This window comes from Pavona decussata, unplaced genomic scaffold (genome assembly GCF_977016875.1).
Source record: "Pavona decussata unplaced genomic scaffold, jaPavDecu1.1 SCAFFOLD_27, whole genome shotgun sequence".
NCBI lineage: Eukaryota > Metazoa > Cnidaria > Anthozoa > Scleractinia > Agariciidae > Pavona > Pavona decussata.
The window spans coordinates 1,783,138-1,848,469 of NW_028145450.1; the positions used below are offsets into that span (position 1 = coordinate 1,783,138).

The window sequence follows — 65,332 nt, forward strand, 5'->3', positions numbered from 1 at the left end:
CGCGGGAAAAAATGAGTTCCCACCATTTGGTTTTGGTTTGACTTTTTTATTGGTTTAAAAAAATGACGCGAGTTTTTCTAACCAATCGCAGAGAACACAGTTTTACACAGGCTTACGTTGAAGAGTGAAAAAAAAAATAGTAAAAAACAAAAAATAAAAAATAAAAAGGGGCATAGACAAAGCAAACGGGAATTATTTTCGACACTCAGTTGAAATCCGTTCCTTTCCCCGGGAAAATGCCAGAGAGAAGAAGAAGAAGAGAAGACATAAATAAGTGAATTATATAAAATGCGTATATTTGAACTGCGGATGAAAGTAAAAAAAATATTCTCGAAAAAAATCCAGGCTTGAACGGAATTCAAATCCATGACCTTTGCGATACTACTGCAGTGTTGGACAAGCTACTATTGAGGTCCACGGTCCATTTAAATCAATGGAGTATTTCTAAAAAGTTATCTTTTTTGGCCTCTAAAATGTGACTTCTGTTACGAGGATATCGTCACGCAATGTTTATGACTCCGAACAATTCAGTCTGCCAGTCTGACCCATATGCAAAAAAGGAAGCAATTTCTCGGTACGAAACTGCACATTTTCTCATCTTTTTGTCAACATAACTTTGAAAGTCGAAGAATTGTTGTGTGACACTTATGTTTATTTAATTCAGTTCACGCGATGGAAGTGTTAGCCCTTTAAACTATTCAACAAATACCAGACGAAAATATCCTCATACGGTGTATTGCCTCGTGCCTCAGGGCAAGAGCTTTTTGGACTCTGGGGAAATCGTACACTATATATTTTTTTTACCATTGACTGTCCTGTGGAACAACTGGACTGGAACCGGAAGAGTAAATTCTTAGAAAGCTGAAGAGATTTCTGAGAAATGTATCCTCAACCTTGAGAGCAACCTATTGAAATTTAGCGGATGACCGCATTCTTGCCTGTCTAGTGGATTAAATGAATTCTAGCCCACAAGGTAAAGTTTTACGTGGTCCTGCAGGGACGTTTGGACAACACATGTCGTTCAGGCTCGTGAAACCTTAAACGGAGGCTATGTCCTCGATAGAAATACAAGCTTTACTGTTAGAGTGATCTGGGTCGATAAGATGAAAATACTGGGGGAAAAAAATGTCAGCATAGGGGACAATTTTTGCTCTCTGTCACCATACTGGGAGAGACGGGAGTCTTCAGTTGTTTGTCGATGATATTTGAATTCAATTGACACAACGAAAGTGGATCAGCCAGTAACAAAAGTGTTTTGTGCTGATTAGACATGTCCGGGAAAAATATGATGAAGAATTTTTAATTTTAAGCTGATTAAACAAGTAGCGAAATGAAAATACACTCACAAGTAATTGGGATTGACACGCTCTATCTTGTTTTTATCAGTCAAAAGTAACTTTAAAGCCTTGTGCCTCAGATCGATGGAAAAATTAGAGACAATTTCTTTGCTTTCTGTCACCAAAAGGAGAGACTGAAATCTTTAAAAACCAAAGAGTTGTTGTGTAGGTGATATTTATTTAATTCCGTTAATACCGTTGAAGTGGATAAGAAACAAAAGTGTTAAGAAATGCTATGGACATGTCCCCGACGAACAATTTTTATTTGTAAGCTGATAAAACAAGTAGCCGAATGAAAATACACCGACACGCAATTGGGATTGGCACGCTCTATCTTGTTCTTATCACTCAAAAGTAACTTTAAAGCCTTGTGCATCACTAGGAAGCTATTTGAAAAAGTGTTTTATTTTAACACAGAAAACCTGATTTTATTTTAACACAGAATAATTTTAACAAAGAAGACTGAAAACCAAAAGCGACACCAAGGAATAATACTATTACTTTACGGTCGCTGAACCTAAATTATTTAAACAAAAGCTCCGAGATAACTGAATGGTCGGCTTTAATCACATAGCAGAGGATGGATTCTTAATTTGAGATAGCGTACCAAGGTATTTTTGTTATTTAAACCACTGACTTAGTAAAAAAATCCTGCTTAACCCTTTTGAAAACTGTAGTTAGACCCAGGCTAAACATTTTGTTTGAAGCACGAAACACTGAATTGTCGAGAGTTGCAAAAAGGCCCTGTGTATACAGTCACTGGTAAAGTCAGACAATTGTAGGAAGCTTCACTTGCATTTTGCACTAAAAGAAAGCAAGAAAAAAAAGATAAAAGACCGATGTCTTTTTATAAACGCAATTTCTAGTGTCATTTTGAAATGACAGAAAAACATGGAATACCTTTACCCTCTCCCCACCACCCACCCTCCCCCACCATCTCATGTCTTAGGAATTGCTTGAAAAAATTGAAGTTGCGTTCATAGAACTGAAAAGTAAATAACGGTAGGCTCATTTTCCCGAACAGCGGCTGGTAATTGAGCCTAAAATAACCGCGTGCCTGGAAGTTATGTTCCATTTAGAGATGTGATAGTACAAAAAAAAAAAAACCAATAACAACAACAACATCAACAAAAACAGAAGCCCACGCACCTCACTATAACTGGTTTCGTGCTAGCCCCACGCCCCCCTCCACCCCCACTCTGGAAAAAATTACGACAAAAAAAAAAAAAAAAAAAAAAAAAACAACAACAAAAAAAAAAAACGTACACTGACTTTAGTACCCACCTTGCGTCTACCTGGCGCTAAAAAACTTAAACTTTATGGATTGTTAATCTGTTCCATAGAAAAATGTGTCAAGTCCGGGAAATGGATACCCTGACGCAAATGTTCATCTTTCAAACAGGGGAGATCATGGAATTTAAGACTTGGAAATTAAAGCTAGCAAAATCTTTACGTCATGACACAAATTTAGCAAACAGTAAAGCATTTAAGAAGTCGGTTTTGGCGTAGTCGTGATTCCTTGCACAATTCAAAATCGTTTTAATCCTGCATGGCTCTTGTCATACTTAACAAGAAAAAGAAAAACTGGAACCAAGTAAGGTCGTTTTCTCAGCGCTTAGCTAACACAACTATAAGAGTCACATGATTGCTTCAGAGAGTAAGCTTCCTTAATTTTAGGCCATTTTAAAGCGTAAGTGTAAGAACAAGTTTTCGTGCTGTGGAAAATTCCGTGACAAACATTACGCAGGTACTGTTATATTTAACCTTTTCAGTAGGAGGATAAGAGTATTAATACCTACTGCACACATGGTTCGCTGCAAATTGCCTCTTAGCATTGAAATAACTTAAAGACAACGGCAAGAAGCTACAGAGAAAAAGGAGAGTAAATTTTTTTTCTTTATTTATCTCGGTTAAAACTTTCCCTATAACTGGAAGGAAGTTCGCGTGAATGAATTGTAGAATTGTTATTGCTAATTAAAGACTAAAAGGTTCAATCAACAAACAAAATGAATTTTGTTTTGTTAAACAAAGGTCACTAACCTCGATAAGGGAACTGTATTGACAAAAGGTAAAACATTTAAGGGTTGCTTCTTTAACTGTGACATGGTGCCATGGAATAAGCTGTCTCAATCTTTCACGTTTCTATTTATGAAGACAGCAAATACAAAAAGTACTGTTAACCTGGTGTCTTATTATTAGAACCTTCGTCATTGTCGAAAAGAAAAGAAACAAAAAAAAATATATATATATGAGTTGCCTGTCTCATGTGACAGCAAAAAGGTTAAAGATGGGCCTTCTCGCCGTTAAGTAGGTCATTTGGAATTACTACATTTCCATTCGTCTTCCGATCTCTCTTTGCAGGTATAAGGGACTCGGGATGGGGATGAAATGCTCTATTCTTGAACACCATTTCTAACGTTTTCCTTCCTTTTAGGAAGAAATGATGATGCATTGCACTTTCTGTTTTGTATTTGTATTCCGTATCAATCCCCAGATTTGATGTATCACGTTTCCTGTCCCCATTTTCATTCCACGCCTCACACAAAAGAGCGCTTGTCACAAACCAATCCCTTTTTTTTTAAAGAACGGTCTATTCAGTGTTTTTATTTTTTCGTGAAATTCGTCAGGGCAATGGAAATGCTTTCTTATCGAGGCTGATTTGATTCTTTTTTGTTTTCCAATCCCTATTTACCCAAACCACTGACCTTTAAATGCCAGGAAAATACTACTGTGGAAGATTAGCTTCAGTTCTTCAAATGTTGCCAACAATGCTGGCAAAACAATGCTGGCAACGCATTTGGAACCTTAAAACGATTAGCCAGGTATGTGGGTTAAGTTATGAGGTTTAGCATTCAAAATCTGTCACTTGTTGTTGAATAAGCTGTATTTTCCGCCTTGGAAAATATTATACTCTTAATGCATTGTCCCGAGGGAAACAGTTAGTTTTGTTTTCCCGAGAGTCCTGAAGTTTCCCTGGACGAAGTCGACGGACACATTAGGATTCGAGAGAAAACAAAACTAACTAGTTTCCCGAGCGACCATAAAATTAAGTGTTTTGCTATATATTTAGACTTCCCCTTCAAAAATCACAGCAAAACAAACAAACAAACAAACAAACAACTGAGAGGGCAACAACTGCGGGATTTTATCACGGTCGGGATACATTTGTATTTGATCAGGGACACGTGACCAAGAATCAACCAATCACAGTGCTCGTTTTCTTAAGTGAAAGTCTAGGTATTTAACAAATATCTCAGTTTCACCTCCTAGAAAGGAGTCGTTACTTGGTCTTTGTAGTGATAATCACTCCAGGACATCCAAATTATGGGATTGAGTCAAGGAAGTCTACTTCTTCTGTTGGTTAGCTTTTGCCTCTTATGCTTCCAAGGTGTTCAAGGTAATTCAATTTTCGTCAATTTTGAAGCACTTAAATTTTATGTAAAGTTGTATAAAGCTTTATAACTCAATGTTCTTCAAAGGCGATATATTTTGCTGCTTCAGCAACTGTCTAGCAATTTGTTTGCTCGGTTTTTTGGATATTAATAGCTGTCTAGTGCGGTATTTAAAGTGTCAACCGACCGACAAAGTGAACGAAAAAATACATATTCCGCTCAGATTTTAAAACTTTTGACTTGCTATTGGGAAGACAAAGAGACTGTATAAATCAACATTTGGTGCCTTCACTACTAGACCTGATTTCTGCTGTTAAGCGTTCTGTGACCATTTACTTCCGAGACAAATTGTCTTGTTAAAACGTATATTTACTTCCTCAGATCAGAAGGCTTGTAAAATGAAAGCGGTAACCAAGCTGAAAAATCTCTGTGATTGATTCAACAGCATAAGTTGTGGGATGGTTTAAGGGTACTATCGAGAGAAATCAGGTCAAAAAATGTTGTTATTTGAATCAAATCACAGTTATACAGAATTTAATAATACACATGAAATGTTTATCCACCGATCTTAAGAAATTGGCTCAATCTCTTATAAATGGAGCATTCCGTATCAATGCGAAGTGCTAACATGTCAGTAAAGCTGCTGTACCGCATTCTTGAGCATTTTATTTATTAACTCCCAAGCGGTGATTCGTTTCTAGCAAAGTTATGAGAAAGAGAGAAGCAAAAAAGAAAAATAAATAAGAAACTAAACCTTTAAGCTCTTTCTGGTAAAGAAAATCGTATCACTTCAATGAACTGCTCTATCATTTAGGCCTTGTGGCTTGACTTTGAGCAAATTAAAACTTGATGTGAAAGAGGTTTGTTTGTGACACTGTGGGAGTATGGAGTTTTGCTCGTTTTCATCTTACTCCCATGATTTGAAGTCTTACTATTCATTTACCAAATTCCACGGTATTATTTTAGAAAACTCTCCTCTGATCTAGCTGGAAAGTCATTGTGCAATCATTGTGGCGCGATCTATTTGAGTTTTTGCCTGAGTAGAAAGCTGTAGTGTTAAATATGAGGTCTTACTGCCCAATGGGCGTAATTAGAGTATACCTTGAAATTTACATATTCTAATACGTTTCATAGCTTCTAAAAAGTCTTCACTTATGGGCAGAATCGAATTCTAGTTTACCCTCGCAAAACGTATGATCAATGTACGTTGCGTTGTGAAGTGTTCACCATGACACTAGTGTTTCTTTATAACAGAAAATTTGCTTGGCTAACTCCAATTTGACTTAAACGATTGTTCATCGCTTCTTCCGCCGACTGGTTTGAGCCACACCCCCTTCTCGTGCAACACCTTACTTTTTCGGACTAGTGTCAAATATGGAGTATAATTTTCAAGGAAAAACGACAGTTTTTTAGTCCTAGATTGATTTTCTATAGAGTTTTCCAGCAAGCGCACAACAAAGAAATGTATGTAAAACATCTATTCTTTGCAATCTTGCCATTTCCTTGCTGAAAAGGGAGCAAAAGAGCATCCAGGAGTAATTTCATTAATAATTAGAAAGGATATCATAAACACACAAAAACACACGTTGAAAAGTAGAAATTGCCTCTCAGTCAAGGGTTGTTTTATTCAAGTACTGATATCAGCGAGGAGACAGAAGAGACTTTACCGAAGGTTTTGGTTTCATTTTCCTTCCAGCGCACGAATAACATCTCTAAAGGTCACCAAGAATTGACTGGAGGCTTCACTTTGGCATAAAACAGTTATCTAGGAAAACATCAATTAGAAATATCCATTGGTGTTACCTATAAGGTTGTCAACTGGAAGGAAGATTAATGTCGCTCGGACTTATTAGAGTTATCAAAATAACAAGTCATAGTCAAACCTATTGTCTCGAGCATAATTTACCGAAATACTCAACAAAGGCAATTTTGATCAGTACGTGCACAAACTCTTGCCATGTCGAAAGCCCGTTTGATTTATGTAATTAAGCTCGTGATAGTAAGGTTTGTGACCTTTAGGAGGCCTTGGTTTAAAGAAAGAGAATATTTTCCCTTGCAGAGGCGAGGGAGCGTCTTTCCATTGTTTCGCTTCTTGATTTTTAAGGAGAGGAGCTGTGTTTTCACCGCGCCTGTTGTTATGATCTTTTATTCTTTTGGATAGCAGTAGCAAAACTAGCAATAACCCTGAGAGAGTGGTTTGCATTCGAGGGTCGAAAGTAGTTTCGCCTTCTCCTTGGTTTCGCTTTACCATGCTCTGTGATTGGTTAACAAAGTTCGCGCCATATTGTCAACAAATGGGAAGTCAAACAAAAAACAATCGTGCCTTGCGCGCACGCGTTTTCCTGCACTAAGTGCCGATTACATGTTGTATTCGCTTCGAGTTCTAATTGGTTCATTGCGGCAATTCCAGTGTGATAGATCAGTGTAATTACTTTGATTTTAGCCTTACGACATTCATTGAAAACCGCTCAGATAGAGGTTTTCAGATGATGAATTCACAAAGGATGGTTGTCTCAATAAAGCGTTTAAACCACAAGTTCAGATTTATAAGCGGTCCAAAGAGCACACCATGGACTTTGTTTCCATGGAAATCAGCTTTTTTTGTTACAACAAATTACTCTCGGGTAGAATCTAACAAGATTACCGAAAATCCGATAAACTGGAGAGTAGAAAGAGAGAAAGGAACAGCATCTCAGGAACGTGTCACGAGTTGAAACTGTTGATATTGGCAGAACGACGCACGCTATTGGGGTTGGCACGTTCTATTTTATTCTTTTCATCGAAGTAACTTTAAAGTATTGTGCCTTAGGGCAGTGGAGGTATTTTGACTCTGGGGATATCTTAAACACTTTTTTTTACCATTGACTGCCCTTTGAAATAGGAGGACTTGAACCGGAAGTCTAGTTTCTCAGAAAGCTGATCAGATTTCTGAGAAATGTATCGACAACTGGATTTAGAAGCAAACTATTACAGTTTAGTGGATGACCACATTTTTGCATGCCCAGTGGATTAAATGAATTCTAGCCTATAAGGAAAACGTTTCCGACTGTGGTCGTGCAGGAAAGTATGGACAACTTATAGTATTAATTTTGATCGCACAGCTCTTCTGACACACATGAAGGTTTACAATTAATGAAGTTTAAAATCATGTTAGGTCGTGCAGCTCCAACTGTAACAGAAGCTATGTCCTCGATAGAAAAACATGATTTACTGTCAGAGTGATCTGACTAATATTGAACATTAACCACTTTGGAAATAAGCAACTTGGTCGAAGACTTTCAAAACATATAAAAAAAATTGAATAAAACCTGACAACATTCGGGACAATTCCTTTGCTTTCTGTCACCAAAAAGGAGAGACTGGAATCTTTAATAGCCAAAGAGTTGTTGTGTGGATAATATTTATTTAATTTCGTTAATGCGATTGAAGTGAATGAGAAACGGAAGTGTTAAAAATGCTATGGACATGTCCCGGAAAAGAAAAAAAAAAGTATATCAAGACCAACTTCTATTTGTAAGCTGATTAAACAATTAGCCGAATGAAAATACATCGGCTCACACGCAATTGGGATTGCAGCTCTATCTTGTTTTTACTAGTCAAAAATAATTTTAAAACTTGGTGTCTCAGTTCCAGGGAGTTAACGTTATTTGAAAAAGTGTTTGATCTAGTTTTGTTACTCCGCTAAAACTTCGTAATTCTGAGAACCTAGCCTGTGCATAGTGTATATGTTTTGTTTGTGTCTCTCCAGGTAATCTTGTCAAGTAAGTCCTGGAAAGGTTTTCAACAATTTTCTTCGTTTATCAGATTTAAAAGTTACGTTGAAGTCCAGGGCGGATACAACTTCTAAAGCCTACGTTCGCGTTATTAGAAAGTTTTTTTTGAGTGCCTCAAAAGTAAACATTTCAACATGCAGCTACATTTTCCTCTTAGTGTTGTTTCTCTTTATTTATTTGAAGTTCAGCAGTCTTGCACCTCTAGTTCCTCAGTAATTTTAGCCCATGCCGCCCTTAAATGGCTACATTCCTTTGTCCTTAGAATGGATCGTAATCCTTTGGATAGTGACTTTTGAAGGAATATTGTCGAGTCAACTGCTTAAAGGGCCCTAGTCAGCCACACCTTTGTTTTTGTTTATATGCAAGAGTTTGGCTATTATATTTTATTCGGAGGATGTCGAAAGGAACGAAATCACTCTGAAACTACTAAAGATAACGAAACATACTTTCAGGAACACAACTTACAGTTAAGCAATGAGATTTTGCTTCACCATGCAATATCAGTAATTTCGATGGCATCGGAAATGGCGGAGGCTGACTATGGTCCTTTAACGCGAGAAATCAGAGCCCGTTATGAAAAAGAAGCCTATTACCACAGACATCATAAGGAGTATTTTAGATATTCATAATGAGAAAGACGCTAATTTAAAGAATCTTCGTATCGCTGCGTTATGCTCTTTAGCTTTTGCAGGATTTCTTCGTTATGATGAATTATGCAGTATCGCTCCTAAGCATATTGAATTTCACAGCGATTATTTAAGAATCTTTGTACCCCATAGTAAGACTGATGTTTGTAAGGAAGGGAATTACGTCTTTATTAGCGCATCCAGATCTAAGTACTGTCCTGTTGGTGTTTTACCGGAAAAGGTACTTAGATATACAGTCGAACCTGTATATAACGGCCCTGTATTAAGCGGCCACCCTCTATTAAGCGGCCTTTTTTTAAAGTCCCGATTTTTGGCGCATACAAACGCTGTATTTGTTACCTGTATTAGGCGGCCACCTCTATTAAGCGGCCGCGGCCACCCTGTAGCAGTCCCATGTCTGTCTTTCTTTGTTATTTTTACCTGTATTAAGCGGCCACCCTTGAATGGAAACTAAGCCATATGCACAGTACCATGGATAACAGGAATTGTCGCTGGCTGTGCCGACAGTCAACAACTTCCTCTACAACAAAAGTTTCAAATTCCGAGGCGCAAAAGGCACTTGTCCCACTTGTTTAAGTAGCTGTAATTCTTACCCTATTCCTATCTTAACTTGAAGAATTTAACTATAAATTGTGTTACGACAGTCAACAACTTCCTCTACAACAAAAGTTTCAAATTCCGAGGCGCAAAAGGCACTTGTCCCACTTGTTTAAGTAGCTGTAATTCTTACCCTATTCCTATCTTAACTTGAAGAATTTAACTATAAATTGTGTTACTTTTAATCAGTAACATTACCGTTATAACTCCACTTCGATCGTAACAACTATGAAATGACGGAATGAAATATTTTGTTGTGAACTGCAAGTCACGTAGGTAAGTGAGTTAGAAGTACAGTACTGTACACCGTACAAGAGTAGAGGACAATTTATTGCACAGTGCTTTTACACAATGTTACGTATATTATACCATTAAGTTACAAGCTGGAACTGAACTTTGTTTAAAGTATTGATCTCTTGAAAGAGTGTTGATTGTCCTATTGTTTCTTCGCATGAAATGTTTTTGTATGATGCACCATTAAAATTGACATTAGACAACGCCCAGTGAGTATTTTTAGTGATCCTGTATTAAGCGGCCAGTTCCTCAAGTCCCGAGGGTGGCCGTTATATACAGGTTCGACTGTATCTGGTATTGACTTATGTAGTTCTCTCCCTTTATTTAGACCGCTTGTATTTCACCGTAGTAAATATATCTATACCCTTAGAAGTGGTTAGATTTCTTATACTACTTGTAGGGATATCTTAAAGAATACTTCAAGTCAGCTGGGTTACGACCCTAATGATTTATGGTCTTCATAGTTTAAGATCCGGTGTCATTACATTTGCGGTACGTAATAGTTGTAACTCGATTCCAGAAAGACTTCTTAAAATGCATGGTAGATGGAAATATGATTCGGCCAAGGATATGTATGTAAAAGAAAGCCTTGAAAGCAGTTTGCAATGTATTATCGAACGTATATGATTTCCTGCATGCTACTATAAGGATTTGTTGAAAAAAACAAAACAACAAAAAAAAAAAAAAAAAGAAAAACAATTTTGTAACTTTTCTGCAATTCAAACAAACAAACAAACAAACAAACAAACAAACAGTTTTGTAATTTTCCACAATCTATTATTTATTTGGATCCGCTAGCGCATCCTTCCATATTTCTTGTTTGATTTTTTGTATTATGGGGATTAAAGGGTAAAATGATTTAGGTTCGTTTGAGCGAAGCGAATTAGAACGTAAATTATAGCGTTTTGTGAAAGGCAATAAAGGGTGTTATTGGCTCCCACGTACGAGCGTGAACGGAGTTAAAGAGGACCCTTAGTGATTACTGAAAGGAAGTTGAAATAATATATATATTTAGGCAAGCCTAAAAGCGGAGCTCCACATTTATTATGTTTTAAATAACATATAATGACATATATGTCCGTTGGCGCCTGACCCGTCTCGGCCCTTTGAACCAATGTAATAGAAAATAGTATGAAAAGTGACGTGACCCACTTCAGAAAAGTTCTTCAGTGATCCGGTAGGGCAACTTTTTTCAATTGATTTTGTAGAAAAGAAGTTAACGGAAAACAAAATGTTACCGATATATAGAAGATTATAGGGTTCTTTTGTCTTCAGCTCCTTGTATTATCTTTTAAAGGCATCGTTGTACACGCGGGGTTGGCAATATCTGATTTACAAAATACGTAAGATAGCAGCATGGTCACTCTCTAGTCTTACATATCACAGTGAATGACTACCATGGATGGGTTGAACATGCTCATTGCGGCGTCATAGCACAAACCACTTCGCTCCTACAGTCCACTATGTGGTAAGCATCGATTGGTAACTAGTAATCCATATTTGATTTCGTATCCATTGACCTGAAAGCTAGCGAAATGTCTTCTGTTCTGCTGGAATTTAACAACTAATCTCATGTTCTCACTTTCTTCATAATGCTAGTTTTTAGGGAGCACTAAAAACGACTGCGTGGAAGGCTACAGGGATATTAGCTGCTCTCGTATTAATGTGGTTAACACACATGTCAAAACGCATGCTCAGAGATTTTGACTTTGTTGCACCGTTGTACATGGTCCACAAAAATATTGTTTACCGCACTGCGATGATTGGCTAAGTGAATTAGTTAAGAATGGACAAAACATTCTTCACGGTAATTGCCCCATTCCCATTTCTACTTTTTTTTTCAATTCCCCACTTCAGGTTACTGAAATCTCATTTTTCCAAGGCGAAGGCAGGTCAATATATACCAGTTCCCATTTTACCCCTTCATAAACCTCTTTGTTCAATAGGCTAACAATATAATTATTGCGTCGACGAAGGAGACGCTTCCTAATCGAGTCGTCCCAATACTGTCCATCATGCCCAGCGCGCGTGTTCCTTGGCGCAAAAAATCGAGAAAATATGTCGGTGCAAAATCGCACCGTCACAATAGCATAATGAATATGACAGTCCATCATGCTCAGCGCGTTTCTTACCCAGTGCCTACCGCTGTAAATGTTCAGCGGCAGCAGCCTACCGCTGTAAATGTTCCTAAGCGCGAGTAATCGAGAAAAGAGGTTGTATATCGCATAGGATTGTATATCGGATTGGATTGATATAAAAATAGATATAATAATGTTTTGAAAAAACACACATACACACACACACACACGCGCGCGCGCGCGTTTCAGGTATATAACCCTTCCTCAGTGTGGAGAAAACCGCTTTTTGTACTAAGAATCGACCTCTGTGCACATGCATGTTACTAAGCGCGAGAAATCGAGAAAAGGTTCTATATCGGATATGATTGATATAAAAATAAATATCATTAAGTGCAAAAATGTTTTAAAAAAACACAGACGTTTCTTCAGTGTGGTCATGTCATGCATCTCTGAGGAACTTTTCTTTCACCGTTCATTATAAAAGCGTCACAATAGCATCTAAACGTCCCGCGTGCGTTTCATCCCGTTCCTCGTGGTCGCTACGAAAAGTACAAAACGAAAAGTACAAGACAAGGTAAGATCCTTTTCTTTCTGAAATATTCGCCGCATCCTTGGTAGGATGCCCTATAAACACCTGGGACTGGTAGTATAAAACGTTTCTAACGGCTGTTGACAATTGTTCCCAGACAATAAGCTAATGTTTTGCAACTATACTTACAGGTTTCTGTAATCTTAACATGATTAATGCAACCCAGTAGGGTGCCTAAGGGCCTAAGTCGACGCACTATAACCTTCGATTACTACTAGTCTAACATAATATCCACCGAGTAAACATGAAAGGGTGAGATTAAGGCTGTAAAAATTCATGATATTGCTTCGATCTGGACCAAAGGTCATTTCAATTCCTTCAAAACATCGCGTTCAGAAGTTAGTTACGGCAACAATCAGAACATTCAATAATGTACGGGAAACACCTTATCCCCCCACCCCCCCCCCCCCAGAAAACTCCACACAGGGTGGAGATTGGCGCAAGTTAAAGGTAGCAGTTCTCGCATGCATCACAAAATTCGCGCCATTGCAATTGCAGCAAGCGGAAATGGCGCGAAAATTCGTATAGGAGGGAGGCCGACGCGCTGCAAGTTGCCATTTTTTTCCGCGTTAAAAAAAGAAGGTAAGTTACATTTTTCTCTTTTATTTTCTTTACGGAAAATGCTTTGTCTTCACCGGTCTATTGTTAGAAATATTGTCTCTTTTAACCATACGCCCTTTATGGGTATTGACCATTTTTCATCAATTATTATTTTACAGGCAAATGGCAAGTAGAGAAAATACGGACGGCTCCGGTCAGGAACAAGTAAGGGAAAGTCGTACACTTACGCAGTTTTGCTTATTTTTTTAAATTGATTTTGCACTTATCCAGTTACTTCGTACAAAACTAAAAATAATCTTATATAAAGGGTTCATAATTTCATGTTTACACTACCAATTTAAAGTCCACAAACATATTTCGGCAGCCCCGGGAACGGCCCTCCCTTTTTCGATGGCGGTGTGAAGCTTTGTGTCGGATATTGACAGCATTGGTTACGAAAATTAGCAGCAACGAGGAAAACAAGACAAAACGACGTGTAAATAATTTACACGTTGAACAGTTATAATTATTATAACTGTTCAAGTTCATTATGCCCGAGTTTATGCAGAAACACGGTTTGGAAGTTTATAGTCGTTATGTCATGTTTGAAATTACGCACAATTATTTTTACCCTACATGTTGATCCCCTTAAAAATTATAATCTCGCTTTCTCGCAAGGATGCATGAGTCTAAACCACTCTCTCTACATCAGGGATACGTCAAAATGAAAGGCAGAAGAAATGAAACAGTAAAAGAAAAAAAAAAAAAAAGGCAAAGAAAGAGAAGCAGCAAAATGATTTTTACGGTGTAACTTCAAAGGTGTTCCACTCTAACTCGCTTTCTACATTTTGCGATTTCTTTTTATTGTTCTAATCCTTTTCGTACGGATTTTCGTAATTTAGAAACTTTACATGGTTAAAACAGTCAAACGTTCCTTTTCTATAAAACCGCGTGAAGGCATTGTATCCCACCTATCCCCTCACAGGAAGTGTTCCGTTTAGTTTACGCACTTCAAGCTGCCTACATTGCTCTCTTTTAAATATTTTCAACGTCATAATGCGTGTTAAAATTAGTTCGTAAAATGTTAAAAAAAATATTTTTTCCCATCGTTAGATGAACCAAGATGAAGACTCTGTAACCGGTAAGAAAGACATTTCTTGCTTTTACCTGTTTCTGTTTGCTTGACATTGATTTCTTACCATGGTGTAGTTCTGCTTTGAGCGTACACTACACAGTATCTGCCAATGAACTTTTTTTTTCTACGCAGTAACAGAATCAGAGCCCGAAATTCAACCGTACCGCCCACGGAGTAAGTATTACAATGCACATGCTGTTATTCTTTAATTATTAACCGTTTCCTCGTTTCAATTTTCTTTGGATGAGAGTCAGGAGCGGAGGGGTGATGAGTATCATTTTACTGGTGTTCAAAGGAAGTAAAATCGTTCATTTTATGGATAACTCTTCCTTCGTTTTTTTAGATGTTTGATTAACTAGGTGCACTTACAATTCTTGCAAAATTTAAAAGCGTGCTCGCTTTCCATCACAATCTAAATTTTCAGACCACTTGGACAAAACATTGACTTTCGTATCGTTATCCCATCTTAACATCTCATTATTACTTCCATTATATTGCAGAAAAAAGAACAAAAGAAGTCAGAAGTAAGTGCAACTCATTGGATTATATACTATCCATGATTTCCCATGTTTACTATTTTTGCAGGGATGGGCAAGAGGAAGAAAACACCCACAACAAACGTGACAGTTGTGTATGCAGTTATTTGCACATTTTAATATTAAGTCGTTGTTTTGGATGGATATAGGTCAATTCCATAGAGAAAGAGAAATATTGTTCGAAATGTGAGGACCATGAAACCCTCACTAAGTGAAATAAATGTGCGATTGTTGTCTAGTGAGGTAGTGATCACAGAGATAAGGTTTACAAGAGATGAAAAAGTAACTGGCAATTGATTTTCTGCACATGAATTAAAAAGGTTACTGCTGATTGAGTGAAAATGTTAAAGAGAGGCATAGTCAATACCAGCTGTTGGTATGCTTTTACTGTTTGTTTCAAAGCCCTGTTTTTCCAAGAGATAATACACAGCAATATGTTTATGTGTTGGAGAACCATCATTACTAAAAGACAGCAAATTTATTACAATGTTAAATTTCACTGCATATTTATTAACCGTACTCATAACCAGACACTCTTTAGACAGTTTAACTTCCTATTCCACCTCTTTACAGGGTGCTATACCTGTCATGGCTATGGCCACAAGGCCAAATACTGCACTTCGACAGATGAAGGTAAAACTGCAATTAAGTCACCTCTATATCTGTCTTTACTACAGAAAAGTATGTTAATTTATTGTTATGCACCTTTTGTACTTTTTGATAGATGACAACATCACATGTTATTCTTGTGGGGGGTTGGGACACAAAAAAGCTAAGTGTCCCACCCCCAGGGGCAGAGGGGCACCAAACAAATGGCGCCCCCCAAAAAAGACAGTGCGTCAAGACAAAGGTAATTATTATCAAGGTAGACATTTACTGTGAATAGACTTCATTAACAGGTTTCATTGGCTAAAAGTACTTTTTTACAATTCTTTACAGAGTCCATGGGTTCTAATAATTTTTCATTAGTTATGTACTTTAAGTGTTAATTCTGTGTGCAGAAATGATAACCTTTGGCGTGACCATTTAAAATAACACCTTTTTAGCAAACATTATTATGTTAAATATTTGTTATTTTGCATTTTACAAAATTAAACTTCAAAGCGTTCTTGAATTTGAACTTTGAGTGGTCCTTAAAGATTACTTCTCTGAAGTTGTTGTTTTGGATATAAGTCCAAAATTCATAAGACAACCATAATTTCCCATTCTGTAACATTAGTATGAAATTTAATACTTAAGCACTTCCATTTTCCCAATTTAAACTATTTACAGAATTTTGTTTCCCTTGTTTAAGATACTAATACCTGCATATTTCATTTCTTTCAACAGAAACAAACAAAAAGGAAGCAAATGGAAAGAACGTCTTTTACATCTATAATCAGTAAAATCACTATGATATTACTGATTATAGATGTAAAAGTACATCTTAATACAAAACAATAACAACGTTAACTTAAAAGTAATGTGCAGTTCCAGAAAATATCCAGGACCACCCCATAGAAGGTCAACAGAAATTCTTACGGTGAGGTAGGAGCTAAAATGAAATATTGTGGGGAGGATGTCTGATGCAAAACAAAAAAACTTTCCATGGAATGAGTATGGACATTTTCTGGAACTTCAAACTTATGTGAGAATAAATGTGAACTTAAAAGTATTGGTAATGTGTAGTTCCAGAAAAAATACATAAGCACCCCATGGATGTACTCAACAGAAATTCTTAAGGTGAGGTAGAAGCTAAAATGACATTTTGTGGGAAGGATGTGTAATGCAACGCAATAAAACCTTACATGGGGAGAGTATGGATATTTTCTGGAACTTCATTGAACTAATAAATGTGAAAATAAATATCAACTTCAAAGTACCAGTAATGTACAGTTGCAGAAAAAATCCATAACCACCCCATGGAAGGTGATCGGAAATTCTTAGGGTGAGTGAGCTAAAATGAAATGTTGTGGGGAGGATGTGTGATGCAAAACAATAAAACCTTCCATGGGGAGAGTATGGATATTTTCTGGAACTTCATTGAACTTATGTGAAAATAAATGTCAACTTAAAAGTACCGGTCATGTGTAGTTCCAGAAAATATCCATAACCACCCCATGGAAGGTAATCAGAAATTGTTATAGTGATGTAGGAGTTAAACTGAAATTTTGTGGGGATGTGTGATATAAAACAATAAAACCTTCCATGGGAAGAGTCTGGAAATTTTCTGGAACTTCAAACTTATGTGAAAATAATTGTAAACTTAAGAGTATTGGTAAAGTGTAGTTCCAGAAAAATAACCATAACAACCCCATGGAAGGTCAACAGAAAATTTAAGATGAGGTGGGATGTTAATAGTAAAAAGTTGAAAAAGGGAATTTCCTGGTCAGAGGGTGGTTTGGATGCAGAACAAAAAAAAACCTTCCAGGGGGGTGGGGGGGTGTAGGGATATTTTCTGGAACTACACAATTTACCTTTGATTTTTTATTTAATAAAAATAAGCTTCTTTTTACAGTTAGCCAAAGTCTGCTTTTTGTTCTTCTTCTTCCTTTTTTTTTTTTTTTTACACCACAGTATCCTTCTGATGGGAATTTTGACTTTGCAAGGCATTTTAATCAAATATGGAACTTCCACTGTGCCAAACCCAATACATTCCCTAAGTACATAAACCTTCTTCTAGAGACTTCACAACTGAATGGTTATTTTCATATTTGGAAAAGGGCAAACATTATATATGTTGCTTTTTTCACAGCTATGCCATTTTGGTGTAGGATGCAAAGTAAGAAACATTGAGAATAAACAACCTATTGTTTTGACTAGAGACATGATGACACTATTATAAAATGCAGTGTTTGAATACAGTAGCTTTGAAAACATTTTACATGAGTAAATTGTGCAAGAGTGTTGGCTATGCAAGTCTGTAGTCTGTATCATTGTCCCACATCAGGTTTTGTCCAGTATCAATTTACATTTTGATCAAATTATTTAGGATATGAAATCACACGACAATCATACAACAGCGGCTCCACAATAATTACTTGGGCCATGTGGTGCCAAGTTAAATGACGTGTCACATACAAGATGGGGTATGCAAAACAAATCAGTAAATATAAAACCTATGCATTCAAAAAAAGAAGTATATCTCCGAAATTCTTAATTACTACTTTAAATCATTTCTGTCCAAACGTGTAAATATCCATACTTGAACAATAATGACAGAAAATGCTTGCAAAATGTTATGTTTTAATACAATGCCAGTGATCACCACCAGATTTGGTAGAAAGTGTAGAGCACTTAAATATGGCCTTCACGGCAATCATACCAGAAATTGCAATCTTTAAGTGTTATCATTACCCCTGGACACACAGATACATATCTTACTCACTATTAGTAATGAAACATAATCAATGCACAAATGGTTTCTGTCTTGATCTTAAGTTCACTTCACTTGTCCCCTGGTGCCAAGATGGCGCATAGGATTAGGGCTTTCTGTTTTCAACCAAAGGTGAAAACGCAAGGATTAAAGCTGGGAATTAAAGCAACCTGGTATGAAATTTTAAGGTTTAAAGTGCACCTAACCACAAAATGTTTTTTTCTCTTAAAGAAATCTTTGCACCTGTTCAAAACATATTGTGCTATTTAACGCCTTTTTAGAACCAAATCTTGACTTTTTATAGGCTGTAAAAGTTACGAGATCTAGCCATCATCTGTCCCATGACTGAGCTACTAAGGGACATGGGTCTATTCCTTACTTTACGTCACAAACTGATTTGCATTGTATTAAGTCTTTGTGAAAATGCATGCAAAGCAGTTTGTGACATCAAGTAAGGTCAGTAGACCCATGCCCCTTACTAGCTCAGTCATGGTACAGATGATGGCTAGGTTTCGTAACTTTTACAGCCTATAAAAAAGTCAAGATTTGGTTGAAAAAAGGTGCAAAAAGGCTCAATGCATTTCGAACAGGTGCAAAGATTTATTTAAGCGAAAAAAATTTTGAGTTGTGGGTTTTTATTATTATGCACTATTTCAATGGTTTACAACAAAAGGAAATTACAATATAGAACAAAAGTAACATAAAGACAGCATTAAATTACATAAATGTGAAAAGTAAAATGTTGCAGTGACCAAAGGAGCTTAGGCTTTCGAGTTGGTCACTGCCACGTGCAGTTATAACTGGTGTATAACGTGAAACTAACAAGCACAGGGTATTCTACCAAACAAAATGATGTTCTGCTTTCCCCTGTATTTCATTTGCACTGGAAAATTAATGCAAATCTATCTGGTTGTTAGTTATGCCTTACAATTTCTCTCTATCTGTTGATTTGGGGGAGTAAGCGATGCTGGAAGTTATCAAATATGGCCCGAGTTTAAGCTTGTAACAGCTTTAATTCTTGTTCTATTATTGTATTTTATTATTGTTTTGCGCAGGTGAGCATTTCTGTATGAAATCCATGCACTACAAATTTTAAATATTATTATTATTATTATTATTATTATTATTATTATTATTATTTTAATATTATATTTCTAGTGACATATAATTTTTAACAATAACATATAAGTTGGTTTATCGTACACCTGTCCTGGCCTGCTCAATCAATGCTATAGAAAATACTAATGGAAAACTGACATGAACCACTTCAGAAAAAGTTCTTTAAGTACCCTGTTAAACAACTTTCTTTAATGGTGGTAAATTAACCTTTACTAAATAATAATAAAAAAATTATTATAATAATAAGAATAATAATTTTATCGCTTACAGTTTTCATGAGTCAACTGATCATGAAACAGCAACAACGTTTTGTACACCTCTTGCTACTATCAGTTGCTGCTGTGTGTTAACATTGTTTACACTTTATTGGTTATCGGTTCCAAGGAAAAACTATCAGTTAATTTTTTTTTCTTGACGATCTCGATCTTACCTCTTTGGAAACATCCACATCCTTCTGATAAGACGTTTAGGAAAGCATGGCCATCTAAAAATTCCAAAGATTTCTGAATAGTCGAGGCATCATCGCAGGTTATGCCATTCAACAACTGAAGGCAAATTTACTTGCAATTTCATCAGCTGCTAGTTCAGTTTTGGAGGTGGTACAAGGTAAGCATGCAGTTTGTGATTGTGGAAATCCGGGATGGTGCCAACATGAAATCTCCCGTAAACGAAATTTTCGAGGTAGTTGCTTTAATCTGTTTCCATCCGCTTTCAAAATCCACGATTGCAATTTTCCCGTCAAATGCATGTCATTAAATTGTTTACATGGTCTTGCTACTGAAATTCTTCCTGTACAACAAGAGGTATCCTGAACATTGTGCATGTCTTTGGCAAACGTCTTTCTTCAAACAATCTTTACCAAGTTCCGTAGACCAAACGTTAATCTCTTGGAAGTAGTGTTGTTGTAATAAGCTTACGTACAACCACGTAGAAGTTTTGCCTCTACGTCGTAAAATAAACCGCAAACTTGAAGTTGACCTGCGTAAAAATTTGCTTCAATTCCCACTGAATGCAATGACATCGATAATTTGAAGGTAACTGGTACTGGTAGCTGAAAAACCTTAGACGTATTGCTTCATTGTTCAAGTGCCTAAAAGACTCAACTTTTGCAAATTCCAGAAAATGTAAAATAATCGCACTGGCGACCGCGCACTGCCACGTAAGAATCATAGTATGATTGACAGCTTCTTGTTGACAAGAAAGGGGGTGTGCGAGGAGGTGTGACAAAAAGGCCTGGTCACTGAGCGATGGGAAATATTCGATGTATCCAAAAGGTTTGAATCTCTCGCTCTCCGTGATATTTGTTACGGTGCTGTGGGTATTGGAGTGGAGGCTTATCTTCAACAGTACAGCGTTTTGCTGTTTTGAATGGTACCAAGGTAATACAAATTTATCACCGAAAGAGATTCGATACCTTACTGAGGGCCATTACGCTTCAAGTACCAGTGCTGATCGCAAACTGTCTTACCGGATTGCGAATTTGCCGTTATTTATCAAGTATGTTTATAAACCAAACATTGACATTCCTTTCTGCTCCCTACCATACTTTTTATAGAAACTAACCATTATTCATATGTGGCGTAATGTTTCATAACTTTCTCGCGTGGAATTTGCTCCAGAAACAAACTACGGAAAGTTTTCCGCACAAACCCAAAAAACATAATTATAATGTAAGTACACACTCTTTTCTTTTTGTGAGCACAGGTTTAATATTCTTATTTTTCTGCAGACGTACTGCTGAAAATGTTCTTGTGAACATTGTTAGATTTTAGTCTATTACATAGTTTTCCGTTTTAGAATGTATTGGGGTATTCATTTAATATTTGCACCACCCCCCTCCCCTCCCAAAAAAGTCTTTTGTGTCTACTCCTGTCAGAAATAACTTTTGAAGATCAAATGCTAAACACATTCCCACTTACGAAAAAAGAACTAGTTTAAAGTTCTGACATAACGCCCTTCAGAAATTTTTCTTAAAGAACCCCTTCCTCCCCCTCATATTTTTCCATCCCTAAATGGGGGGGGGGGGGGGGGGGGAGGGTGCAGATATGAAAAGGGAAGTACCTTTACTTTATTACAAGTGTTTTAATGCCTGTTGTAAAATAAAACTGTGCTACCTTCTATAGTCTTTTTTTAGGCTTTTTTACTGTAAGAGGGTGTGAAATAAATAGCTAGGTGTTTTCTTTAGTAAGAGCATTTTAAATAAGATACTCAATACTGATTTCCTGGCATTGAAAAGATCCAGGCATTTTTTAAAAGGTTTAAAATTCAGCTAATTAAAATAATTGTACATTTACTTTTGTAACCCAATGTGTGAAACTAAATAGGCTAAATGCAGCTTAATCAGCCTGGAGAGAAAGCAGTTCTTGGGGGAAATTTTCTGTTACATACAGGTATATGCATACCTCATAAAATGAGAATTTTTGGTGATACTTTAATAAATATGTTATATAGAATGAAAACCGATGGAAATAAATTTGGCTCAACCTTAAGGTGGTAAAAAATTCTTGCACAGCCCAAAGGCAAAAAAATAATCTTAGCAAGACAAAATTGCCCAACCCCCCCCCCCCTCTCCCCTTCTAAAATAAAATGGTCCATCTCTTAACATCAAACATTTAGCTAATGCAGGGGTTTATTGTTTTATTTGCTAGTTTTGCAGTTTAGAGAAATCATATAATCAATTTAGCACTGGACTTGAGATAATAAGTTTTACAAAATCAATCTGTCAAAACACAGAGCAGCTCACCAATTCAATTCACATTTATTGTAGCTGAAACAAAATTTTCACTACACCAGGATGATTCCATTCTCTTTTCTTTTCTTCCCTAAGTAAATGTTGAGAGTTTACGGAATATTTTAGTGAGCATTTTCCCCCCGAACAACGAGAAAATCAAAGAAAAGATTGCATTGTTGCTTGGGATTAAACTTTCGATGGTAACCAGATTGGCAACGGGTAATCCCAAGTGGGCAAGATAGCTCCGTCTTACCCACTCGGGTAGGCAATAACAGTGCAGGATTTACTCATCTTGCCCGCTATTACACTAGCCCTCTTCCACAAATGGCAAGGAAGTAATATAATGCAATTATATGAATTTAATTATTATAATATTATACAGTAATTCACAACAAGACTAACACTACTATTTTAAAAAGAGGATGTACTAAAACCATTAGATTGTCAACAGAGCACTGTATAAATGAAATAAACTTAAATAATAACACTGGGTTCCCAGTCCCCCATGGCCTTTTTAAAGATCTCTCTTCAGACCTTGCCATGTATTAGCCGCTCATGAAGGCGGGGGTATCATGAAGGCACCAACTTCACTCATTGTTGCTGGGCTTATAGACACCAATGAGGGTTAAATTCGATTTACTGCATTCTGGAATAAGAATAAAGTGAATAGCTGATAAATTTCTTTCCTGCAACCTTCGGCTCACTCATGATAATGTAAGAGTGATTTTGTACTCAAGCAATTTTAAAAAGCCCTTATACATGTAAGGATTTCCTTACATCAATGTACTGGTATGTACTGTATTCCTATTCTAGAATAGAGTCAATCAAAAGCACCCTAGATTTATAAGATTTGAAACTACTGTTTATTTACTGAATGAGTTCAATCTTAATTTTATACTACCTGAAATTGAAAACGAGGTATCAGCACAGGAAATGTTATTAGTGACAGCAAAAGCAATTCATACCACAACGAAAGAGCTTTGCCCTTTTTGTTTCATAGAGAGCTTTAAAAAATCCTAGGTATGAATTTTTGCATCTCAACATCCATAGCATTGGTATGCAGTTGTTGCATATTACACAATTTATAACAAATAATCGCTACACAACAAGATAATGCATAAGGATGTGCCTGTGTTCGGTAAATACCACTCCTGTCATTGGAATTGAACAACAACAACAACAACTACTACTACTACTACTACTACTACTACTACTACTACTACTACTACTACTACTACTACTACTACTTCTACTACTAGTGCTACTACTACATATAATAATAATAATGATAACATATAACAATAATTATTTGTACTATGGAAATTTAATAAAATAGGAAAATAGCTACAAGAATAGTTAAAAATCCTAATACAACTCTATGATATAAGATAAAAAAAATTGTTACATAAAAAAGATAAACACCTACAAAATACGAAACTATAATAAAAATGCTAAATGAAAAGGATATGATTTTAAATTTGTCTCAAAGACATCAACAGTATTGCCACTTCTGATATCAAGTGGCAGTCCATCCCAGAGCTTAAGTGCAAATAACAATAATTATTGACATGCACAATAATTGGGCTTGTGTATCCCAGAGCCATTAATTATTGCATCTGGCACTCAACTTTCCTACATCTTGTCACACCATCAATATGTGACATTATAACAAGGTGCCATCTGCTCATGGTAAAGTGACCTCTGAGCTGTCATCTGCTTGCAATTAATCTGTGGCTGCATCTCAGCTCACACCACATACATGTTAAGGGGACTGTCATCTGCCACTCAACTGTAATACATGTAGTTACACCATCAATGTGACATTATCGCCAGCTGCTATCTGGTCCACTTTTGGTACCAAGTCATGCAACAATGATACCATCTTCATTTAGGATGTCAGGCTATTGTGGGTATGGTTTCTTGTTTCTCTAACTTTGGTCTAGTTCTTACACTCTTCCTAATACATAATAGCATGTTGGATTCTACCAGTGTCTGCACTAGCTTCTACCCGTCATTCAGGCTGATTACAGGATAACTTCATTCACATTTGTTATGCATGACCACTAAGGTCCTCAGTCACACAGACTAATTACAGCATAACGGCCCTGATATTTGTTATGCATGGCCACTAAGGCCGCTCAGCCACACAGGCTGATTACAGCATAACGACCCTTATATTTGTTATGCATGACCACTAAGGTCCTCAGCCACACAGGCTGATTACAGCATAACGGCCCTCATATTTGTTATGCATGACCACTAAGGTCCTCAGCCACACAGGCTGATTACAGCATAACGGCCCTCATATTTGTTATGCATGACCACTAAGGTCGCTCAGCCACACAGGCTGATTACAGCATGACGGCCCTCATATTTGTTATGCATGACCACTAAGGTCCTCAGTCACACAGGCTGATTACAGCATAACAGACCTCCCAATAAGAGGTCCTTCACCACACAGGCAGATTACAGGATAGGCATTATGCTTACATCAGATGTGGTCTCAATTGTACTTCAGTACTCTGCTTAACAATGATTATTTTGGGGATAGCATGACTACAGCATACAAAAGAGTAGTTCAGAAGTGGCTCAACAACGACCTTGCGACTGAGCCCACTCTACCATTCTGAGAAAGGTTTCCTCCGAATATGCTGCTATTAAATCTTCCCTCTGCTTACATTGATTTGCTAATACATGCAGTCGTTCCATTTCCACTGCTCTAGCACGGGTAGTTGGAGTGTCCACAGGCTTGAACCTGTCCTCATTTATCAGGAAATCTTCATGAAATGCAAAATCAGGATCTGTACCTTCTCCACCCGCTGATTTTGCTCGTGACAGTGCGACAAATAAAGCTCCTGGGTTCTTAGCTTCAAAGTCCTGCTTTCCAGGGTGGATCACAACATACCTGAATGCTTCTCCATCACCCACAGTCATCCCTTGGCACTTGTGGATCGTTGTTCCCCATGCCAGTCTCAATGGAACTTGAAGACGCTTGCATCGGCATGTACAGTCAGTGGACCGACTTACAGGAACTATTGGCACGACACTCGGATCTTCGTTGATGTAAGGTGGTCCCTTGTATCCTGGAAAACGCACAAACACTACATCAGGTAAAGGGGTGGGATCATCGGTTGGTCTGCAACCATCTTTGTATAGAAGGTCCACTACTGTGCCAACCGCTCCATTGTACAAACCCCATGAAGCCTTTAAGTTGGCTACCAGCATGACTTTGCTGTCACGGCAAAGATACAGTAGTGGTAGCAGCCCTCGTGCCTTACTACTGTCAGCCTTCTGTGCATGCCTGCCATTGTCAATTGCCTTGATCCTTGCTACTGGGTGGTTTGGCTTTCTGTTACACTCTAGTAGCTTAGTTTTGTTGCGCTCCCATTCTAGGCGATGTGTTGGAAATACGTACAGACCTTGTTCGTCCATCCTTCCCAGAAGTTCTGTACCATGTGTTAAGCGGAGATTGTGCCACTGAAACTGCTGTAGCCAATGGATTTGCTGGCGTGTGGTTTTATAAGTCCTCGAGGACATCAACACACCTCTGAGCTGTTGTTCAGATTCAGTTTGCCTCACAATCTCAGTAAGCTCCACAGCACTATCAAAAGTTGTCCAAACCAAACGGCCATGGTTAGAAGGAGCACTGCGACAATCTTGAATGTAGACAGGAGTGTCACATACAGGAGGTAGCTGAACATCATCTCCCATAAGTACTACCACAGGAATACCCCCCCATAGCTCGTCTACATTGGCTCCTCTGTTCACTGCATAACGTGCATGATGTTCCATCCAGCCCATTGTGGTGCGGCCAAACATCGACCGCTCGTCCCCAACCAGAACTTTCAAATTCTCACAGTTTTTCTGAATTCTCTCTAGCACTGGACCTGCAGGTACCGTCAGCTCGTTGCAAGACCTTCCCCCCGTTGGGATTCGTAAGAAACTGTGAACTGTACTGCCTTGAACGAGATAGGCAGCACTCCCTGTTGGGGTTATCACCTCTATTGCGTCATTTGTTCCAAACACTTGCCGCACTAACCTCTGAAGGCACTTGATAACATATGACTTTCCAGTTCCAGCAGTTCCGGATACAACAAGCCGCAAAGGATGGTAATTTGGTCGGTTTTCAACAAAGTTGTAGAGAGTGTGTAACACCAGACTCACTATGGCTCTCTGATTCTCATTTAGGGAGAACGGAGACACCTGTGGCAATTCAAGGCCTGTAGTTTCCGTTTCGCGTTCTTCGTCTTCTTTGATTATTTCTTCAAGCCATTTCTTGGGGTCTTTGTCCTCAGGAAGAACAATGCAGGTGCTGTTCCAGTCATAGTCCTCTCCACCATCATCATAATCCAAATCCTTCTCCACACCCTCATATCTCTGGTTCTGCCCTGCATAGACATCCACCCAATCTGGTTGTTGTTCGGCTTCTACAGCATCATCATCCTCATCCTCTACGAATACCGGCTCTTGTGGTTGCTCTGCATAACGCTGTGCCTTTGCAACCTGGGCCTTCACGAATGCTGGGCACTCATTACTAGAAATGAAATCAGTAAACCTCTCAATCCAAGATTCAGCATCTCCCTTTACTTCTTGGATGTTAAACCAGTTTGGCCAGTGTAACAGAAGCATTGTTCTACAGTAGTCCTCATTCAATGGCCATGTTGCGTGTGTTGCACCACCACTTACTACAGGAACCTTACCATTTTTTGATGCAAAATGGTACCAAGAAGAGTGCTCCTCACGTGGTCGTGCAAGGTACTTATCCAAAGGGGTGCTGCGAGTTGCAGTCTCACCATCACGTTCAAGTCGCCTTGAGCCTGACATAGACAAGTACGTGAATGAACGGCTACATCGCCAAAGTGCTAGTCCACTCAACTCAAATGATGCCTCAGGTCCACTGATATCTCGTCTTCCCACAGTCTTGATAAGCATTTTAGCACACATTGACTTGCCGGTCACTTGGTCTGCATCCGTTGCATCAACAGCATTGACCATGTCCTTAAAAAGATCAGCAGTTGCACCAGTGGGTTCACTATCCTTGCAAGCATACCCACACACATAATCGATTATTGCTATGATATCATCGGTGCTAGGATTGTCTGGGGGAGAATTGGAAAGAATCAAGCTTACGTCCCCATTTGCTCTCCAAGACTGTATTTGATAGCGAGAATGCTGAACCACACGTGGATGGTCACGTGGCATCTCAAGGCGAGGAGCTCCGTTATGATCTCCCACAATTTCTGGGTCGTTCCGCAGTTTCTTCCCTGGGGAGAACTCGCTTCCAAACTCCATCCTGCATACACGTTCTCTTGGCTGCAATCCTGGCTCAGGGTGACGAGGAGTCCTCAAGCAGTAATCGGAACAACTGTGCAGCCCAACTCGGTTCACAAGAAGCAAATGATCTTCCAGTATTGCATTTTGTGTTGCAGCTATTTCCAGAAGCATCTTCACCAGGGGATCCCTTTCATGTGATATTTCTACAGCCGAGCCTTCAGGTGGTGGCCAAAGGTCTTTTCTTGGCTGTCCTTCTTCATCACTACCAGCTGGGTGTGATGCTGTCATGGCAAAGTTTTCATCAGCCCACTGGCTAAGTCTAGCTGCATACTCGTCTTCGTCACAACCATCTTCACGAGCTTCATGCAACAGCTGGTGTGGCTGTCTGTCATCTCTCCAGCTTAGTTGGTGCCAATGAATTTGACCCCGGGACTTGGCGAATTCATAGCGGTACCAATAATCAGATACACCAAACACTGGCTTCAGTACCTTTTCATGGTATGACTGGGTACGTAGGTCAAAGTAGCTTACCACCACGTGCGTATTTTCTTGTACAGCTTTGAAGCGGGCATTGCTATCTTCGGCAAGGTTGACCTCTTCCCCCGTGGTCTGTAAAATGTATTGTTCCAATAGTCTTCTTAGTGGGGGAAAGTAAAACTCTGCACAACTTCCAGTCATGAAAAATGAAGGCAATCCGCGCTTTTCATTGACCATGAACTCAACCAAGGCACGAAGCTCTCTGCGCCTTTGATGCCAGTACTGAGCTGTACCGCGCAGATTTGCACCAAAATATAAGAGCCTGTTGGTGATTGAAGTGTCACCCCTCGCTAGTCGCTCTTGAAGATCTGCAACAGTTATGTGTGGGTCACCTAGTTGCTGATCAACAAAGTACCTGCTCTGCTCCAGGGCACGCTTTCTCATGATCATGTTGTGAACAACAAACTTCCATACTTTATGCCGTGCAAACCTTCCGTCTTGATACCACAGCAAGTGCTCCGCCCAGTCGTGAAGTGCAGGACATGTAATTGGACGGTTTATGTGGAAATCACCCTTTCCATAAGGAAACAAGCAAGGAAATGCCATTGTGAAAAAGTAAGGAGTGTTGAACTCAGATGCTGGAGTTGCGTCAGTAGTCGGCCATGGGATCACTGGTCGTTCCATGCCTTGTTGAGCCTCGTCTGACTCTCCTTCCCTTGGTTCAGACACAACTTGATTTAGGGCAGCATTGACTTGTGCTTGCACGTTCACTCCTGGCTCAGTAAGAAGAACTCCAGAAACTGTTGAGTCATCGTTGCCATCTGTTTCACCAGCATCCAATTGCTGTGGAGCTGGGCCTTGGTCATCCATGTGTTCTGTTTCAGAAAACTCAACAGTTCTCAAATTGGGCAACTCACCATCCTCCGGTAAATTATGTATGCGAGCAGCATCTATGACAATGTCACTATAAGCGGGATTATTATCCTTTAGAAACCGAATAGCTCCTTCAACACGGTGCCTTCTGACCCTGAAGTCCTTATGGGTATCATTTTTTCCTTGTCTTCTCACACGAATGATATCGACCTCTGCTGGTAGGCGTGGCAGAATGGTTGCAGGTTCTTGAACTGCCTGAGGAAATGCAATGCAATGTCCCCTTGACGCGATACCTCCATGCTTCAACATGTGTACATGCACAGTGGGTGCTAGTCTGGCTATCAGCATCTGCTCTGCATCCGACATTCCAGACAGCTCCTCAGGAACACTCAGCGGGTCCATATTGTTTTCATCAGACCAGACTTTTGGTACCTTCTTATCTCTCCTACAACGGGTGCACGTGTTTCCTGTGGCTTTCCATTCTAACCGCCGTTCCTTGCAAACCTCACAACAACTGAACTTGTACGTGATCTGCTCCACCTCAAATGAACGTATTGCACAGTATGCATTGTCCTCTACCTGACTAGATCCTGCTGGTGGAGGTGGTGGTAGGTCTCCAACAACTTCACGCAACCTTTTCTCCTCATCTGATACTCTCCTTTGATTTCGTCGCTTTCTCCTTCTCCTGTCATCCTCAGTTTCCATTGCACCACGTTGTACAAACTCATACTGCACACCAACTGCTCTTGCTCTTGCAACTAGCTGAAGATCTTCTGAATGGTCACTGTCATTAACTTCCAGAACAGGTTGCTGTACTTGCGATGTTGAGTAACTTGTCGCTACAAGTGGCGGATTTTCCAACACAGGATTTTCTCTTTCAAAGTCTTCTCCTAAAAAAAATTAATAGCTTGTAATGTGAATTTGTAATACTTTTCAAAATAATGTAAGTTGACTGTCACTTGCACTTTGGTACTCTTTTTAACAAGGATAAATACGTGCACTTAATATGAAGCATAGCTTTCTTGTGCAGTCCCTCACCTTTGTAATTATAATTTTACTATCATTATTTGACTTTAATATCCACTGTTAATAAGTAAGGGTGGAAGTTTTGTAAATAAATAAATAAATAAATTTCATATTTTATCCAGGTACATGTAGATATCTAACCTGAACTTAAAATAAACTTCAACAATTAAAAAAAATTCAATTTACAGACATTTACAATATTATAAAAAACAACAAAAGCATCATTCTTAATACCAAAAATTATTCACGTTAAAAACCAGTGTATATGTACCTGAAGGCAACTTCAGGATTTATGCATTAAATTGTTGTTTGTATGAATGACTTAATGTTTTTCCTAATGAGACTCAACTTCCCATGCCTCAACTTACATATGAGTGCTCCTGTAAATAAACAGTACTGAGACTAACAAGAACTTATAGTTGTTTTGAACCAGACTCTGTTAAGCTAGTGGAATGAGAAAAAGGGTATGAGGAGAGAAATTTGACAGTTCAGCTACTCTTTTGCCAGGTGTAATTCTCCATGACCTTTGCTCATCCCCAACTGAAATGATTTTAATCAGGAACTACAGAAGATTAAGAATGATGAGGCTACTAAACTGAGTTCATCTTGAAGCTATATACATGTAGCTGCTGTGAAAGACAAATTATTCAGTTCTTCAAAGATTTATCACCAGAATTTTAAACCATTTACTACTCTATGTACTGTAAAATAATGTTTTCCATACGTTACCAGATGTCAGACCACAGGGGGTCTTAATCTCAGTGAGGTAATGTACTATGGTAATTAATTGCGGGGACCGAACCTTTTTGCCAGTGTTTAACGAAACACAAAGTAATTCAACTTTCCTTTAGACTGCTTGATTTAGGAGACATGGTATTCAATACCAAGAGGAGAGCCATTCTGAACAGGATTTTCCATAATTACCCCGCAGGGTTAATAGCTTAGAGGCTACATCGCAAGGATGCAATCTAGAATTCCCTGCGTGTAATTATTATACAAGGAATCTTTTAATAAAAAAAGTTAGTAATGTGTTTGAGATACGGGAAAGATTCGCAATTTGATGAAACTAGGCGCGCACGGTGGTCTCGCGTAATTTTGTAGCAAGCGCGCAAGGTGGTGTTGGAAAGTTGAAATACAGTATTTCATGATAGAAATATATTTACATGACCTGGTCAACATGCATAAAAATAGATTGTAGTTCATGATATTTTCTAGTGATACATACTTGCACGTTTTTTTTTTTCATGTTTTGGTCAAATATTACACAAACAATGTTGAAATACAATATTGTATGACTGTCATATGAAACTGGATTAAACCGTGTTCTCTCCAAGGAGGGGTATTTTTGTTCTGTATTGTTCTCACTGCTTTAAAAAAAAAATAACCCAATCAGGATCCAGTATCTCATTTAAGTCAGAATGTCCGCACAGTTTTAAAGTGCACAAAAATATCACTGTTTTAGCAGGCACTTACATGTAGGAAACCCGCGCAGAACGTATGCGCAATAACAAAAGTAAGCACCATCCTCAGTTAAACCAAAAAAAAAAAAAAACAAATCAGTAGAGCAGCTGACATTCTAAAGTACAAGATTGTGTAGCTAAGAGGTAAAAGAAAAAAAACAAAATAACAAATTTTAGTATATACCACACAAGTGAATAGCACTTTCGTACGCGCTGATTGGCTAGCTTGGAGGTGATTTAAGCCAAGTACTATTCACCTCTCAGCAGCAGAAAAGAGAAACAAGATGGCTTCCCATTCGCCACGGTTACTTAAGAGGAAATTTTTTCCATAAACAAGGCGTCTGTTAAAATAATACATAAATGACAACAAAGTTTGGTTTGACTGCATTAAATGGTATCTTATTTAATCTTTTCAACCTCATATTCTAAGATGAAAAATGAAAATACAATCCCTAATGTTTATGAAAACTGCTGAGCACTAAAATTACAATGAAACATGTAATATTTTTCAGCATGGTTTCAACAACAAGTTGAATTTCAAAGAAAAATTGCAAAATAACACCATAAGAACTAAACTAATCCAAAAGTTTTATTTGTCTGCAAGAAAGTGAGACGGAACTTTCCACAATAAGAAACCGCTTACTGCATTGCGCGCGAGATTTTAAACTTTCATACCATTTGTCGGTATGCATGTATTGTCAGTAGTAAAATAATTTTTTGGTTCACTAGTTTTTCAGCTTGTGTGGTATATACTAAAACAATACTATTTATCTCAGTGTCGGTGAAAGTGATGGATATTAACCTCACCGCTTGGTAAATATCCATCACTATTCACCTCCAATTCGGAGAATAATTGTTAAATGTAGGTAAATATTCAGTACCCACAAGCCACCGTGGTATGAACAGATTCCACTACAATTAGCTTCTTCAAATTCTCACACTTAAACCACAGCCTACTCTTACTGAATGTATAGCTCATGTTTTTACCTGTATAATCATGAGCAAGCTGATCTGAATCTCTTTCAACAGGCGACAAGTTCAACAATATCTCATTCCCGGCTTCCACATTGCAATTATTTTCAATTTGGCCTCCATCTTCACATACACATTCCAGCTGGTATTCATCTCCCTCTACTGAAAGCAAAATCATCAGATCACATTTAACAAAAACAAACCCTAATTGTTTTGCTCATGAATCATTAGTAGTCGAGATTTTTCTACAATTACTAACTATAATCCCCTAATTAACGATTTAAAAACAAAGCAAAATATCTGCGTAATGATACTAAATGGCAATGAATTTCATTTCAAAAAAAGCTTACTTTTTCCTTTAAATTCTACGACATGGCATTCACTTCCAAGAGGAAAGCAATTCTCAACAGGAATTAAGGTGTGTCAATGTTTTTCACACAATAAATGCAAAACTTATGCACTAATGAGAAATTTTCGCGAAAGCCGAACTCTACGCTTGCTACCTTGATCTTGACAAGCGACGCGACGTACGGTGATAGCAAGGTAAAAAACAACAATTAAAGCTGACGCCATTAAGCTTATATTTGCTCTTCACATGTCATTTCACTACAATTAGCTCCTTCAAAAATCTCATACTAACCACAACCTACTCTTATCTAAAAGAATTTACAATGTTTTTCACCTGCATGTTCATGACCAAACTGAACTGACTCCCTTTCGACAGTCGACAAGTTCGACGGTATGTCTGGTCCGTCTTGTACATGACCGCCATCTTTACGTACATATTCCTCGACTGAAAACACAATTATCAGATTACAACCAGAACAGACCTTAATTGGCTCCAATAGCGGATGATATTCCTCTCACAATTACAAATTCTACACATAATTACATGCAGGCTAACAACGAGGAAAGCCGAATTCAACGGCTTGAACGTACGGTGGTTCGTAAAGAAAAACAATTAAAACTGCTGGCATCTGTTTCTACGCATGACGTGACATAAAAAAGTAACACAAGCATTGACTTTGATAATTGACTGTATTATTTTCTTGTTTTTACTATAATTGTAATAATTATTATAAAGGAAATAAAGGGAGATGTAAAGAATCGACCATAAGAGGACACAGAAAAAATCTGATGGGGTGGGACTGTGATTTATTTAAGCTAAATATTAACTTATTCACCTCCTTCTCTTTCTCTTTGCTCGGAGTTACTTGAATTATTTCTTCGCCTGCTCTCTCGTTTCCTTTCTCTATCTCTTTTTCGCTGTTCGTCACTAGCTCTCCTCCTTCTTTCACGACCTCTTTCTCTCTCTTTTTCCCGTTGTTCTTCTGTGCAATTCACCCAGTTTTCTCGTGCCCTGTTCCGCTGTTTCTCCCGCTGCTCGTCACCATATTGTCGCCTTTTTTCTCGTGATCTGTCTCTCTCTTTCTCCCGTTGTTCTTCCGTACAATTCAGCCTTTTTTCCCGAGCCCTGTTCCTCTCTTCTTCCCGCTGCTCTTCATCATAATTTCGCCTGTTTTCCAGAGCCCTGTCCCGCTCTTTCTGCCGCTCCTCGTCACCATATTGTCGCCTCATTTCTCGTAATCTGTCTTGCTCTTTCTCCCGTTGTTCGTCACTCATTTTTTTCCTGTTTGCTAGTGCTCTTAGTCGCTCTCTTTCACGTCGAACGTCGCCTTTTTGTCGCCTGCTTTCTTGTTCTCTCTCTATCACTCTTTCTCCTATTTGTCCTATTTCTTCGTTTGTCGACATATTGAAATATGAAATCTGAATTGACTTCGTATTTTCTTGTCTCCAAAATTGTTTTTTTGCTTCTCTGAAACTTAAGTTGGCCAAATAGTTGGCCATACAACTTCCCGCCAAACAAACGCGGGCGACAGAACAGCTCACGCCATTCCCACTGAATTCCCGCCAAAATTACGCGGGTGGCACCACAGGTTTCACATTGGTTGTCCTGTGGTGCTGCGTACGTCGTACGGACGGTCGCATGGACGGACACAAATGACGTCATAACCAAACCAAATTTTCTCGCATTCACGGGTTACCAAATTCTCTTAGCTATGGGGCTCCGCTGCGCGCGCCTGCGGCGCGCGCGAGAGCTCCGCTATTAACACCTTGGTAGGAAAAGGGAAGGGCAAACTGCAATTATCGTCATGTGAAGATTTTGTGGCCGATCTCATCCATCAATTCATGTTATAACATAGCTAGTAAATTCGTGCAATCAAATTCAATTGCGCGAGCGTGCTTCATATTTCTATTGTGCACGCTGATGACGTCAGCAAACAAATGCCTCGAGAACTCGGTGAGTGACTTTCTCCATTTTGCATTCAAAAACGGGAGAAATCTTCAGCAAAACGTTTAACTGCCGATGGCAACAAGGGAACTAGCTGATGAAGAAGCTCTTCCCACTTTTTCTTTGGGATTGGAGTTTTCAACTCCCGAAAAAAACCTAAAGAAAAGGAGAAAAGAGAACAAGGCCCGTGACATCGTGTCTCGCAAGACTATTTATTTTCAGGCGCCAATTTCGCTTTCTCAGAGGGAAAAGACACCTTTTCGAAACGATAAACTGAAAGAAAGACTGCTAAGGAATACTCGATAGTTTCAAAAGCGGAAATCCGATAATTAACGGCGAAGAAATTGTGCTTCAAGGAGATATTGTTGTTTTATCCAGCCGACGATCAGCAAGCGGACATTTCAGATCATTATTTACTGATCATAAGCCACGAACTTTCTTGGTAACGAGTACTTGTGGGAATTCAATTCACAAGAAACTACAGGTTTGATTGTGAATTTGTACTTAAATACTTTTCTAATTGACCGCTTCTTCGTATTCCTAACAGTTTTTTTTTTTTGCGAAATTTTTGAAAACCGTACACACGGTTCGATAAATTCACTTCAACATGGACTTGCAGTTCCTTCAAATCACTTGCGCGTTCATCGTCTCGGATTAAAAATTGTACGCCTTTGCTTCTTAGAACAAAGACTTAACTGAATAAATTTTTCATTTAGGGAAGCTTCAGTTGTCTGTTTTCTTTCTATTTTCATTCATGAGACATCACAACTGCGTAAATATTGCGTAAACAAACCGACATGTCCTCGCAAGCGGAAAGAATTCTTCCATGTAACGCGAGGATCAAATTTTAAAGTTTGTTTTTTGGAAAATTTTTAGTTGGCAACCAGTGTATTTTATTCCATAATTAGAAACTTTAACTACTGTAGACCAAAGGGGTGTTGCCTTTTTTACCCTGTCAGATGTATATTTTTTACCGAACATGGGGTTGTTCATTACCATTTTGCACATTGGCTGAATGCTTGGGAAACCTCTGGCCAACCTAGAATCAAAAAAACTACCGCGTTGAAAATGTTATAAAACAATTGATTCATGCATCAGCTGTGCATTCATCAAGATATGAAGCACTTGGAAAGTTTGCAGAGCACTCAAGAACCTAAGGTTGCTCTCGAGTACGCCTGGAGCAACTCTTACGCATTTTTCGTGCTCTCCAAACTTCCCGCGCGCTTCATATCTTGATGAAGCACGCTGACGCATAAATCAATTGTTAATTAGTACAGTTAAGCTTTCAACAACACCGCACTGCTGCTGTTTCTTTAGAATTTTAAGTTTCTTTTGAAGTTTTTTGGTTAAAAGCGGATGGACAAAAGAAAAGCCTGCCAAGACTTTTTTCTTATTAGGAATTAAATAGTTTTGTTTTGCGCTAGGGGCATGCAAAATAATTCTGTCACCTATTGGCTATAAATTTCATGTTCTGTGGACGATTCAACATGAATGCTTAAAATGTTTTGAACGACGCCGATAGAAATGGGGACCTCATGATACAGTTGAGAGACAGAAACGGGTCGAAGAAACGCAATTTATGAAACTTGTACTAGCTTGATAAAGTGAAAATTCGTTCTTTCACCCACAATAATGTTAACTAAATACTGTAAAGAAATACAATCAAAATTAGAATATATACTAATTGTCGCCGAGAAGAGAAATTTTCATTTCGAACTAAAAAGGAAAAGAAGGTGACAAGAAAAAAAACATTCCGGCTTAATTTGTGGGCACCAAAATTGGAAATTTAAAATTCTTTGAAAAATTTACACAACATCTTGTTTTTATTTTTTGAGAACAAACGTCTCCGAAAATTAAAACTATTTAAATGTTGGTGATCCAGCTGGGATAGAAAAACTGTACTATTTACCATATGTGTTAAAGGTATTCCAGAGAATTTGGAAAGGACTTAAATTAAGGGTCCAAAGAGTGAATAAAAAAACATATATAAAATCGCGATTAAAGGGTTTCTGTCCAAACGTTTCTGAAGGCAGGTTTGAGAAAAAAAAATATTTTTATATTTTATTATCAAAATTAACATTTTGCCAAAATTATAAAATTGATTACAATCCGATTGTTTTTATTTTGTGCTGTATTTTTTACCATGCTTGCCACAGTTCCAATATTCCTTCCTTCATCCGCAAAAGTCAACTAGATACTGTAAACAAATATATTACAAATTAAAAAATTGACTAATGTCTGACGAAAAGATAAATTTTCATTTCTAACTGCAAAGGAAAGTATGGTCACGAGAAAAAATTGTGGCTTTTGCGCACATAAATTACAAAATAAACACATCTTGAAAAAAGTTACACAACGTTTTCTTTTCCTTTTTCTTTTTTTTTTTTTGCTTGAGAAGCAAAACAAAATTCTGTATTGGCATGAGTGCAAAAACATACAATCAGTTGTAGGAAAACTCGATTTGGTGCTATTTGCGAATTTCATTGATGTTAAATTTGGTCGTTTTGTTAAAGGCAATAAAGGATGTTATTGCCTCCCACATAGCAACGTAAACTGACACTTAATAATTGATAGCTTGAAGGAAGTTGAAACATGTTAAATTTGATAGTTTGGTGAAGGCAATAAAGGGTGTTATTGGCTCCCACATACGAGTCAGAGTGAACGGAGTTAAAGAGGACCCTTAGTGATTACTGAAAGGAAGTTGAAATATTAACACCTTGGTAGGAAAAGGGAAGTGCAAACTGCAATTATCGTCTTGTGAAGATTTTGTGGCTGATCTCATCCATCAATTCATGTTAGTACAGTTAAGCTTTCAACAACACCGCACTGCTGCTGTTTCTTCAGATTTTTAAGTTTTTTTTGATGTTTTTTTGGTTAAAAAAGGATGGACAAAGGAAAGACTGCCAAGACTTTTTTTTATTAGGAATTAAATAGTTTTGTTTTGCACTAGGGGCATGCAAAATAATTCTGTCACCTATTGGCTATAAATTTCATGTTCTGTGGACGATTCAACATGAATGCTTAAAATGTTTTGAACGACGCCGATAGAAATGAGGACTTCATCGATACAGTTGAGAGACAGAAACGGGTCGAAGAAACGCAATTTATGAAACTTTGTACTCGCTTGATAACGTGAAAATTCGTTCTTTCATGCACCCACAATAATGTTAACTAAATACTGTAAAGAAATACATTCAAAATTAGAATATATACTAATTGTTGGCAAGAAGACAAATTTTCATTTCTAACTGAAAAGGAAAAGATGGTGACGAGAAAAAAAACATTCCGGCTTAATTTGTGGGCACCAAAATTAGAAACTTTAAATTCTTTGAAAAATTTACACAACATCTTGTTTTTATTTTTTGAGAACAAACGTCTCCGAAAATTAAAACTATTTAAATGTTGGTGATCCAGCTGGGATAGAAAAACTGTACTATTTGCCATATGTGTTAAAGGTATTCCAGAGAATTTAGACAGGGTTTAAATTAAGGGTACAAAGTGTGAATAAAAAAAATGTATATAAAATCGCGATTAAAGGCTTTCTGTCCAAACGTTGGTATAGGCAGGTTTGAGAAAAAAAAAAATTATTTTTAGCATTTTTTTATCAAAATTAACATTTTGTTAAAATTATAAAATTGATTACAATCCGATTGTTTTTATTTTGTGCTGTATTTTTTACCATGCTTGCCACAGTTCCAATATTCCTTCCTTCATCCGCAAAAGTCAACTAGATACTGTAAACAAATATATTTTAAATTAAAAAAATTGACTAACGTGTGACGAAAAGATAAATTTTCATTTCTAACTGCAAAGGAAAGTATAGTCACGACAAAAAATTGTGGCTTTTGCGCACATAAATTACAAAATAAAGACATCTTGAAAAAAGTTAGACAACCTTTTCTTTTTCTGTTTTTTTTGTTTTTGTTTGAGAAGCAAAAGAAAATTCTGTACTGGCATAAGTGCAAAAGCATACAATCGGTTGTAGGAAAATTCGATTTGATGCTATTTGCGAAATTCGTTGTTATTAAATTTGATCGTTTTGTTAAAGGCAATAAAGGATGTTATTGCCTCCCACATAGTAACGTGAGCTGACACTTAATAATTGATAGCTTGAAGGAAGTTGAAACATGTTAAATTTGATAGTTTGGTGAAGGCAATAAAGGGTGTTATTGGCTCCAACATACGAGTCAGAGTGAACGGAGTTAAAGAGGACCCTTAGTGATTACTGAAAGGAAGTTGAAATATTAACACCTTGGTAGGAAAAGGGAAGGGCAAACTGCAATTATCGTCATGTGAAGATTTTGTGGCCGATCTCATCCATCAATTCATGTTAGTACAGTTAAGCTTTCAACAACACCGCACTGCTGCTGTTTCTTTAGATTTTTAAGTTTCTTTTGATGTTTTTTTGGTTAAAAGCGGATGGACAAAGGAAAGACTGCCAAGACTTTTTTTTATTAGAAATTAAATAGTTTTGTTTTGCACTAGGGGCATGCAAAATAATTCTGTCGCCTATTCGCTATAAATTTCATGTTCTGTGGACGATTCAACATGAATGCTTAAAATGTTTTGAACGACGCCGATAGAAATGGGGACCTCATCGATACAGTTGAGAGACAGAAACGGGTCGAAGAAACGCAATTTATGAAACTTTGTACTCGCTTGATAAAGTGAAAATTCGTTCTTTCATGCACCCACAATAATGTTAACTAAATACTGTAAAGAAATACATTCAAAATTAGAATATATACTAATTGTTGGCAAGAAGACAAATTTTCATTTCTAACTGAAAAGGAAAAGATGGTGACGAGAAAAAAAAAATTCCGGCTTAATTTGTGGGCACCAAAATTAGAAACTTAAAATTCTTTGAAAATTTACACAACATCTTGTTTTTATTTTTTGAGAACAAACGTCTCCGAAAATTAAAACTATTTAAATGTTGGTGATCCAGCTGGGATAGAAAAACTGTACTATTTGCCATATGTGTTAAAGGTATTCCAGAGAATTTAGACAGGGTTTAAATTAAGGGTACAAAGTGTGAATAAAAAAATGTATATAAAATCGCGATTAAAGGCTTTCTGTCCAAACGTTTCTGAAGGCAGGTTTGAGAAAAAAATAATAATTTATTTTTATCATTTTTTTATCAAAATTAACATTTTGCTAAAATTATAAAATTGATTACGATCCGATTGTTTTTATTTTGTGCTGTAGTTTTTACCATGCTTGCCACAGTTCCAATATTCCTTCCTTCATCCGCAAAAGTCAACTAGATACTGTAAACAAATATATTTTGAATTAAAAAATTGACTAATGTCTGCCGAAAAGATAAATTTTCATTTCTAACTGCAAAGGAAAGTATGGTCACGAGAAAAAATTGTGGCTTTTGCGCATATAAATTACAAAATAAAGACATCCTGAAAAAAGTTACACAACGTTTTCTTTTTCTTTTTCCTTTTTTTTTTTGTTTGAGAGGCAAAAGAAAATTCTGTATTGGCATGAGTGCAAAAGCATACAATTGGTTGTAGGAAAATTCGATTTGATGCTATTTGCGAATTTCATTGATGGTAAATTTGATCGTTTTGTTAAAGGCAATAAAGGAATGTTATTGCCTCCCACATAGCAACGTGAACTGACACTTAATAATTGATAGCTTGAAGGAAGTTGAAATATGTTAAATTTGATAGTTTGGTGAAGGCAATAAAGGGTGTTATTGGCCCCCACATACGAGAGTGAACAGAGTTAAAGAGGACCCTCAGTGATTACAGAAAGGAAGTTGAAATATTAACACCTTTGTAGGAAAAGGGAAGGGCAAACTGCAATTATCGTCATGTGAAGATTTTGTGGCCGATCTCAGCCATCAATTCATGTTAGTACAGTTAAGCTTTCAACAACACCGCACTGCTGCTGTTTCTTTAGATTTTTAAGTTTATTTTGATGTTTTTTTAGTTAAAAGCGGATGGACAAAGGAAAGACTTGCAAGACTTTTTTTCATAAGGAATTAAATTGATTTGTTTTGCCCTAGGGACATGCAAAATAATTCTGTCACGTAGTTGTTATAAATTTTATGTTTTTTAGTCGGAACAAAACTTGATGTTTTTCTCGAGTTGTACGAGTGTGTTTTTTTTGGTATGTTCGCCGTGTGGAGTTTGACTGGCAATAAATACAAATCCTGTATGTGGTGGAGTCTCGTGGCATAATTATTGGTAGCAGAGCGAGGTTCTGTGGACGTTTGAATATGAATGCTGGAGATGACGAGAATGTTTTGAACGACGCCGATGCAAATGAGGACCTAATCGATACAGTTAAGAGACAGAAACGGCTCGGAAAAACACAACTTACGAAACTTTATATTCGCTTCATAAAGTTGATGACGGAAGAAACCATTGACGGAAATGCTATTCTAACAGCCCTTGAAAATACAGAAGAGAAGAAGATGGAAACGATCCAAATAGTTGGAGATTTAGTTGTTCTCTACGAGGAGAAAGGTTACAAAAGAAATCCGGAACGCTCCGAAGGAGACGAAATAGAAAAATTGATAGAGTATGTAATGGACCGCATGGAGATTGGGCATGCGAGAAGTTTAAAGCCATGAGTATTCAAGAGAGATGGGATGCCGCCAAGCGTCTTCATTTGTGTTTCCATTGCTTTGTAGGTGACCATTTTGGCCAAGCGCGTGTCAGAACCAGGACATGTGGGATAAATAGTTGCAACGACAAGCACAACAGATTACTGCACACTTACAGGAAACAACAAACAGATGGAAGCACGAAGTAGTCAGCTGATGTCACATCACAATGTACCAAGTGGTCAAACAGCCGGGAACAGCAACCTGAGAGTCGAGTCTAAAAGGAAACCGTTGGACGTCTTACTCCCTCCGGATTCCGCTGACATTCAGACAGAGAGATCCCACACTAAGACAGTGGCAGAACATGCAGATGTACGAGTTCTAGTATTGAGAACAGTTCCTGTAATCGTAAAAAATGGTGGTCGAAAACTCAAAGTGAATGCCTTATTGGACGAAGCCTCTACGAAGACCTATATTAATGCAGACATAGCAGCGGAACTTGGACTCCAAGAACGGTCACAGAAAGTCACCGTTAACGGCTTGAATGGAAAAACTGAGACTTTCGAGACCAAGCCAGTTAAAGTTGAACTTGAGAGTTTGGATGTTAGCGTGAAAACAGCTATCAATGCATTTACTGCTGAGCAGGTGACTGAAAACATGAAAGCAATCAACTGGGGCCGCAAAGTGGACTAACCTGAAGGACATACAATTTCCGGATCCAGGACCACGCCCTTTTGTGGACGTACTCGACGGAGTCGATTACGCTTAGTTACATTATTCGTTCAAGAACGTTGGAGGAATATCGGGCGAACCAGTGGCAACACTTACGCCTTTAGGGTGGACATGTGTTGGATTTCCTAGCGGTCTAAAAGGCAGCGACTCGCAAACGAGTTTCACACCAACTTACCTTGTTCGAGAACATAGACAAGACTCATATGAGATTGGTGTTTTACTTTGCAGTTTCTGGGCAGTTGAAGCTTCTGGGACGCTTAAAGACGCACAAGTCCTGGATTTCGACGACAAGTTGGCACTAGAGAAAGTTGAGAAGTCCGTCAAATACGTAAATGGAAGATATCAAGAGGTGATTCCGTGGAAACATCCCAAACCTGAACTACCAGACAATTACCAGATGCGGTGCGTCGGCTGTTTGACACTGAAAAGAGGTTGCGGAACAACCCAGAGGTTGGAGAGGCTTACTCCAAATGCATCAGTCAGTACCTTGAGAAAGGATTAGAAAGATAGATCCAGCCGAGAGCAGACCATCAAGTGGTTGTAAGGCCTGATAGAACTACGACGAAAATTCGTATTGTTTTCGATGCTTCCACCAAGTGTGAGGGAGTCTCCTTGAATGACACCATTCTCCCTGGACCAAAGCTGCAGAAGGATTGAACGATGTGCTGCCACGTTTTGGCAAACATCCTGTGGCATTAGTTTGTGGCATTGCAGAAATTTACTTGAGAATTGAAGTTTCACTAAAAGACCGACCATATCTGCGCTTCCTGTGGGGATCACTAGAAAAAGAGAAGGAGCCGAAAGAATTTGAATTCAATCGCGTAGTGTTTGGAATGAACTCATCGCCATTCCAAGCTCAGTTTGTGGCTCAAGCGAATACCGGGAAGCACAAGAACGAATTTCCAATGGCTGCAGAGACTGTGCTAAAATCTACTTATATGGACGAAAGTATGGACTCTGTGGCGGACGATAACCAGGCTTTGGAACTGTACAGCCAATTAGACAAGCTGTGGTCAAGAGCAGGAATGTGAGCTTGAAAGTGGTTGTCAAATTCATCTAAATTTCTCAAAAAGATTCCAGTTGAAGACAGAGCATCTGAACTCCATCAGTAGTGGAGTGCCAATGGTGTGAAGACACTTAGGGTCGCCTGGTTACCAGATAGAGACGTGTTCACCTTCAAGACAAATCCTCCAGAGGAAGGGTTTAAACTTACCAAACATAGTTTGCTAAAGAAGATTGCGAAGTTGTTTGATCCAGTTGGTTTCTTAGCGCCGTTCCTCATTCGTGCAGGAGTTCTATTGTAAGAGATGTGGGATGCTGGACTCGATTGGGACGATCTTTTGAGAGGCTCTTTGTCTAGAAGAGTTCGGACATGGTTCAATGAGTTAAAAGATTTACCGCGAATCAAAGTTGTCTGCGCTTAGGGCAGGACGAGGAACTGCTTTCAGAGACACTACATACATTTGTTGATGCACCGCAGGATGCGTATGGAGCTGTCGTCTTCTCAAGAGTATGTTATAATAGTGGATTGGTATCCATAGGGCTAGTGACTGCTAAGACAAGAGTTGCGCCCTTCTCCACGATAATTATTCGCAGATTGGAACTGATGGCAGCAGTTCTCGGGTTAAGAATATCAGATTCTGTTTCCAGACAGTGCCTTGAAACAAGTAACCTTCTGGTCTGATAACATGAATGTACTGTGGTGGATCAGAGGAAGGAGTTGGTCATTCAACCTTTTGTCGCTAACCGAGTGGGAGAGATTCAGAGTCTGACTGATCCTCAGCAATGGCGATTCGTTCTAACCAAAGAAAATCCAGCTGACCTTGTTACAAGAGGCTTAAAAGTATCAGAACTAGCTAACTGCGAGGAGCGGTGGAACGTTCCTGAATTACTTTCAAACGAGGAGTCGGAATGGCCAATAAATCGTGTCAACGTAGACCAGGAAACGAAATCAGTGGAAATCAAGAAGAATGATCGAGAATTCTCCAAACAAGCAAATGATTATACCGAGGAACGAACAATGATTTCACTAAAGGAGAATAATCATTCATGGCGTTTGAATCCAAATCGATTTTCGAGTTGGCAAAATTAAAGTTTATTAGAGTTGAGGCATGGGTCTATCGTTTCATAAACAACTGCAGACTTCGTGAAAGAGAGAGTGGAGAGCTAAAGCCAGGAGAAATTGATGACGCAGAAATTCAAGCGGTTAAAAGCGCACAACAAGAAGCTTTTCTCGACGAGTACACAGCTCTTCTTCGCCAAAGAGAGTTACCAAAGAACAGCAAATTGCTTGGATTAAAACCAAGACTTGGCAAAGTGGGTCAGAGCAGGGGTAAAGGTCGACTGAGATATGCAGAATTCTTATCAGAAGACGCTCGATTTCCTATAATCCTGCTCCGCAATAATCAAGTGGCAAAGCTTATTGTCAACATTGGCGGCTTTATCAACCCGGTTTTGGATAATATTTGGACGCGAAGAAATTAGAAAATGGAAGATAGAGTGCAATGATTGTCGAAGACGAAAAGTTCAAGCAGCAAAGCAAGTTATGGCCCCTCTACCACACATAAGACTCAGATTATCACTGCGAGCATTTGCAAAGACGGCAGTGGTTATTGGAGGCTCTTTTATTACCATGCAAGGCAGAGGAACAAGGAGGCAGAAACGTTACTTGTATTGGTTTACCTGTCTCGCGACGAGAGCTGGAGATTGCCTATGGTCTTGATATGGATTCGTTTGGATCAGGGAGTTACCTGGCACTTTAATCCCCGAGTAGCACCGCATTTTGGTGGCGTACATGAATCAATGATTAACGGATTGAATCGGGCTATGCATGCAGTTTTAGGAAACGCAGACATCACTGACGAAGAAGTAATGACCGCATTTACCGGAGCAGAGGCACTTTTGGATTCAAGACCTCTAACCTATCAGTCTGCAAGTCCCGATGATTATGTACCATTAACTCCGAACCATTTCTTAATCGGTCAAATTGGTGGACAATTCGCCCCAGAGTCAGTGGACGAGAAAACCTTCAGCCCAAAGAAAAGATGAAGAAGAGTGCGAAAATTAGTTAGACACTTCTGGCACAGATGACTGCGTGAGTGGCTTCCAAGTCTAAATGTCAGGAGAAAGTGGACTGAAGTCAAGCAAGATCATCAAGTTGGGGACGTAGTTTTAGTAATTTCACCCAACACATCACGAGGTCACTGGCCTCTCGGAAGAGTGATCGAAGTTTACCCTGGCCAAGATGGGCATGCAAGAGTCACGAAAGTTCAAGTTGGGAAGAACCAGATTACAAGGTCTGTTTCAAAGCTATGTCACTTGGAACTTACTTAAAAACGATGTTGATTTAAGAGACTTTGATGTGGAACAACGGTTGTATTATGGAAGGATTAGTGACATTCTTATTAAGAACGTTTTTTGCAGTTCCTTCTCTTACTAGGTTAAATGTTCGTTGATATGCTACGTCATATCAAGGGGGAAGGCATGAACAAGAGAAAGAAGGCCAAGACTTTTTCATTAGGAATTAAATTATTTTGTTGTGCCCGAGGGAAAATTATTCTGTCACATATTGGCTATAAATTTCATTGTTTTTAGTCGGAACAGAACTTGTTGTTTTTCTCGAGTTGTACGAGAGGTTTTTTTGGTATATTCGGAGTGGAGTTTGACGGACAATAAATGCAAATGCTGTGCGTAGTGGAGTCTCGTGGACAGCGCATTTTTGAACATTATTCTATTGCCGTTGAAATCTAACAAAATACACCTTAGTTTTATACAATAAAGAATTAAAAAACAGTCAATGTTCGTGGCTAATCTGCCCCCTTTCGGAAATTCAAGATGTTAGCAGTCTTGCCCTCTATCGCAGAAGAATTCTCAACCGCACGTACACGACCTGAAATTTGTACAATAAAGAATTGAAAATTTGTTAAATACTTGTGAAATTTTCGTGGCTAGTCTGATACGCCGTTTCATATATGCGATAGAGGGCCAGACTGCTAACATCTTGAACTTGAGAACAGAATTTTGGGTGTGATGCTCAGCGAGTTTGCCTATAAAAATAATTCTGAAGGTCTTTGAAGATCCTCTTGGCCGAGACAAAACGCCGCGTCAGACGAGCCACGAACATTTCACTTAAGGTTTATCCCTTCTCTCTTGGTTTTGTTCGTTACATATGTGAGTGTTAAATGAGAAAATTTTCCAAATTTTCCTAAAAGGTCCTCAAGTTATAGACCGTTTGCTCAAAAGTTATTCAGGTTCAAAGTCGTCGCGGGTAGAATCCGCTCCCCAATCTTGATAGGGTTAAAGTAGTCAAATCATAACCTTGAAAAATTACCAGCTGTACCTTAGAAAACTGCAGCTCAAACGATTTAACTGTAGGAGTTAATCCATGCACTCAAAAGGTGGAACTATCTTGTTTACCGTAATGATCCCAAGCTAAAGTGCAACAATACTGTCACACTGTAAGGTATTTTGAAAGCCACATTACGTTGGGACTAAATTGGACAGCATAACTCAAACGCCATAAAGCAGTACTGCTAGGTGGTGTTCATTTGCATGCTCACACTATTAAATAAACCGTATTAAATAAACCTGGAAAGAAAATTTCCTCTAGCCAGTTTAGTTTATTGAAGGCAAAAATAAAATTTTTATAATCCTGGTTTCAGTGTCAACTAATAATGATAACTTTGTTTTCAGGTGTTTAAGAAAGTTCAACAGAGACTGACTCAGAGGCCATGAGACGTCTATCATTTTTGGCAGTTGTTTTTGTCCTTGGTCAAATGATCTACAGAGCATGGGGAGAGACTCAGCAATGCCCAGCCTTGGGATCCGAGCTGTCAATTTATGGATGGATGTTACAGCGACACATCTATAAGACGATGAAGGCCAATCTAGGTCTTCACTGCATGTTAGTCTGTCGTACAGATGATCGATGCCAAAGTGTCAACTTTGTAATGTCTCTCCACATGTGTGAATTCAGTGATCGGACGAAGGAAGCCAGACCGGAGGATTTCATTCCTGACCCAGACAGATACTATTTTCGACGTGATATTAAAAGAGGTAGATAGAACGCAATTATTTATGGGCAATTGATACGCGAAAATAGATCACATCAAAACATCACTTTATTTTAATTCCAGTCCCCCTCGGTTCCATCCCAGAGTTGGCTGCGGTATCGTGCAAAGAAATAAAGGCGAGTGAAGGACAAGCGACCAGCGGCAAATATTGGCTGTCATCCATAAAACTAAATAAGGCGGTTCTTGCAAATTGTGACATGGAAACAGGAGGTAAGCTCTTTCAGACAATTTTAGCTATAACGAAATCAAATTTATACCAGGCCTCAATGGTATAGAAGTGTTGACAAAGTAATAATTCCTTTTTTAAATTACCAAAACTATTAACTGCATGGCTTATACTTACAAAATTTGGAAGTGATAAATGTTTAAACAAGTGTAGCGTTAGTTTATCATCATTATTAAAGCATAGCGATTATCGCCACTATCACCATCACCAGGAATCTAATGAGAATCACCACGATCATTCATTATCTTTATTACTATTAGATGTTGACGAATGCAGTGCTTCTTCCCCCGTATGTGACGTAAATGCGATATGCAATAACACTATTGGTTCCTATCGCTGTGCGTGCAATCCCGGATATTCTGGTGACGGGAGAACTTGCAAAGGTAAAAGGACATGATTACAAATAATAAATAATAAATCATATTTTATCTGGATGCGAATTGTATGTTTAAAGTAAATATTACGCATGATTGTGAATTTTAAAAGTGGTATAAAAAATAAAAATACCAAAGCATAGCGATTATTGCTACTGTCAACATCACCAGGAATCTAATGAGAATCACCACGATCACTATCTTCATTACTATTACTTCATTACTTTTAGATGTTGACGAATGCAATGCTTCATCCCCCGTATGTGACGTAAATGCGATATGCAATAACACTATTGGTTCCTATCGCTGTGCGTGTAATCCCGGATATTCTGGAGACGGGAGAACTTGCAAAGGTAAAAGAACATGATGATAAATAATGAATAATATTTTATCTGGATGCGAATTGCAGGTTTAAAGTAAATATTACGCATGACTGTGAATTTTAAAAGTGGTATAAAAGAGAAAAGTACCATGGTGGGGAGTGGGTTGCACTTTCTTATCGAAAAGAATCACCAGAAACGGATTTGTCCTTTTTTATATTTGGCAGTGTTGCTTTTCTTTTGACTGATGCCAGTAAACGAAAATCTATCAAAGCTCTATCTGGATGACAATTGCATCTTTAAATTTTATAGTTAACATTACGTACGATTGCCAATTTTAAGATCAGGATAAGATATAGATATAGACGAGTGCAGTGCTTCTCCATCCGTCTGTCATGTCAATTCCACCTGCCAGAACACTGTCGGCTCTTATCAATGTACCGGTAAGGGTGTCTGCGTTAACGTTAATTACTAAATGTGTTTATTTAATTTTCTTGGTGAAACCACACAAGTGCCTTGACTAATGTGTTGTCAAACGATCGTTTCAACCAACCAATTTTTTACAAATTCAAGAATGATACGTTAATCTTTTTACAATGGCATAAAGAGAATACAGCCAGAAAATGTTTGTTTTTCATCGCCGTTCTCGAAAAGTTACTTCGTTTATTTCAGTCAGTATAAGCAACTTCACAATTTACTAAAGTTGAGTAACTTGACCTCAGTAAATGTAAACCTCAGAGTAAAAAACGGCATTAGAGTGTCTATATTACGGGCATTTCCATTCACACAAGGGGGCAATCTTTAGGATCATACAATTATAAACACAAACTGTGATGTATAAATGCTCTGACAAAATGCTAGATCAAAGCACAACTGTCATAGTGTTTTTCAGTTTTGGTAGTCATTATGGTGTCAGGGGCCTTTTTCCATGAGATTTTCAAAAGTGGAATGAGTTCATGAAGTAACAAAGATTATAGCCATCTGCAACATAATGTATACAATAACGACACTACTTTTCCGATTTTTAACATTTGTTTCACCAAAGTAAGAAAAAATGCATTGCCATCTATCTGTCACCAATATCATAGTAGCTGTCATCAACCTAAAACCACAATGATAGCTCACATGGCCACGGGGGCGTGTAGGCGAACTTTTGTTGTATAATCCGTTAACGCGTTTCGCAAGTATTCCTTGGTTTAATGTTTTTTTTTTTTTAACTCGTGGCCTTTGATTTTATTCAAAGTTCAAAAGTATGCACTAATTCTGGAAACAAACAATTGTTTATTCTGAATTTGATGTATTGCTTACTAGAATGAAAGAATAAAAAAGGAAACCATAAAATAAATATCAACAAGTAAACAACTAAACAATTAAAGGTAAACAGTAGACAGCAGAACATGCATTATTTTTTTTGCATTTTCAGGCGACCGCCGTGCGTGGCCCGCGCTCCGCGCTTGCCTCCGCTCGCCCTATTTAAATCTAACTATTTTAATTTTCGAGTTTATGCCGGTTATTTTATCAACTTTCTATATTGTATTTAGTATTTCTAGTCTCGGTTATTTTTTGTTGTTTTTTACTGTTTTTTTTTTTTTTTGGCAGGTAAACTGTTAGTGGCTATGAAAACGTAACTTAAGCCATAATTACAACACAGCTCTTTCTTTACAGCACCTTTGGTTACAGCTACCACTTCCTGTACTGAACATAATCCTCTGGTACGTTTGACCAACACAAAAGGTGTAATACAGACAAGCGATGGCAGCTCCTACCGGAATAATGCTGATTGTCGATGGAATTTGTCTTTAAACACATTGCTGCAACTCCAATTTGCAAGCTTCAGGACGCATTCATCCGCTGACTACTTAACCATCTACGATGGCGGGTCATCGTCCGCTCCTCTGATTGGTCGATTTAGTGGAAGCTCTCTCCCTTCTCCCATTGCGAGTTCTTCTAACAAACTTTATTTGCAATTTACATCGGATGGTTCAGGTTATGATTACGGATTCAAAGCATTTTACCGAGGTATGGTGTAGTTTCTCAACATTAGTAAGATTCATTGCAAAAACGGTTTGTGTACTTGTCTGCCAAGTAAAGCGTATTTCAGCTTCTAAGTAATCCTGGCTGGGTTTAAGACCTGCCGTGCACAATCGGGTGTTGACTTCTTGCTTATATAAGGGTCATTCAGTTTTTTCAAAAGTTGAAAATGAAAACTGAAAATGAATGTTCAATGTTCTTTTGATTTTATTCTTTTTGAAAGTTGATAAATGAAAAATGTATATATGTTTTTATTTTCTTGAAAAATGAAAACGTATGGTTAAATTTCATCTTTCCAACCATTTTATGAAACCAAACTTCAACAAACCCTCATGAATTATACATTAAAATGCGCCACATTTAATGTAGTTTTCGAATTTGGCGGTAACAGCCCACTCTGAGCATGCGTGTTTCATTCCTAGGCCTAGACACTCCGCCCTATAAATATTTCTCAAAAACGCCTTGTAAAATATTCTCGAGCGGCAACACAAAAGCGCCTTTTTAGGGAAAGAAAATCCCAACCATTCCATGTAAATGATATATCCACGTAAGCAGCAAAGATTCCTCTTTCATAATCTGAAAGTTACAAATCCATTCCCTCATTACAGTCAGTGAGAGTGAGAAAAATGTTCTAATATCTGTACTGTCGCGTGTAACATTGCTCCCAGCGGGTTCCAAGATAAAGCTTTAGTCCGGCGTGACTTTGATATGCCAATCAAAGTTAAATCTGAATCTATTCGTATCCTTAAACAAACAAACAAACAAACAAACAAACAAACAAACAAAAACACACACACGCACACAGTCCGTGACGAATACTGTAAAATTATTACTCTTGCTACAAGTTGACGTGAAATGTCTCACTTTATTCATTCATATGGGTTAGTGAACCAGCGTGAGGTCCGTATTTGGAAAATATTGGTCGAGATTTTTTTTTGCAAGTTTATGGACCGAGCCGAAGGCGAAGTCTATAAACTTGCAAAAACAAAACAAAACAAAACAAAAAAAAAACAAAAATGGACGAGACCATTTTTTCCCCAATACGGACCGAACAGGCTAGTTCAATGAGGTTTTTATTATATAGGTTTTCCCGCTTGTTGCTTTCTAGTAGGCGTCAAACTTGTTTATGTTCAAGTAGCGCGACAAAGAGCGCAAGAAAGCCTTTTAAATGCTGACGAGTATACGCAGCCAAAAGCCACGTGGAATAATTCTCATTAGCACGAAAAGGCGACTTTTTATTGGTCAAGGCTTGAGACGCAAAGGTTGACTTGTCTCGTCAATCGAAGTGGAAAAGTTCGAAAATGAAAAGTGAGCTCGTTTGATATTCGGAAGAAAACGAATTTCTTAAAAGTGCTGACTGTTTAGGAGTCTCAGCTTTTGAAAATGACTTGCTATGTTATGAATGGCAATTGATGAAATTTAAGCTTTTATAGCCAAAATTACATTTTAGTCGTCTTTATCTTCACTTAAAACGGCTCGGAGCTTGTGAATCTGGATGCTAAGCAAGCAGTTTTGGGAATTTCTCCTAGGACTTGAAAAATACCCGATCCGGGCTTTTGTTGTGGTCGTCATACTGGTACTTTCCAGCTCAATTGCTGTCTGTGTATTGCCAGTTACTTGGAGATCGCTTGTGGTTGTTGAGCGACTAAGAAATAACGGCATTCTTCGTTGATACTGAATGGAAGCCCATTTGTATGAATCCAAGCTTCTCAGATTTCGATGTTTACTCTAATGGAACTACAAGCTATTTTCTTTTTGCACTGACGACTTATCGGGATAGTTTAAATTCGTCACCTTGAATGAGATTGGCTTGTGACGCGCGGGTATTAAGATAACGCTGGATACTTCGTTGAAGGCAAGTTAGAATTCCAGCTTCGTATTCGTCGCCATTTTTCTTTTTAACATCTTAAAAAGAAGCACAGGGCGGCAGATTAAGTTTGACCGAGGATATAACTCGTTCCGTTAGTGGGGAACATATACCCATACTTTAAGGTAAGATTTTCTTCTTTAGCAGCTCCAGCTTGCTGTTCCTTAATGAAGTCGCGGTGCTCTGAAGCCTTGACGACGGAATTTTCTACGTTTTCTTCGTCGAGTTTGTTGGAAGTTTCTGAGCTTTCTTTCGTCCCTTCGGCTGAAGGATAAAATCCGTTGCCCACGTAGTTAAAGTCCGAAATCACGGTTTGAACAGTTCTTACTTTATAAACTTAGTTGAAAACGTTTTTGCTTTGTGTTGTCAAAATTGAAACACTTTGATGAAACGCAAGCGGTCCATCTTAGCAGTCCGTATAGGGAAATTCGGACCTCTCATGAGGCCAATAAGAATGCTCCATTTCAGCCCCAGCCTATTCAACTATATAATAAATTATAATATTATACAAAAAGTTGAAGTACTGTACAGTTCCCACCCGAAAGTAGCGAAGCTAATCGAGACGGGTGGGAGCAAAAAGAATAAGTACACCAAGTTAGACTTTTAAAAGGAGAAAAAAGGAAAAGAAAATTACTATATAATATAATATAGGAAAAGAAAACTGTACAATACAGTATAGGGAAATAGATAGGTGATTTAGGTGATTTCAATTCCAAAGCTTAGTTGAAAAAAAGGAGATAACATTTGAGTGTGCAAACTTGGATATGGTTACTGTCCATTTTTGACCTTCAAATTACACAATACATGCCACCATTTTGGATTTTATGACATCATACGTTTGTAAGGAAGCAACCGTTGGATGTCATGACATCCAAAATGGAGGTGTTTGGAAACTAAAGAAAGAAAACTAAAAAGGGCAAAAGTAAAGTCCTCTTTTTTACTAGATAATGAAATACTATTTCTATATTTTAAAACACATTTGTAAATAGACTGCATTTTCCAAATTACGTCTCTCAAGAGTGGGCGTTTTGCTTGAGCATTTTATGACTTAGCAATCGTGTGATTTAACAGAAAAAATTCTTCACTAATTTCTTGACATCTTAAATAATTTTTCAACTTTTAACCTCACTTTTTTCACAGGTGTCACTTTTCGCCAAACGTTTCTCAAAACTTTAAATTGGGAAAATAAAAAAAAAAAAATAAAAGTACAATTTCTCTTTGTTTTGTCAACATGCGCAGAAAAAAAATCGACAACAACGACAACAACAACAACAACAACAACGGAAAGGTTATGTCTCAATAGTCTGTGATATTTACTTAATAATCTTTGCCTAATGTTGCCATTTTAGCTATCACAACAGGCAGCCTTCGTTTGAGTGGTGATTCGTTAGCCGCTGGCAGAGTGGAAATATTCTATAATAACCAGTGGGGCACTATTTGCGATGATGACTGGGATATAGATGATGCCAACGTCGTCTGTAGACAGCTTGGTTTCCCCAAAGCTTCACGAGCCTTCCGTGGCGCTCATCACGGTCAGGGATCCGGTCCCATTTGGATGGATGATGTGGCCTGTTCAGGAAGCGAATCCCATCTTTACGACTGCAGACACCGTGGATGGGGAAACCATGACTGCACTCACAACAGAGATGCCAGTGTTGAGTGCCTTCCTATCCGTTTAGCAAATGGAGGAGCTAACTACGGCCGGGTTGAGGTTTTCTACAAAGGAATCTGGGGCACAGTGTGTGATGATGAGTGGGATATCAATGAAGCTCACGTGGTGTGTCGTCAGCTTGGTTTCCCCAGCGCCCATTCCGCTGAAAGCAATGCACGATATGGTCAGGGATCTGACCCAATCTGGTTGGATAATGGCCTTAATTGTGGCGGAGTAGAGGCCTCATTGCTTGATTGCAGTCATTCTGGCTGGGGAAATGTTGGCTGCGGCCATCACGAGGATGCCAGTGTTATTTGTAACACTTGAGCTACAATATCCTGTTCGGTCGTCCTCCTCCTTACTTTGTGGTGAAGAGAAATAAACAATTTGCGATAGCTGTATGAACTGACCTACTACCAATTAAGCCTTTTTTTATCCTTTTTTTTTTCTTAGTTTTACATTTTGGTTCTTCGAGCAAAGCAATGTTGGCTTCTAACATTTTTAAAAGTGGAAAATGAAGCTGTTCTGTAACGTTCATTTCTATTTTTTTTTTTTTAATTTTGTTCATTTGTTTTTTCTTGAAGGTTTCGTCAGAGGTCATTATAAATAACCTGCTTTATCCTTCCAATTCTCTGTTTTTTTTTTTTTCTTTCTTTCTTTTCGTTACACTTTTTTGGTTATTTTTTCACGGGAAACGGTTAAACCACTATATATATAAAACAACAAGAATCGTTTGATTAATGCATGATTTTATGACTTAAAAAGCGTGGTGATTTCCCGATCAAAAGGCTGCTTACTTTATAAAAGGTACTGGGATTATGAAAACCAAATGGTGAAAACAAATTCTGTTGTTTTAGCCTTCGACTTGATCCACGTTGGTCAACAGAAATAAGGTTGAATATAAACATTCAACAAGTTTCGTAATAAATCTCTTTAACTTTTCACGTCATACTACGGTTCATTGCCTAATTAGGACAGCTTCATTCAACCTCGTTTCCAGGGTCTCTCCTCTTCACGTTGCAGGAAGCAAAAAGAGAGGAGACAATGGGAAAGAGGTTAAGCTTCATTTTAATCGCCATTGCAAATATTAAAGTAATAGATAAGGGATAGGCAAAACTGGAATTTAATTTGGTAGCCATGGAAAGCAGGCAAACCAGTAATCCAGTAATGATAGTATTAGTCCGAGGAATTAAGCTGATTTTCAAAATGTTGTGTTTTTTGAACTCTTGTGACACACTTTGTAGCAATGTGTCATCAGTTTTTTATATGCTCCTCATTGTAATCGAGTTTGCATTTATTAAAGGGGCAGATAAGGGATAGACAAAACTGGATTTAAATTTGTTAGCCATGCATGGAAACTAAAAATGGATTATTGGGAAAAAGATGAACCAGTAATCCAGATATGATAGTATTACTCCAAGGAATCACGCTGATTTGCTGCTCTATTGTTGTTGTTGTTTTTTTTTTTGACTCTTGTCAGACACTCTGTAGCAATGTGTCATCAGTATTTTATACTGATATGTTCCGCGCCGCATTGTCATCGATTTCGCGTTTAGTGAAAAGCTACGGTTACAGTCGACTCTCATTTTGCGGACAGCTCGCTATTACCGACACCAAGATAATACGAACAGCATTTAAATTTCCGGAAAAATTAGGTACAGAAGTTTAACTGAAATAAATTCCCGGTATTACGGAACTCCGCTATTATAGACAAAATATGATATCCCAAGGGTGTCCGCTATAAGAGGAGTTGGCTGTATCTGTTTTAGTACAGATATCGTCCTACTTAATAGAAAAAGTGGAACTGGCATCTTTGTACTAATAGTTTACATTAGCAATGCCAAAAGCTCTTATGTACACAACAGCATTTTGATTAAACTTTTGTCGATAGACGCGTCTGTTTGTCTGTATTACTATTAGTCTGTAGAAGTAGACTTTTGGTAGTTTTTACAGTTTTTTTGTTTGAGCCAACAATTGAGTATAGACTGTACAGCACTTTTAATGTCCGGCATATTTTGATTAGTACCCGTGCTTTCACGCTTTCGACAAGTTCAAGATTAGTTGAAAACTGAGCCGTGGAGTTGTAGTCTATCAATTCAAGCCACAGCCAATTTCTTGTTCTCTTCTTTTCTATAGTAGGAATTAAGACATAAAAATAAAAATACGCTGTTGATTAAATCAAAATTCTTATTGCGCTTCTTTGTAGTCCAACTTAAGGACGGTGCCTACTAATACCGAGGTATTTTTGTTCAGTTTATGACTATGCGGGAAAAGCAGATCTTAACAAGGGCGATTGAAATCGAAAAATATAATTGGGAGTGACCACGCATTTTTAGAGATAAATAAGCAACAATTATTCTAAAAAGCAGTCAAAATACAAAGCAATGTATGACGTTGTTTTCCAAATTGACGCTTTATTATCTCTGAAAATCGCATGGTTACCCCATATTTTCTTTTTGGATATCAAAAGCACTTGCTACGTTCTGCTTTCCCCGAATAGTTTTAAACCGCGCAAAAATATCCCTATATTAGCAGGCACCACCCGGCACCCATAGGAAACCCGAGCATCTCGAGATGCGCAGAACGTATACGTAATAACAAAAGTAGGCACCGTCCTTAATTCCCTTCCAGTCTAAATAGAAAACACACAGTCTCCCACTTGATACCAAAGATAATCGAAACTCGTCTCACGAGTTTGATTGACAGCCTCAGCATCACGTGAAAGTAAAATTGTGAAAGAACTCAAACTAAGGGCGCGTTCTTTTGGGACTATTCCGGAATAGGAATACTCGGAAAAGATGGTATTTGTGTTCTTTTGGGAGCTATTCCGTTTTGGGAATGAACGGAATATCATTCTGTTCATTCTGCTTCCGATAGCGGAATGAACAGAGTGGAAGTAATGCGGTTTACTCGGAATAGACTGAATTCACGTTCTTTTGCGAAAGTTTTGGAGGGAAATCCTACACGGCCGCTCGGGCGCACAGGCAGATATAGTAGTTCTCAGGTCACCTCCGCCATGGATATTCCTTTTACAGATTTTGGAAGCGTTCTTTTCGAAATTGAAATTCCGTGTATGCTGTTATTCATAAACCGGAATAAGAATAGCTAAAATAGCCCCAAAAGAAATGCACCTTAAGACTTTCTGGTAAAACCTGAATAACCGGAATTAAATGGTTCCGGAATCGCATCGAGTCGAGCAAAACGCCACCGAAAAGACAAAGACGTTTTGTGGCATTTTTCTTTTGAGTCTGAAAAGTTGAAAAGCAAAGTTCATCTTCCAAATCGACTCCATTATATTCTCTAGAAAATCAACCAGCGCTATTCGTTCGGCTAAGTTATTCTTGTTTCTCACTTTACAATGCTTCCACTTACAGCGTGGCTGCCCTGCTCACTGTATATATCACACACAACCCAAAATGCCTTGAGTCGCTAGCGATGACGAAGGACTAGAGCTCGTAACACCAGCTCATATCTCCTTACGATGACCAAATTACCTTGTGAACTCAGTTGATAAAAGCAAATGTCCGTTTCCATTCCCCCACCGACGCAGCACTATAGTTCCTTTTGAAGCTATAATCCCCTTATTTATTAGACAAGGCAAAGGTTATTGGTTGGGAGGCTGGGTTCACAATGTTCAAATTATACCCTCTCCTACTCCCCAATAATTGAAATTCCTGCTGTAGAGGTGACAAACGATGCATTCACACCAAAGGGAAAAAAAACATTGCAGACCTTCACAATTCACCAGGACCCTTTGTCGAGAGATTTAAAATTCTTGAGACACGTGTCGGCGCCGGACTCTGGGGAAATCATTAAATATGATGATGATGATGATGATGATGATGATGATGATGATTATGATTATGATTATTTATGATGACGATGATGATTATGATGATAATGATAATGATGATGATGATGATGATGATGATGATGATGATGATTATTATTATTAATATTATTATTATTATTATTATTATTATTATTTTGCCATTGGCTATCCTGTTGACCAATAGGACTGGAACCAGACAACAACTTTGAAGGAAGGAAAAATACATCGAATGATAACTTTAATTATTTGCCTTCCACTCCTAGTGAAGACCAAGTACCTGTTTGAAGAGCCTCTGCGGTTTTGTATTCGATATTGTTTATGTAGCTATATATACACTCGATTGCAAAAACGTTGACACATAAAAAGGATAAACCGTGAACGATGAGACCAAACGGATTTGTGGGTTTCCATACTTAATAATTACCTTTTTAATTTTTTGCGATAAAAAATACAGCGCTGACTTAATTCTTCTGAATTATTTTCTAACAAATATTGCTTAAGTTCATTGCCTGCTTTGAACTTGGGCAAATTGCGAATTGTATTTCACTCAAATTGGCCCTTGTTGGCCAACTTGGACACTTTAGGAAAGCTTGGACAGTTTCCATCATTCACCACGTGCAACTAATTTTAGTCATCAACCGTCGCACGAGAATAGAATATTATGCAACTAATTTTAGTACACTTATACCCATAAAGCGATTGGGTCTCAACGTTCACGGTTTATGCTTTTCAGGTGTCAACGTTTTTGCAATCGATTATGTTTCCCCTAGGCCCTTCAGCGAGGAAGCAATAACATCCTTCAAAGACTTTAGCCAAGTTTTCAAATGTAACTGCAATGAAATCGGGACAGCGAATTTTCCTAAAACGAAAGGTGTCAGTGCTTGTATCATTTCATATTGTTTTACGGAAGATAGAAAAAGTTTTCCTTCACAGCGTTTCAAGGAATGTTATCTTTTGCAATATTACAGAAGTCAACGCTGCGTGCTCGAGGTCGGGGGCTGATATAATTACATTTTCATCTCTTCATCGTGTAACATTTTCTCTAAACACTTTCAGTGGCCGGGAAATGAAAATATGCTTCTCCCGGCAATAAATAATTGATCAGCGATCCATCTACAGTATTAATATTTCCATGGCTACATAATTATCAATACGTGCTGTGTTCCGCACTTTTTCCTTTACAAACAGTTGTATTGACTAAGTAGAATTCATGTAAATGTAGTATTGATATTTCCATGGCGACATAATTATCAATACGCGCTGTATTGCACACTATTTCCCTAACAACCAGTTGTATTGACTGAGTAACATTCATCTACATGCAATACTAATATTTCCATGGCTACATAATTATCAATACGTGCTATGTTGCGCACTGTTTCCTTAACAACCAGTTGACCGACTTACAAATAAATAACACATGAAACCATAGCAGCTGATCGATTCAGGAACTTTTAAAGTGCCCAAAACCCCAAACATTTTTTTCGCTTAAATAAATCTTTGCACCTGTTCGAAACGCATTGAGCCTTTTTGCGCCTTTTTTCAATTAAATCTTGAATTTTTATAAGCTGTAAAAGTTACGAAACCTAGCCATCATCTGTCCCATGACCGAACTGGTAAGGGGCATGGGTCTCTTCCTTACAAACTGACGTCACAAACTGCTTTGCGAGCATTTTCACCAAGACTTAATACAATGAAAATCAGTTTGTGACGTCAAGTAAGGAATAGACCCATGCCCCTTACTAGCTCGGTCATGGGACAGATGATGGCTAGATTTCGTGACTTTTACAGCCTATAAAAAGTCAAGATTTGGTTGAAAAAAGGAGCAAAAAGGCTCAATGCGTTTCGAACAGGTGCAAAGATTTATTTAAGCAAAAATGTTTTGGGGGGTTATATGCACTTTAAGTGACAAAATGAAAATAGTGATTATTTTACGATACGGTATGTTGAATCAAGCGTTTTTCTGGTTTCTTCCGGAACATGAACCAACAGTATGGGAACGAGTAGAGCAATAAATATATAAACCAAAAAAAATGACCATTATGAACACAGAATAAAAAAAATTGTTCATTTTGCCCATTCTGCCCTAAATAGTGGAATGACTGGAATGGAATGGAGCATCATATGATTTCGGATTGAAAACAAGCACTAATAATAATAATAATAATAATAATAATAATAATAATAATAATAATAATAATAATAATAATAATAATAATGGTGATGATGATGATAATGATAATGATGATGATGATGATGATGATGATGACGACGACGACGACGATGATGGTGATGAGATCTTTAAAAGCGTTAATTTTCGCGATTTCATGTAAACAAAATATATATTTTATGATGCCACCTGCATTTTAACAGCTTGGTGAAGGAATTTCACAGTGATTTGGCAAGTTTTTACAACTATTTATACACTTTTGATTTTTCATTAAATGGACGTACCCTTTCGGTGGCCATTTTAACAAAAGTAAACGTTGGCCTTTGTTAAGTGACGCACCGGAAGCCTGGCAGTCCTATTTGTTTGTGTGTAAAAATGCGTGAGTAAAATACATCAAAGGAGCATTATACTTGCATTACACTTCATAAACAACAGAAAATAAACTTCAGTTTATGTAGTGTGGTAAAGTAGTATGTTGAATGTTGGTGACGCCTAAAGTCGGCCATCTGAATACGTACCATTAAGGCTTCCTTAAACAAACCAAGGTATAATATATTTTATTAGTTATAAGATGTATATCTCCCTCCCCCCCCCCCCCCCCTTCCCAAAAAAAAAAAGAAAGATTAAAATGGTCTGTTTGTGAAGAGATTTGCATAAAAGAGGAGCTCGCTCCCAAAAGATTAAAACGGAGACGGCTGATAAAAATTACTCACAAGAATTATAGCATAACTTCTCCTGGAATTAGGGCTTCTTTTTTCTAAGTTAAGTGATGTAGCTTTGATAGAAAGCGTGTAACTGCGTTTGCGTGCAAGGTATTCCCGAGAAGTCTGACGTCGTTTAATAATTCAAGCCTATGGAAAATTTAAAACTGCAATAAATGAAATATTTGTTTACAAATAGAGTTTTTATGTCCCTACCCGAGAAGTTGTGTTATTCATTCAATTAATATGAATTTTAGACAAAAATGAGTAATTATCGATTCAGGACAGGTTGAGTGGTTGGGGGCATTCCTTTGTACCCCCTACAGAGCGCATTGTAAATCGCGTAGGGACCCGGAGTTATGTCTCATTCTGCCTCGCTACTTCAGTGTGAAAGGACGTCGAAAGTTTTTCGCTACTTTAATGCGAAAGGACGTTGAAAGGTAACATATTTTGTTTTCCTTGTCTTTTCTCCGCTGTAATGTCTTCCGACTTGCCCCGGGTTTTGGTTTGGGGTCACTCTTTCGTTGATTTTAATCTTGCAAGCCGTGTACGCGTTAGCTTGTCTGGGCATGGCGGCTGTAATGTCCCTAAGCTTTGGTCTTACGATCTTGTTATTGTTTCTCGCTTACTCCCGGATATAGTTATCCTAGAAATCGGTACCAATGATCTTTCTACTGAGGAGCACTCGCTTATAGCTGCTTCCATCGAAGTTTTGGTTCGTTTACTGCACGATCGCTTTTCGGTAAAAGCGATATTTGCTTGTCATGTCATCCCGCGTCGTTCGCCATGTGCTTTCAACGACAAGGTGGCCGTCTGCAATGAATTAGTTCGTTCACTTTTAGCGCCCCTTCCTTACGTTTTTTGTTGGTTTCACTAGGGTTTTTATAATAAGGCTGGAAAGTTATTGTTAGCCGATGGGGTTCACGTTAATCGTTTAGGACAGTATCGTTTGTATCGTAGTTATCGTGCCGCCATTTTACAGGCTTTGTCTTTTGTTTGACCTTTTAATTAGCCATTACCTTCCCTGTTTTTATTTAAATGCCTGTTTATCCCTTTGTTTTAAGTTATTTTATGTGGGTCACGCTTCTGCGGCGCCAAGATTGACTCCTTTTATTGTTTGAGATCCCCTCTTTGTTTTTAAGTGTTTGGGCTTCAACAAGTGTTTAATTTTTTCTAGGGCCTCAATACTAGTTTATGTAATGTTGAAGGATTTGGTCCTAGTTTATGTTGTGGAAACGGCTTTGCTCCTTCAATTGTTATTGTTCTTGGGCTTCGATCCAAGGTTATTTTATTTTGAGGACTTTGATCCCCACATGTTGTTAATTCTTGGGTTTCGACGTAAGATAATTTTAATTTGAGGACTTTATTCTTGTGCTTTGATCCAAGTTTATATTATGGTCAGGGCTTCGATCCTCATTTGTGTATTTGAGGACATTGATCCTCGATTTTTATTAATTCTTGGGCTTCGATCCAAGTTGATCTTAGTTTGAGGGCTTTGATCCTCATTTTTGTTTATTCTTGGGTTTCGATCCAAGTTGATATTACTTTGAGGGCTTCGATCCCCACTTTTTGTTTTACTTGGGCTTCGATCCAAGTTTATATTATGGTGAGGGCTTTGATCCTCATTTGTGTGTTTGAGGACTTCAATCCTCAATTTTTATTTATTCTTAGGCTTTGATCCAAGTTGATCTTATTTTGAGGGCTTCGATCCTCACTTTTTAATTTTACTTGGGCTTCGATCCAAGTTGATCTTATTTTGAGGGCTTCGATCCTCAATTTTTATTTATTCTTGGGCTTCGATCCAAGTTGATCTTATTTTGAGGGCTTCGATCCTCACTTTATATTTTTACTTGGGCTTCGATCCAAGTTGATCTTATTTTGAGGGCTTCGATCCTCACTTTTTATTTATTCTTGGGCTTCGATCCAAGTTGATCTTATTTTGAGGGCTTCGATCCTCACTTTTTATTTTTACTTGGGCTTCGATCCAAGTTGATCTTATTTTGAGGGCTTCGATCCTCAATTTTTATTTATTCTTGGGCTTCGATCCAAGTTGATCTTATTTTGAGGGCTTCGATCCTCACTTTTCATTTTTACTTGGGCTTCGATCCAAGTTGATCTTATTTTGAGGGCTTCGATCCTCAATTTTTATTTATTCTTGGGCTTTGATCCAAGTTGATCTTATTTTGAGGGCTTCGATCCTCACTTTTTATTTATACTTGGGCTTCGATCCAAGTTGATCTTATTTTGAGGGCTTTGTTCCTCAATTTTTATTTATTCTTGGGCTTCGATCCAAGTTGATCTTATTTTGAGGGCTTCGATCCTCACTTTTTATTTTTACTTGGGCTTCGATCCAAGTTGATCTTATTTTGAGGGCTTCGATCCTCAATTTTTATTTATTCTTGGGCTTCGATCCAAGTTGATCTTATTTTGAGGGCTTCGATCCTCACTTTTTATTTTTACTTGGGCTTCGATCCAAGTTGATCTTATTTTGAGGGCTTCGATCCTCAATTTTTATTTATTCTTGGGCTTCGATCCAAGTTGATCTTATTTTGAGGGCTTCGATCCTCACTTTTTATTTTTACTTGGGCTTCGATCCAAGTTGATCTTATTTTGAGGGCTTTGTTCCTCAATTTTTATTTATTCTTGGGCTTCGATCCAAGTTGATCTTATTTTGAGGGCTTCGATCCTCACTTTTTATTTTTACTTGGGCTTCGATCCAAGTTGATCTTATTTTGAGGGCTTCGATCCTCAATTTTTATTTATTCTTGGGCTTCGATCCAAGTTGATCTTATTTTGAGGGCTTCGATCCTCACTTTTTATTTTTACTTGGGCTTCGATCCAAGTTGATCTTATTTTGAGGGCTTCGATCCTCAATTTTTATTTATTCTTGGGCTTCGATCCAAGTTGATCTTATTTTGAGGGCTTCGATCCTCACTTTTTATTTTTACTTGGGCTTCGATCCAAGTTGATCTTATTTTGAGGGCTTCGATCCTCAATTTTTATTTATTCTTGGGCTTCGATCCAAGTTGATCTTATTTTGAGGGCTTCGATCCTCACTTTTTATTTATTCTTGGGCTTCGATCCAAGTTGATCTTATTTTGAGGGCTTCGATCCTCACTTTTTATTTTTACTTGGGCTTCGATCCAAGTTGATCTTATTTTGAGGGCTTCGATCCTCAATTTTTATTTATTCTTGGGCTTCGATCCAAGTTGATCTTATTTTGAGGGCTTCGATCCTCACTTTTCATTTTTACTTGGGCTTCGATCCAAGTTGATCTTATTTTGAGGGCTTCGATCCTCAATTTTTATTTATTCTTGGGCTTTGATCCAAGTTGATCTTATTTTGAGGGCTTCGATCCTCACTTTTTATTTTTACTTGGGCTTCGATCCAAGTTGATCTTATTTTGAGGGCTTTGTTCCTCAATTTTTATTTATTCTTGGGCTTCGATCCAAGTTGATCTTATTTTGAGGGCTTCGATCCTCACTTTTTATTTTTACTTGGGCTTCGATCCAAGTTGATCTTATTTTGAGGGCTTCGATCCTCAATTTTTATTTATTCTTGGGCTTCGATCCAAGTTGATCTTATTTTGAGGGCTTCGATCCTCACTTTTTATTTTTACTTGGGCTTCGATCCAAGTTGATCTTATTTTGAGGGCTTCGATCCTCAATTTTTATTTATTCTTGGGCTTCGATCCAAGTTGATCTTATTTTGAGGGCTTCGATCCTCACTTTTTATTTTTACTTGGGCTTCGATCCAAGTTGATCTTATTTTGAGGGCTTCGATCCTCAATTTTTATTTATTCTTGGGCTTCGATCCAAGTTGATCTTATTTTGAGGGCTTCGATCCTCACTTTTTATTTTTACTTGGGCTTCGATCCAATTTGATCTTATTTTGAGGGCTTCGATCCTCACTTTTTATTTATTCTTGGGCTTCGATCCAAGTTGATCTTATTTTGAGGGCTTCGATCCTCACTTTTTATTTATTCTTGGGCTTCGATCCAAGTTGATCTTATTTTGAGGGCTTCGATCCTCACTTTTTATTTTTACTTGGGCTTCGATCCAAGTTGATCTTATTTTGAGGGCTTCGATCCTCACTTTTTATTTTTATGTGGGCTTCGATCCAAGTTGATCTTATTTTGAGGGCTTTGATCCTCACTTTTTATTGTTACTTGGGCTTCGATCCAAGTTTTATTATGGTGAGGGCCTTGATCCTCATTTGTGTGTTTGAGGACTTCGATCCTCAATTTTTATTAATTCTTGGGCTTCGATCCAAGTTGATCTTATTTTGAGGGCTTCGATCCTCATTTTAGTTTATTCTTGGGCTGCAATTCAAGTTGCTATTACTTTGAGGGCTTCGATCCCCACTTTTTGTTTTACTTGGGCTTCGATCCAAGTTTATATTATGGTAAGGGCTTTGATCCTCATTTGTGTGTTTGAGGACTTCGATCCTCAATTTTTATTTATTCTTAGGCTTTGATCCAAGTTGATCTTATTTTGAGGGCTTCGATCCTCACTTTTTAATTTTACTTGGGCTTCGATCCAAGTTGATCTTATTTTGAGGGCTTCGATCCACACTTTTTATTTATTCTTGGGCTTCGATCCAAGTTGATCTTATTTTAGGGCTTCGATCCTCATTTTTGTTTATTCTTGGGCTCCGATCCAAGTTGATATTACTCTGAGGGCTTCGATTCCCCCCTTTTTGTTTTACTTGGGCTTTGATCAAGTTTATATTATGGTGGGGGCTTTGATCCTCATTTGTGTCTTTGAGGACTTCGATCCTCAATTTTTATTAATTCTTGGGCTTCGATCCAAGTTGATCTTAGTTTGAGGGCTTCGATCCTCATTATTGTTTATTCTTGGGCTTCGATCCAAGTTAATGTTACTTTGAGGGCTTCGATCCTCACTTTTTATTTTACTTGGGCTTTGATGCAAGTTTATATTATGGTGAGGGCGTTGATCCTCATTTGTGTGTTTGAGGACTTCGATCCTCAATTTTTATTAATTCTTAGGCTTCGATCCAAGTTGATCTTTATTTAAGGGGTTTTATCCTCAATTTTATTTTATCTTGGGCTTCTATTCAAGTCGATATTACCTTGAGGGCTTCAAACCTCACTTTTGTTTTACTTGGGCTTCGATCAACGTTTTTATTTTGGTGAGGGCTTTGATCCTCATTTGTTTTTTCTCGGGCTTCAATCCCATTCTATTTGAGGGTTTTCATCCTTGTGTACTGTGGTATGCACCAGGCACAACTTCATTGTACTTCGAGGGCTCCTGGCTTTCTTTTTCACTTTCCTTTC

At 38.0% G+C, this 65,332-nt stretch overlaps 3 protein-coding genes, 2 long non-coding RNA genes and 1 pseudogene across 9 annotated transcripts; 3 read left to right on the forward strand and 3 right to left on the reverse strand.

Annotated features, from left to right (window-relative positions):
- Positions 1 to 1,801: 1,801 nt before the first annotated feature.
- On the reverse strand, positions 1,802 to 6,702 carry LOC146485278 (uncharacterized). The gene is made up of 3 exons (XR_014863462.1): positions 6,315 to 6,702; positions 3,378 to 3,479; positions 1,802 to 2,141 (listed from the first exon to the last, which is right to left on the reverse strand). It is a non-coding gene; the product is annotated as an uncharacterized LOC146485278 (long non-coding RNA).
- A 6,569-nt stretch (positions 6,703 to 13,271) lies between these two features.
- Positions 13,272 to 16,950, forward strand: LOC146485279 (uncharacterized). Of its 3 annotated transcripts, none has more exons than XM_085103708.1 (7): positions 13,272 to 13,289; positions 13,427 to 13,472; positions 14,361 to 14,388; positions 14,515 to 14,556; positions 14,883 to 14,906; positions 15,492 to 15,551; positions 16,248 to 16,950. In XM_085103708.1, the coding sequence occupies exons 2-7, from the start codon at positions 13,431 to 13,433 to the stop codon at positions 16,301 to 16,303; spliced, it is 252 nt and encodes an 83-aa protein (XP_084959834.1). In that variant the 5' UTR covers positions 13,272 to 13,289; positions 13,427 to 13,430; the 3' UTR covers positions 16,304 to 16,950. The 3 variants fall into 3 exon arrangements, with proteins under 3 accessions (XP_084959834.1, XP_084959832.1, XP_084959831.1); XM_085103706.1 differs by lacking the exon at positions 13,272 to 13,289 and adding an exon at positions 15,643 to 15,768; XM_085103705.1 differs by lacking the exons at positions 13,272 to 13,289; positions 13,427 to 13,472; positions 14,361 to 14,388; positions 14,515 to 14,556; positions 14,883 to 14,906 and adding an exon at positions 15,643 to 15,768 and having other exon boundaries at positions 15,245 to 15,551.
- Positions 16,951 to 18,123: 1,173 nt separating this feature from the next.
- LOC146485280 (uncharacterized) lies at positions 18,124 to 21,303 on the reverse strand. 2 transcript variants are annotated; one of them, XR_014863457.1, is made up of 2 exons: positions 19,823 to 21,303; positions 18,124 to 18,389 (listed from the first exon to the last, which is right to left on the reverse strand). It is a non-coding gene; the product is annotated as an uncharacterized LOC146485280 (long non-coding RNA). The 2 variants fall into 2 exon arrangements; XR_014863456.1 differs by having other exon boundaries at positions 18,124 to 18,426.
- A 1,660-nt stretch (positions 21,304 to 22,963) lies between these two features.
- Positions 22,964 to 34,257, reverse strand: LOC146485281 (uncharacterized). 2 transcript variants are annotated; one of them, XM_085103636.1, is made up of 4 exons: positions 33,390 to 34,257; positions 32,888 to 32,998; positions 32,221 to 32,364; positions 22,964 to 29,637 (listed from the first exon to the last, which is right to left on the reverse strand). In XM_085103636.1, exons 1-4 carry the CDS (start codon positions 34,051 to 34,053, stop codon positions 24,713 to 24,715), a joined length of 5,844 nt encoding a protein of 1,947 aa, XP_084959762.1. In that variant the 5' UTR covers positions 34,054 to 34,257; the 3' UTR covers positions 22,964 to 24,712. The 2 variants fall into 2 exon arrangements, with proteins under 2 accessions (XP_084959762.1, XP_084959761.1); XM_085103635.1 differs by having other exon boundaries at positions 32,221 to 32,367.
- A 7,460-nt stretch (positions 34,258 to 41,717) lies between these two features.
- LOC146485282 (uncharacterized) lies at positions 41,718 to 42,823 on the forward strand (annotated as a pseudogene).
- Positions 42,824 to 46,159: 3,336 nt separating this feature from the next.
- Positions 46,160 to 53,676, forward strand: LOC146485283 (uncharacterized). Its single transcript, XM_085103714.1, has 6 exons — positions 46,160 to 46,847; positions 46,928 to 47,074; positions 47,351 to 47,473; positions 47,695 to 47,817; positions 49,450 to 49,803; positions 53,032 to 53,676. Exons 1-6 carry the CDS (start codon positions 46,523 to 46,525, stop codon positions 53,658 to 53,660), a joined length of 1,701 nt encoding a protein of 566 aa, XP_084959840.1. The 5' UTR covers positions 46,160 to 46,522; the 3' UTR covers positions 53,661 to 53,676.
- Positions 53,677 to 65,332: the final 11,656 nt, after the last annotated feature.

Bases quoted from the DNA above. Each gene is read 5' to 3' on its own strand.
- LOC146485279 (XM_085103705.1), top strand. From the start codon at position 15,260: ATGTTAAAGAGAGGCATAGTCAATACCAGCTGTTGGTATGCTTTTACT. The intron at 15,552-15,642 runs GTAAAACTGCAA...ACTTTTTGATAG, and splicing joins CTGCACTTCGACAGATGAAG to ATGACAACATCACATGTTAT. The intron at 15,769-16,247 runs GTAATTATTATC...TTCTTTCAACAG, and splicing joins GACAGTGCGTCAAGACAAAG to AAACAAACAAAAAGGAAGCA.
- LOC146485281 (XM_085103635.1), bottom strand. From the start codon at position 34,053: ATGGCCAACTATTTGGCCAACTTAAGTTTCAGAGAAGCAAAAAAACAA. The intron at 32,999-33,389 runs GTGAATAAGTTA...TTGTGTTTTCAG, and splicing joins GCAAAGAGAAAGAGAAGGAG to TCGAGGAATATGTACGTAAA. The intron at 32,368-32,887 runs GTGAAAAACATT...TTTTGCTTTCAG, and splicing joins GTTTGGTCATGAACATGCAG to TAGAGGGAGATGAATACCAG.
- LOC146485283 (XM_085103714.1), top strand. From the start codon at position 46,523: ATGAGACGTCTATCATTTTTGGCAGTTGTTTTTGTCCTTGGTCAAATG. The intron at 46,848-46,927 runs GTAGATAGAACG...TTTTAATTCCAG, and splicing joins TCGACGTGATATTAAAAGAG to TCCCCCTCGGTTCCATCCCA. The intron at 47,818-49,449 runs GTAAAAGAACAT...CTTTCTTTACAG, and splicing joins AGACGGGAGAACTTGCAAAG to CACCTTTGGTTACAGCTACC.